This window comes from Cyprinodon tularosa, unplaced genomic scaffold, assembly GCF_016077235.1.
Source record: "Cyprinodon tularosa strain WSP-4 unplaced genomic scaffold, ASM1607723v1 ctg7, whole genome shotgun sequence".
NCBI classification, from domain to species: Eukaryota; Metazoa; Chordata; class Actinopteri; order Cyprinodontiformes; family Cyprinodontidae; genus Cyprinodon; species Cyprinodon tularosa.
In genome coordinates this window covers 1184203-1256291 of record NW_024039451.1, presented here as the reverse complement: position 1 = coordinate 1256291, position 72089 = coordinate 1184203, and the positions used below count along the sequence as shown (strand labels likewise).

Genomic DNA, 72089 nt, shown 5'->3' with positions numbered 1-72089 from the left:
TTTATCTTGTTAATGACTCACCTTAAGTCAAATTAAGAGAGTAAACTACATTTTATTGTTTTTCTTCTTTTGAGACCTTTACTCACATGTCAGATGGTAGACTGGCTTTAGGAAAGGCATATCTGTGTTAAAGAAGGCATTATCCTCATCTTTCCACCACCATGTTAAACATTTGGTTTGGGATGTCTGTGTTGTATTACAGTTGTTTTCTCCAGTTAAAAAGCAGGGATTTATAGTTATGCATCTTTTTTGGTATTTTATTTCAAAGAATATAGTTCTAAAAAATATTTTGTTTCCTTTAGATGCAAATCATGCTGCAATAGTATTTCCATAGAGAACACTATATACAGTATATTTTTTCCTTTCAACCCAAATCTTTTGCGTTTTTTTAAAGGGCATCCCTGCTAATGATTGTTTTCATTTATTCTATTTAATAAATGACACCATTAAAATATGAGATGATTGTGTGTATTTCTTTTCAGCCATTGCATGGCCGAATATTTCATTGAATTTGAGTAAACCAACACTCATATTAAATATAGCAACTATCATAATTTTCCCATTCGTATATTAAAAAATCTCTTTCCTCTCTGCAAATCATCCATTCATCTTCTGTATCATTTGCTCATCAGGGTGGCAGGGGGGGTTGATGCCCATCTCCAGCAGTCAATGGACAAAAGAGCACACCTTGGACAGGTCACCATTTCATTGCAGGAAAACACATAGACTCGGTAACATGCACCAACACACGCTTAAGAGCATTCATAGTTTTGAACAGTGGAAGGAAGTAAGACCACCTGGAGAAAACCCAAACGCCAGAAAGAAAGATCGTTGCCGGTCTCAAGCCCAAGAATTTCCTGCTGCAGCAAACTCTACAAAACAATGAACTTTAAATGATCAGCAGGCAGCAACAATTCCTTCTTTAGGGTCATTAAGAATGTATTTCCATCTTGGCGTCTGCTCTTAAGCGGGAAACTGTTAGAAACTGAAACACGACCCTGCTGTCTAATTATTTGCAGTGACGTGCGGTCAGGGGAGGCAGGTGAGGCAGTGCCTCACCAGCCATCATGGAAAGAAAGAAAATATATAATCATAAAGTAATTTAAATTGTTATATTCATCCGGTGGTTTGTACTAAAAAATATTCATTTTTCATGTAGCTTCACCAATTTCGATTTTTATTTGTTCAAAATCGCTGAATTTTCTTATTTTCCCATTCAAATGCTTGGAAGCGATGCCGGTGAGGCAGCAGCGAGCTCTGCCTCACCTTGGATTGCGCAACCCCTGGCTCTGCGCTGGCTGCAAAGCGGAGAGAGCATGTTGCTGTACGGCGTCAATAAAATGGTTTAAACAAATGTAATATGTGAACTTATTTCTAATAATTTGGCTTATGTATATAATGTACAGAGCTTTTTGTCACCAACTGTGTTTGTGTAACGTGTTTCGTGTAATGAGCGATTATAAACGGCAGAGAACAAGTTCGAGGTGAGGCAGGCAGTTCTCTTGCCTCATGGCAGGGGGTGCTCAAGAGACTGAAAACATAAGGCAGGAACAGGACGGATCAAGGAAGGCTTTCTTCCCTGGCAGTGATCTCCATTGAGACAGAGAGACTTTTAAAACTGAAGGAAGATAAGGAGGACTTCTATTCATTTATAAGTAAAGGTAAGACAGTAATAACATTTATTTTGTTTTGTTTTTTAAGGAAATGTGTGTTTTGTGAGCTACAGTTTGTATGTGTAAGGATGCAGAAGTGAAACATAACATGTAAACTGCTGTCAATCTATGCATCTATTTGCAAATCTGATTCTGATGACGTCAGTGCCTCACCAGCTATGAACCTCACCGCACGTCACTGATTATTTGTTTATCAATGCATTTGATTTCCCTCTCTAGCTGTCTGGAAGCAGGAGTGACGTACTGGTGTTTTACCAACAATCATGTCTGTTTCAAGAGGCAAAGGTAGCCTTAACCTCTGCTTGAGCTTCCTGCATTCCTGTACACAACTCGGCTGTAAACACATTCTAAATGGGTCTAAAAGCGCTCTTGTTTTCCAGACATCCCTCCACGCACTCAGCAAACTCCAGCCTCCTTTGACCTTCACACCAAGCCGTGGCCTGAAACCTCAGCTATTGATTTTTCTAACTATCTGTTTACTCCTCGTCTGCACACTTTCCCAGCTGCTTGGAGAGCATCGCTTGCCCCGAGGCGATCAGCAGGGCTCAGCTTGTTCCAGTCTTTGATCATCGTTCAGCCAGCGGATTAACATATGCACACTCTCTTCCTCCCTTTGTCGCTGGGCTTGATAATAAATCTACAACCCTGCCTCCATCACTCCCTCTCTCGCTCTGCCTTGCTCCAATAAGGGACGAGCCATGAATCAATCACCCCGCTTTACGCCTCTTGTCCGACATGGATGCAAATCACAGAAGGATCTGTGGCTAAAGCTCTGCTTATTAAAACCCGATGCCGTACTCATTACGAGGCCGCCTCATGCACATGCATGTCGCCAAGGCGAACAGCAGGTAACACTCGTGAAAAACAGCAACACTGGTGGAGATAAAACACAGACAGACAAGATTAGCCGATTTCTAAGACTATTATCTCAACAGAGGTCAAAACTAAGCCTCATCCGCTCTGCCAAACCTAAAGGAGAATTGAAAGCTGATGAAGTTAATTACCGAGACATTGTGGGAGGTTAAAGCGTTGTCTAAAAGAAGCTTAATCGGAGGGGGAAACTCCAGGGCAGGGGTTTGGGTTCATAGCTGCCCTCGCTGTGTTGTAAGTGTCCTAATTAGGGTTAGTTTGAGCCTACAAACTATCCCAGTTAGCTTTCTTAAAGGGCCAGGGCTTCTGGGGTTTGAGGCAACAATCAGGACTCTGCAAGTGGGACAGTGGATAAATGTATGAGAAGCAGGATGCAGATTTCCAGGGAAGGTGCGTGGCCATTTTTTTTTCTCAGAAACAAACCTATGGGCTTTCTTTAAGCCCAACGCTGAAACGCTCCCTCACTCTGTGTTGCCTTCCTTATTTATTACGACCTAATTATATCAGCGTAGCAGCAAGCCGTGCCTTGCCCTGAATGCTGCAATGCTCCTGTGGCTGAGCTCGTACTCGCAGACCTTATGTTTAGGAGCCGTGTAGCATTTAACCACGGCTCTCTCCAAGCCACACGGGGTTGTTCAGCTTGAACCTTTTTTTTTTCTTCTGTTGCAGCTCATCAACGATGCATCGGACCAAGCGGAGGGAGTACACGCAGTGAATAGAGATACAGACACAACATGAGCTTAGGACTAATAGGATGAGGCGATGGCATGATGTGGTTTACTCCACCTCAACATCAGAATCATCATCCTATTGTTTTGGTGTTGGACTGAGTAGGAATTCAACATATCAAAACAATGGAATAAGCCATTTTAACAGCTTTGATAGAAAAAAAAACATTAAGTTAGGTCAAATTTATGAGGTATTACCTAAAGATTGTTAATTAAGAGAAAGTATCACATAATTATAAACAGCTCACTTTACTATACTATCTTTCAAGATTACTACATCATTATGATCATGTTTTGAATATCTAAGCATAGATAGTTAATGTAAAGATATAAGGCATATGCATATTGTATACTTTTATACAGTAACTCGTTATTATAAATTAACTACTAACAGAGAGATAATGCATCATTTTTATTAATTAGATAAGTCATTGCTTCAAATTGCTGTCATGAAGCTGACATTTCAATAATCTGAAGAGTGCTTCCTCACAATCTTGAGATGACAGGATCCTTTGACTTATTATGATATAATTTCATGACTACAGCAGAGTATGTTATTATCATGGTACGCCTTCTAACCTACATAGTTTAATTTTTTCATCATAGAGATTGAAGTAGATACATGACATGGTCTCTTATGCTTATAACGTGCTTTTTTATAACTAGTATTCACTATTGTCCTATAAATATATGACAGATATGTCAATAAAATGGGATATTATTACTTATTCTCGGTAAATTAAGTCAAGAAAGTATTTCATAATTGAGAATATAAAAAAGTAGTTTGAATTATTGCGTTAGATATCACAATTATGAGATAATATCATATAATTGAAGTGCAAATGATTGATAAATGATTAAATTGCTCATTATTTTATATATTCTTTTAACCCTGTAATGCCAAATGTATCGTATTTGATACATACAGTTTCTGAAATGTTTTGCGTCTGACACCTTTTGCATATTTTAATGGTAAAAACTTTGCTCAAAATCCTATTGTACACATTCAGATATATCTGATAACAGAGGGCAGAAGACTACACAAAAAATTATTTTGACTTATCGCATAGTAATAAATTATTCATATCAAAAAATAAATTTTTGTTTTTTCTTTTTACATATATTGTTAAAGGGCCAAATAAGGACTTCAAACCAAAAAAAAAGTGTTTTTCTGTTTTGTTTTATTCTTGAATCGAGCTATAAAGGGTTGATTTTAAAAGTGCAAAAAAAGGAAATACGTCATGTTTACAAGACTTGATCTTTCATAATTGGGATATTAACTCATACTTCAAGACAGCAAAGTCGTTATTATAAAATAATGTTAGGACGCAGTTATAGGACTGATCTATAGCCATTCATAGTTTAGAATTGGGCCAGACAGATTTGATAACTGTTTCACTACAAGAAATCTAATTATTTGGGTATTTTATTCATCACAGTAGCAGTTATTGGATTCCATCAGGACAGGGGTCCCATTAGAAAAAAATATCTGAAGGCAAGCTTGCTTGAACAGATCCGTGCTCCCAACTTAGAAAAAGAAAACAAGAAGCCCACTCGGCCTGACAGCGAGACAATCAGCCGTGCGCTGCTCAGGTTGGGAGTGGGGGTGAGGCGGAGGTGACCTGGCATGCCGAGATGAGGCCTGCTCTCCACACTGATGAGCACTTTCACAGACATCAAACGGGGAAGCGCCCCAGACCTCCCCACGACCCGCCTGTGCTGCCTTGTCTCCTGCTCTCTGCTTTTATTTGAGCCTGATGCAGGCAGACACATCGGCAAATATCGATCACGGCGAGCTCGGTAAATTTCTCCCTGCAGGTTTTTGACAGGTGATTACAGAGGCTGGGAATGTGTGTGCACATTTAGGTTCTTTCCTAACCCTCCAACCTCTGAGACAGGTGGAGCAGTGCAAGCTGAATTTCTTTGGTTTGTCTCAAATCATCCACAGAAAGGAGACATGTTTAAAAAAACACATCCAGACAAGGAGGCACACAGTACAACCCAGAAATGAGGGTTAGAAACTCAGACTTTAGAAAAGGGTATTAGGGCTTCCAACATATCTTTTTACTTCTATGTTCAAATATTATTATTATATTTTTGGTATAAATAATAAGGTAAAACTGGTAGTCTGATGTTAGGAAATATGGTTATGAGACAGGAATCTTTGCTATTTAAAAGAAGTAGGTCTCTCAAATACTTCAGGTTAACCAGGAAATCCAACTTTCCTTCTATTCACATGAGTAACTTGGCCCAAAAAAGGATTAGAATCAACTTAAACAGAAAATAATATAAATAGTACAACTAAACTTATGAGTTTTGATTAGATTACCATCATGATACCCATGAAGGCAACACATCTTCAGTTTTAAAATACTATATTTTATGTGGTAATTATTTTATGAGATATTAATCTTTGATATTGTGTGTGGAGCAACAGAAATACAAATTTACGGATAATAACTTAATAATTAAAGAAGTTTCGATTTACGCTGTAGGGACCTAAACAGGCCCCAGGGGCCCGAAGCTGCCTTAATACATGGAGAATGACGGGTAGGATTTCAGTTAATGCAAGGAAAAATGGTAGGGGTTTGGTGTGTTTTCTAACTGTAAACCCGAAGAAAAATAAAACTTTTTCTCCAGCAGGGACTGTAAACCTTGTCAGAGTTGTAATTCCCAGCAGAACAAAGAGCTTGATCATGAGGTTTAGAAAGACAAATTGGACCATCAGAATGGTCTAGTCAAAGCCCAATCCCTAATCTGACTAAGATTATGCTGCAAGCAGTGAGAATAGATGCAATCAGATTCTCACCATCTAATCTGACTGAACATGAGGTCATGTTCCATATAGAAAATGCTAAATTTACAGTCCCTAATGTGCAAAGATGGTAGAGACTTTTAGCTGAACTTTTAGAAAAGTATGGTTGAATAAAGAGATGCTGTGTTTATAAATGACTTTTTGAAAAATACCAAGCATTATTTGAGAAACACTCTACTTTCATGTAAACAACAGTGGTGTCAAAAGTACACACATTTGTTACTTAAGTAGAAGTATAGATACTGCAGTTTACTCACTCTGGTAAAAGTTGAAGTATCAACTTGACCTCTTTATGCAAGTAAAACTGAAGAAGTTGAGCTCCAAACACTACTTAAAGTATAAAAGTATAAAGTAACCTTAAAGAAGAAAAACAGCCAGATGCCACTATATGAATTAAAAGCTCAATTTTTTGACTATTTCAAATAATTCTTTGAGATAGGGCCAAGGATGAAGGAGGTCTTGTTGGTCTCAGTCTCCATCTCCCGATACTCTCTCTCCTGTGTCCGACCTGTCAGACATTTCAACATCTTTTTCTGAATTCAACGGCATAGACAATTCACGTTTGCAGTTTGAAGCTAAGCTTTAGCTAACCAATGAGTGTTTGCGTTATATATGACTCATCCAATTACACTAGTTTTCACTAGATGTGGATGGCGCCAGTGATCTGCACTGGATGGCCCACATGACATGAAATAAATATTTATAAATATTAAACTGAAGCCAAGAGTAACGAGTAACATTTGTTTTAAAAATGTAAGGGATAGAAATTACAGATACTTGTGTGAAAATGTAGAAGTCAGAATTAGGAAGAAATTTTAGTAATGGAGTAAAGTATAGATACCTAAAAAGTGTACTTAAGTACAGTAACAAAGTATTTATACTTTGTTACTTGACACCTCTGGTAAACAAGGCTTTTAAACCCTGAAGTTGTGAATATTATCAGAGCCCTACTCTAGCAGATAGGCCCACATCCACCTATAGCTGACTCGTAATATTACTAATAGCAGGTGGATTGCATTTATCAAAAATAAATGATGCAAAAAAAGTAATTCTAGCACCGCATATCAACCTTATAAGATCATGGTGTTGCTTTTCTTCAGCAGGGTCAGTGATGTTGTTCAATGGTACCGGAATATTGAATGATATTAAAGAAACCTATTCAAAAGAAAAAATATGTTAAAGAACACTCTAGACTAGAGTGAAGGTTCAACTAAAGGAATGACAATCCTAAACAATGAAAAATGGCCAAAAATCGCACTTTGACCCAAAATGGCCGACTTCCTGTGGGTTTTAGGGCATACCTCCAAGAGACTTTTTTTTTCATGATTTGAGGAGATCTACCTGTGTGCCAAAGTTCAAATCTCTCTGACTTACTGTTTCCCCCAACTTACGTTAGGGGGGGCTGTGGCGTAATTTGGGGGCGGCCATTTTGGATTCCATTATAGACTGGCTATTTCACGCGGGGGACAATTTACTGCCACGTTTTCCTGAGTATTTGAATATGCGAAGTCCTCGTAAAATGCGTTCGAAATGCCAAAAGAACCGTAATAATAATAAGAAGAAGAAACTTTCAAAAAATTAGAGCTATGATCTAAATGTTAAAGTATATTTATGTCTTAGAATGCCAAAGTCTAGATTTAAATCCAGTTGATAATCTGATGCAAACTTTAAAAGTTTACAGATGGTCTTCGTCCAAATGAAAAGGTGAGCCATTTTCTGAGATAATAGTTCATAAGTTTCTTTTTTAAATAGATAAAAACAATATTTACCAACATTGAATTACAGCACAACGTAAAAATTAACAATTTCAATCCAAAAACATGATGACAAGATGAAGTATTAATTACTTAATTATCAAACTATTTCGACATGAATGTTTAAAATCAACTTGTGCTAAACAGGGCCCCAAAACTTGCTCTTGCCAAGGGGCCCCGATTCTATCAAGTCCGGCCCTGAACTCGAAGAATAATGCATGTAGCTTCCAATCATCGGAATTCAAATGACTTGGATGCATCCCCAGCCTTCTGTCGAGGCCTCGGTGCTCACCAATAGGATGCGAGAAAAACAGGCTGCAGATTCAGGAGGTTTGCATTAGGAATGGCCCGTTATTAATTAAGCTGGTGGAGAAGAGTCTCCTTTTTTTCATGACAGGGGCTCCCGAGGCGGCGAGCAGTGTGGATCTTGGCGCTGACCTGGCCCAGCAGGGGGGAAGGAGTTGAGTCTTTGAGGTAGTGTTGGGGTAGCAGAGCTAGAATGGGTGGTGTGTGGGAGAAGAAAAAAAAAGGAGGAGGAAAAGGGGGGAGGTTTGGTGGTGGGAGGCTGGCTTCATGCCGACAGCCAGACCTGCCACGTCTGCGTGCCCGCTTTGAAGTGTCACCTTGAGGGAAGAGCCGATGGCCGGGAAGCCGGGAGGGCGGGTGCGGCGGAGAGGAGTGGCACTGTTGGCATCGCCAGACATGCCGCTTTAATATTGCATGGGCTCCCGTTCATCTCTGTACACACTCAGGACATTCCTTCTGCTTGATTTAGTTTGAAAGAAGATCTTTGTTGGAGTTTTTTTCTTTTTTTTTTCTACCATGCTGCGGCTCAACACCTGTGCTGGTTTTGGTGTTCGCTCCAGCCCGAACAAATGTCAAGCCTTGCAGTCAGAAGAACTTTCAAACAACTCGCTGCATTATGGACGCTGGCATGAGGACGAGTTGCGCCTGCAGAGTCCGGGGTGGTAAATAATCTGAAAGAGGTTGAACAGCAGCACATCTACTAAGTTTTTAAAGAGTTGATTAGATTTGGGGGGCCACCAAAAGGCCAAGAAGATTAGGTACAGTAACTTACTAAATATGTACTCCTTCCACCTTTTTCACTTTGTCATGTTAAAAGCCCAAATTCCGTTTTACTTTTCGTGGAGGTTGTGGTAGAAAAATTTAAAATTCTTCAAACAGTTTTTTGTTTGTTTGTCTTTAACCCCCTTTACTTTGATACCCCTAAATGAAAGAACTCATGGTCATAACAATACTGAAGACTGAAACCTATGTGTAGAAAATGGAAAATGAGCACAGCCCATTCCCAGCTGTAAACAAGGTGGAAGCACCATCATGCTATGGGGATTAGCTTTGGTGATGGTGGATCTTTTTTTCAGAGTTGGCTGATTGAAGAATAATAACAATTGCTGTTCTTGTAAAGAAAAACAACCAAATTTGCTCATATTGGTGTTATCTTTAAGCAAGCATTCACTGTTAAAATAACAAAAAAGCATGTATATTTTATATTACGTGCTTTAAATGCAAGCATTTTCTTTTATTGCCAGCAGTTTTTATTCATAATATATTATTTTAAAGTCTAACTCAGTAAGATTCATTACTACAGAAGCTGGCTTTTCGTATCGTATGTTTTTTGAAAGGACACAGCGTGGTTAAAAGTGGTGCAAAAGCAACAGGAATAACTGCAAGCATCAGAGGATTGTGAAGTAAAGGCAAAAGTGGGTAAAATTCATATGAATCAGAGCTACCTCATGCAGACTTACCCAGGGTCAAGACTCTTTTTCACATGATAATAAATTTAGCATCACATAAGGCTTCAGAATCTGAAGGAAGATTGGAGAAGCCAAGAATGTCAAATGTGAAGCTTCCAGTCATTGATGATTTAGTGTCATACACTATGTTTACTGCAGTTTGCAGTCAATTAGCGATCTGTCATTAAAATATATATATATTTTTAAACATGTTTCAATATTGGTTTTAGAATAAAATCTCCCCCAAATTCTTAAATTGCTTCACAGTCCTCTCAAGATTGTTTCCTCCTGATGGTTTTTTACCTTCTTCTAGAACCACACTTTTTCCTTCCACTCAACCTTCCATGCTATGTTAGGATACAGTGCTCTGCAACAGCCAGCTATTCTAACTTGGACCTTTTTGTGACTGTCTGCAGGATAGATGTCTATCTAGCTTTCTCCCCCATGACTGTGAAGGCCATAAGAGAATATTTCCTATCTAAAATAACATTTTTCTTGGTCTGCTGTAATGTTCTGAATTTGTGAGAAAATAAATGTAGCGTTTTTATTTACCGTAAGCCATTACAACCTTAGCTTATACATAAGAGTTTCTGGTTTTGAAATAAACAAGTGAAATAAATAGAATTTCTAAAGATAATTCATAGAGATGCACCTGCATGTGCAGAAAGACCCCCAGCCCCCCTAACTTGTCCAAATTGTTTAAAATCTTTCTCAAGAACTAAATAAGACTTTAATTGGTAAAACTTTTTGCCGAAGCTCTTTTGGTGTCAGGATTAAAAAGAAAGCGTCGCAGACAGATATCGGCGCCCCTCCTCGGCTGACTTTTCCGCTCTGGCTTTTGCTAATTGCTAACACCGCCGTCTTTCATGAGGAAGAAACCGAGCCGCCGGGGACGGAAACTTAAACTTTCGTTTCTTCTCTTACTTCCTCTTTAGCAGCTAGTGTTTCTTGACCTGCAATGGCGGCGCGGTTTGAGGAGGGATGAACGCAGCTGAGTTTACCAACAGCGTCTGTCCGTGGGAAGGAGATGATTTGAAGCAGGAAAAAAAAAAAAGGCGCGCTTCAACTTTCCAACCGCTTTAACAACCGTCCCAGTTCACAAATAGCAGTTTTAACTCCCCTGATTAACACTGACATCTGCAGCCTTTCATCTCTTCCTCCATCTTGTTTTTTTAATCAGATTAACCCAAACGGGCATCCTTTAATGGCCTCTTTTTTAGAAAAGCTGAAAGAAGGGAGATAATTAAAATAATTAAACCGCTGGGACCGGTCCGTGCGCGCTCATCTCCGACTCTTTTCTTCTCTTCTTGCCTTTAAGTTTTTATTCCGCCTTGCTTACGGATTCAAGCAGCACACACCGAGAGAGAAAGGACTCATCATCCTCGCTTTAATTGCATTAAGTCGACTCTCGGAGGTCCAATTTTTTTCCCTCCAAAACTGACAGCCGGCATCGGATCGGATCTGATCTTTAGGTGCACATCAGCCATCTAAATCCGGAGGCAGAGGGAGGGGGTGGATGCCTTTCTAAACAGCCTTTATGGAGCATATTTATTTAGTCAGTGAGTTTATTTGCATAAGGCCTTAAGATTAAAAAAAAGAGGGAAAAGTATCCTTTTTAAGGATTATTTATTCATGAACTTTTAAGCTTTTAATGAGGACAAATTAAGCCGTTTTCCACAGTGTCAGTATGGAGTATGCTTACCAAAAATGTTCTTGTTTAGCATCTTTCTTTTTGCATGCTGAGGAATCCGTAAGGAATAAACACTTATATTTAATAAGCGGAGCTTAGAGTTGGGAGCTGGACTTTCAGGGCAATCAGTTTATTTTGATCTTCCATAAATTTTGATCAGACTCCGATGAGGATGGTTATAATTTATTTACTCCAAGCTGAATTGTTAAAATGAACATTGATCAACAGGAAAATCGGGGATTCACTAAAAGTTGTCAAAGTTGTTCCAAACTGAAACAACTTTTTAATTTTTAGAACGTATTCCCATTTGTCTCATATGGCAATGCAGCGCTGGGAACTATGATGTTTTGACAGATTTATATAATCTGCTGACCAGTGTACCATTTTTGCAAGAAAATAACAATGTGTCATATATTCAAATTTTGCTAGAAGCCATGTAAGGTGCAAAACAAAAATATAAACATGGTGGTGGCAGCGTCATGCTGCTAGGATCCTGCTCAGCATTGATAGGAAGATGGATGAGGATAAGTAATCCAGAATGAGAATCCGTTGCACAGCAAAATACAAAAAGGGGGCAGATGGTGACCTTCAACACATGCATGATGCTGCCCCTACCATGCATGTTAGTGGCAGCATCATGACAGCATCTTCAACCATGACAGGTAAGCCGTTCAGAATTGATGGAATCATTTAGAAGTTAATCTTTCAAATGACACCAAACGTTGGCAAACATATTTTTGTGTATACTGAGCTGTGAAAAAGTATTTAATCCCTTACAGATTTTTTTTATTGCTGTTGTTTTTTAGACTTAAATGTTTCAGAAAATCAAATACATTTTAATATCAGAGTATCGTTTTCAGGTGGCATTTTTATCAATTGGTGAAAATAATCCACATGAAAAGTATTTGCATCCCTCTTTGGCAGAGAGAAATTGTCGTCAAGCATTTCCAATAACTGTCAATGCATGTTTAACAGTCTTTTATTTTACCTTTATCTGCACGAATACTTGAACTCAAACAAAATGGAGAGTTTCAAACATTGATCAACCATTTTATACCATATAAAACAGACTTTGACCAGACTGTTGGAAACCTTCTGACCATCTGCATGACCTCAGACAGCTTGATTTAAAAGGCTTTAACTGGTAGCTGTAAAGAGCAGAACTAATGGTACCATCAATTCGAGCAATTAGTCTACACTTTTCTTCTTATTGTTGATTAATTAACTCTGACCTTAAATGAGACGATTGAACCCTGAAGATTTGTTGCTTTCAGTTCTTTATGGCCTCTTGGATGAGTTGCTTATGCGCTGTCAGGGTAAGTTTGTTTTGCTCATCACTCCCTGCAAGGTTCTCCTTGGAAATAACTTTGTAACATTTTACAGACTATAGAGAATGTCAGTAACATTTTCCATCATCTGTTTTAGATTTCCTGTCGCTGTTTCAGCTGTTTTAGTCTACTTCGTGTTGTCAGACAGGTCCTATTAAAGGAATATTCTTATTCTTAATCCTACACTGCAAAAACCTTCTAGAAATAAGTAGAAATTTCTTAAATTGGGTGTATTTAGTCTTAATTTGAGCAGGTAAATTAGATGATCTGCCAATGGAATGAGGTTTTTTCCTGATAAAATAATACAAATAGATAATATGTACTTTAAATAAGACAATGCATTTGCTTTTTCTTATTTTAAATGTAAATCGTCTTGTTCCGTTGGCAAAGTGACCCACTTACCTCCTCAATTCAAGAAAAAATTCACTTATTTGACTTATTGAGATTTCAATTTTTTGCAGTGTAAAGGTCCTGGAGCAATGTGGTTATTTTGATCTCAGCTTTGGTTAAGCATATTTACTTTATCATCTACATAGGTGAACGATACATGCTGTACATCAAGACTGGTTTGATTGAAAAGATTATTCACTAATAAATTAAATCATTTAGAAATATATATTTTTATTAGCTCAGATTATATTTATCTGAAAAAAAATTTATTTCATGATCTAAACATTTATTGGAAAAAAAATTTATAAAATAAATTATTTGGGAGGACAAATTCCCTCTGACTCTAAAATGATAAAAATTCACAAAAAATATATCAAATGTATGAAGTTGACCTTTATCCCCCCTGTGACCTTTAGCTACACAGTGATACTGTAAAAAAAGGTACATTGAAAATAATAGATCAGCTAAAAGTTTTCAACTTTAACACAAACTGAAACAACTTTTAACTCCGTAACCTCGAATTCAAGCTACTTTCCTTCTATTTCTAATTTATTCTCACCCGTCTCCCGCACTGATAAAAGAGGCGAACGCTGCAACAGCCGTGTTATGATTTACATTATAGGTACGTTGAATATTATAATCACTCGTCTTTAGATAGATTCAAGCTGTACTTCCTGTCAGAAGGAGTGTTATAAATTCTTGCATGAGGATTTTACTGAGAGCAACAGCTTCGAACTTTTACACGAGCCCCGATGTCTTTTTCCTCCCCTTCTCGCACACTTTTCGTTTCATTCGGATCCTTTTCATGAACAGGACTTTATTTCAAGTCAGGATAAGAAAAAAAAAAAGTGAAAGAATCCCTTTGGCTGGAAATACTTAAGATTTATATTTAAATTTTCATGGAATCTTTGAGAACATTGAGGAGCAATTTCACATTTGCACTGACATCTAATTTCTCAAGTAGAGTCTGAAAGCACAAATTGCCAAGGATTCCCTATGTGCCCAATTATCCGGCATCAATTTCCTTGACCCTGTGGATTGCTGGTAAATTAATCATATTACTTTTTTTTTTTGGCCTCTCTCTTTCTCATGCAGTACATATGCACCCATTTGATAAACTAATAATATTCAGTCAGTTTTACTAAAAAAATATAAAAAGAATCAATGGGTGTTTGGAAGCAAAACCTTAAAGCAAAAACAGCACAGTAACATTTGTCCATACAAAACAAATCCACACACAGGCAACATAGAAAGAGGTTTTGTTATGCAGCCAAAAAACATCTGTTTTTTTTTTTTTTATACCTGATTAAATATTTAAATTCATAGTTATTTGCCATACTCCAATATTTTTAAACTCCCACCATCAACCAACTGATGTATAGCTGAAAAATAAAGATTAGAAGAATAGACATTTTGGCCGCAAATCACAAAGAAATGGGTAAGAATAATTTTCCTGCTGTGAGACAGTCCTTTTTAATTTAGCAGATAAAATGTTTTTAAAATTGGATAAAACTTTTACTTTTATTTCAAATGTGAACAACAGCCCATACATCGATTGTGAAATCAGAACAAGTTTATACAAGAAAAGAAAACCTCATCCCAAACATCGAATTACATAAAAAAAATATCCCGATTTAACATATTTTCAAAACCCAAAGTTTTTAACAAAATCACAGAACATTAGAAAATACATTTAATTCTCATAAATACCTCTGAATTGAAAAAAATAATAATGTATTTTCCTAAGTTGATGCCTTTGATAGTTTTCCCTTACTTAAGTCTGAACGCCCATTGGTCTACATGTTAAATGCTTTGGCATAAATTAATAAGTACCAGATAAAAAGGGAAAAATGTATCTTGGAAAATATAATCAAACTTCAAACCACACGGACCCAAATAAATAAAATTAAAAACATTTAACATTGGGTTAAATTAACATTATATACATATGATATGTATATAATATGATGACAGACTGGCTCTCTGTCTGCTGGGCAGCTGGACCTGTTGATCCCTACATGGATGCAGAAATGATCAGGGGATGGTTTCTAGAGCAACAGTGTCCTCTGGTGGATTAAAGACAATATTTAGGAGGGAAACATCCAGGATGATGAAGGGCTGAAACAAATCATCAGTCAAATTCTTTTAGTGACACTAACCTGTGTATATTAGCAGGGGGGATTTACCATTAGGCAATACTAGGCAGTTGCCTAGGGCCCCAAGTTCCTGGGGGCCCCATAAAACTCTGTTAACATGTATGGTTAACACACCTATTCCTTACTTGTGCACATTAATTATGTTTTCGATAAAAATCCTTTCGCTAGAAGGACAGCAGCAAACCATTTGAAAAAAATGATGCAAAAAGCAGTGTCGTACTTTAGCGACTTTTCAGGCTCCTCTAGCACCTCTATTTCAAAAAAGGGCCTTGCGCCAAATCTAGCGACTTTTTTTTGCTACTGGAGACTTTGGGGACTACATTCATAGGGCCCCCTGCCTGCCTTTGCCTAGGGCCCCAAATTTCCTAAATCCGCCCCTGTATATTAGGCAGTAATCCAGTCAGTATTCTGCTGGATTACTGCAGCTGTGTTTAGAATTAAGCCTCCACATGTTTCGAACATTTAGAGGCAGGTTTCCTTTAAGAAAAATAGCCCAATCCCCCACAAATTTAATGGAACATTTAAATCTTGTGACTATTGTTTTGCAGAATTTACGTCTGGACTTTGACTAGACCAGAGGTCTGGAACCTGTTCAACCCAAAGAGCCGTTCTGCCCTCAGTCACCAACCTTTTTACAGTTGAGGGCTAATTCAGGGGTACTGGGCTACCAATACTGACCTATGAATTACAAGGGTCAACGTTCACCTAAACTTCATACATTATAAACATATCTTTATCGTTTCTTTAAATTTCTAATTTTCTTTTAGACAATTTCATTTTGAAATCTATATAAATGCTTAAATGCCATATATGATTCAATGTTCCATAACCCAATTAAAAAAAGAAGAGCAACAGAATACAGTGAAATTTCAAACATAGCTCACTTGAGTTCTATTTTTAGAAGACTCCAAGGACACCCCTTGTGGTCCTTGAGGGCCCCTTGGTGCCCGCGGGCACAATGTTGGTGACCCCTGGTTTAGAGCCACACAGCTAACATGCCTTTTAAAAACACACAACTTAAAAGTTCTGAATAATACCTGCTTTAGGGAGTTCACCATTCTTAAAGGCCACGTGATTTATGTCTATTTTAGAATTATGTGAAGTTTTTTTTGTAAATTTAGAAAAAATATTTGTACTTAGTTTCATTTTATTTATTGCAATTATTCCTGATGAAATAAAAACTAGGAAAAAATCTCAATTTCTTCTCAGTTCCCTTTAAAAGAAAAAAAAAAACAAAAAAAAAACAGTTTTATCCTTATTACTTGTAAAATCCCAGCTGTTGCTCAAGTCCAGAGGTGAAACCCAATAATTTCATCCCACGTACCTCAAAGGTCTCAGGTTGAGACTAACAGATCCTACACCATGTCCACTCCCTGAAGCATTAATGACGTAATAAATTTAAGCGTTTTATGTAGTAAAGTTAAACTTAAATTATGTAATTTGGTAACCTGGTGCAGCCAGAACAGTCTGGAGTACAACACTAGGAAAATTTAAAGACGCCCGTGGTTTTTAGAAATAAAAGCACTGCCCACCCTTCTCCATCCCCCTGATTGACTCTACATCCCCACTGTGGATGCCATTTACTTCCTGGACACCGCCATCGCCTCCCTCAGCAGAGGATACGATTCCTGCTGCAGCTGGAGGAGTTCAGCCTGCAGGAGACGATGATGGTGCTCTTCTCCTCCACCATGGATTGAACCCATCCTCTTCTCCATCACCACCCAGTACACTGCTGCCTCCACCATGGACAAGGGCAACCCAGGGCTGAGCAGGAGAGGTTGCAGCGGACTCCTCCCACCCTGGAAACTAGCTGTTCCAGAATCGCCGCTTAGACACTGGGCTGCAGCCTTTCAGGACTGAAACTTTCCACCAGAAAAATAGCTTCTTCCCATCTGCTGCTATCCTCATCAGCAAGACCCAGGACCCCTACTGACACTTTACCTTTGCAAAAAAAAGAAAACAAATATATAATATGAACTTTCTGCACATGTGGAAGTTCTTTTTTGGTGTATATTTTAATTGCACTAATTGTCTCTACTCTGATATAATTCCTGTACAAGTTGATTTTGTTTATGCCAAATGTATTTGCATCAGCTGTATGTTTGCTTTCTGTGGGCTGCACCTTCTCCTAGAAGCATTTTCCTCCTTCTTGTAAAACAATCTGGCAAGAACGTTTGTCCTGAATTTTGATCACCGTTGGTAAAAAAAAAAATTATTTGCTTTTCTAAATCAGTGTATCAAACCATGACTTTAAAACGCAGAGAAGAATTAAATCTTGATTTTAGTGCATCTTTACATCTTTGATGAGATGCTTGCAAAGGGGGAACCAGATGACAAAAGAGAAACAAATTGTAGTGCAAAACATTGAAGACGATCTTTATTGTTCACAGTTAAACACAAGCCACTGCTTTATGAACCTCCTCCTTTTTGTCGCAGTTTTGTCCCAGATTTCTCCAGCTCTGCTCAGAGTCCTGGATGCTGTATGTTTGTGCTGATTGTACCTTCTGTTTGTGGTTTCCTGCAGATACTACGGTTGGCATTTAAAGAGGATTGTTGAACATGCTTCAGAAAGCGAGGCAGAAGGAAATGACAGCAGGAGTTCCCAGTGGACAACAGGCTTTATGCAACTTTCAGGATCAGCTGCAGAGAATTGGATAAAAACTAAACTAAATGCAGGAAACCTGTTATACCAGATGTTTATGGAAATGGCATTATTTACCTGGAAAAATATAGAAATCTTTTGTACCAGGGAGCACAATGTATATCAAAACAAAACAACAGAATCCAGGAAAAGTGGGACGTGAGTTTTTACATTCAGTCTGCTTTCTTCAGGATATTTTGGCAACCTTTTCTTCCCGACAGTTAAAGCTAGCATAGAAATGTTTCAGATTAGCTCATTAATACTCCTACGTCTTCAGAGTGTGTCTGACAGAGCCAGAAGACTCAAACTTGGGAAAACCTGCTCAGTTAGCGACTTGGAGATAACCAGGTTTCTTGAAATAAGAAACCAGCCGGAGACTCGGATTAGAAAATTAGATTTTAAAACATTTCAAAAATCATTTTTAGATTCTTTAGTTTAATTTCATAATCCAAATTCAAAAACATCTTGAAGGTATGATAAATCCAACCTGAGTTTTCAAGGAGGAAATAATAGATTTGATTTCGTTTTACCAGTAACTTGTCTTTTCCAGCTAATATTTTAAAAGTCAAATGTTCTGCACGTTTCAGTGATTTTGTATTTTTAATAGGAATGATTTTTGTTTCTTAAAAAGAAAAAAAAGGAAGGAGGGAAATCCTGCTGTTCACTCAGAGGACAAATAACACTGAATGCCAAAAAGTTATGGACGTCTGACTCTTCTGCTGATTTGTAGCTTTTCTCCGTGGTTCAGTTTTAGTCTCTTTCAGTCCTGCCCTTCGTCCAGCCCAAATTTTTTTTAACTGTGCTCGTTATGCGTTTCATTGTAGTCCATGATCTTTAGCTGCTGTTGCCGGGGGCGAACCGACCCTCCCGGGCCCCTGCCGCCGCCCGGTCCGGGCCCAGCCTTCTTGCGGGGGCTACCCTGGCCGGGAGGTCGCAGTCTGGGCTCAGATGTGGGCACCTTGGCGTGCACAGTGACGGGAGCGGCAGGGGTTGAGCCCGGCTCCATACACAGCTCAGTTTTCAGACCGTGGGCGAGGCCGGCGAGGGGTGGCAGCGGCTGTTCGTCGTCACACTGGCTCTCGCTCTTGTTGCGGAACAGCTCGCGCGTCTTCATGCCCAGGAAGGTCTTGGCGCTGGGGTATGAGCCCACGGTGAGCGGCGTGTCTGATGCCGGCAGGGAGGCCAGCGGCTTTGGGTGGCGGCAGGATGGGGACGGCTCCATCAGCAGGGGAGGGGTCAGGTCCTGACCTCCGTTTATGGAATTGGCTGTGGGCTTGGAAGAGCTGCAGGCCTTTGGTTGCCCTGGTGATAAAGTGCTGCCATTGGTCCCCCGAGGGGAATCATGGGGTGATCTACTCTCCGGTTCCTCATTGGCAAGATGTCCGCCTGCATCAGGGACGCTGCAGCACAAAGACAACAACAGATCTATTAGTTTAACAAGCACACAAAAACTTCAAAAATTGTCCTTGTATCTAAAACCATAAAATATGTTCTGTATGATTTTCTTTAGATGAAATAAAGATCCAATCCACTTTATTCATATAGCACATTTAACTACAGAAAATGTTTCCAATGTCCTGCACATAAAAAAATTAATAAAAACAAACACAGAAAAGCAGTAAGATTTTAAAATCAAATAAATAAAAAGGACACAAAGGACCCCACACTTATGCAGTGTTAAAAGCCAATTAGTAAAAGTGGGTCTAAAGACAGAATAAAGAATCTGCTTTAATTTGCTGATTGTATTGTTCACTTTCAGTTAAACATTTCTGTTAACAAAAAAGGAAGAAATCTGTTTCATGAATTTTAATGTTTTCAAACATAGGGTTTCATAAACAGAGAGGAAAGCTTGAAAAATGTAGTTTTTTGAGTGAAAAGCAGGATTAACACCAATCTGACCTGGAGTCTGCGTGAATATGTGAGTCAGCTCTGCCCTCTGGTGGTGAACTGCTGCTGGTGGCGCCGGAGGGGCCGGCTGGAGCCTCCATCTCCACTCGGCTGTAGAGCTGCAGGAGCTCGGTCTGCAGCAGCTGAGTGATTCTCCTCTGAGCCTGATACCTGCTGTCTGAAGCCTGCAGTTCCGCCCTGCACAGAAGAAGAAATAAGTCAGGAAGTTAGAAAGAGAGCTGACAGTCGAGATGCTCAGGAGAATCATGCAACTGGCGTGCATCATGTTCCTTCGATTTATCACTAGGATCATACGATATGTATGTATGCGTTGCCACACATAAATAAAACTGAATTGAACTGTCTTTGCATCATGTATGACAAAGTCTTGAAGAAGGAACCAAGCAGACGGACACTCACTTTGCTTGGCATTTTACATCTTCCAGGAACTTCTTCTGCTCTGCGATGAGGTGCTCCTTCTTGGAGAGATGGGTCTCCAGCTCGGCCACTCGCTGCTGTGCCGCCTCCAGTTTCTGTCCCTGAGCCAGCAGACTCTGCCTCAGTGTGTCCACTTCCTTCACATGGGACATCTGCAGCATCTGGGTCTCCTAGGAGAGCAAGCATGATGCAGCAAAACACAAGTTATGATCAACTGCTTGTAGGAGAGCTTTGAATATTAGGTCTGGGTAATAAAGAGATTTTACACCTTAAAATGCTGCTGATGCTTCATATTATAAAGAAAAAAGCTTTTTTAAAGCTGAACCAGCTGGAGTAGGTGTGGGTCATTACTTGCCAAGTCAAAAGTAGGTCTCAAGTCTTCAGAGTCAAGTCAAAACATTTAATCTCAAGTCTACTTACAAATCAAAACTCCAAAGTCCTATAGTTTATATCTTAAGTAGTTAACAATTCATTATAAGAGGAAATTAAATGGTACGGATAAATATTTTATTTTTTGCACGGCTCCGACGGCCAAATAAAATTTTAAGGCAGGATCATAATCTCAAAGAACTTACTGCACAGACGATGTTTGTAGGTAGACTTTCTACCAATAAAAACATATCAAAACTACCGTATACCAGCTTATCACAGCAAATATAGCAAAGCTGCTTTCAGATGCTTAAGAATCATCAGACGCATCTGGACACACTTTACTGGACACGCCTCGGGAGCATCAAAGATGCTCTTGAGGTGCATTTGAACTTCTTTTGTACAAACATCAAAAATGAAGCAGCAGGCACCTTTTTGGTGCTGAAAGCGCGTTAGGTGTGAACGTAGCATTACACTTTCTGACTGTTCGAATTAACCTATGAAATATAATACTGTACCTAAAAATGATCTCATGTCTTCCTTATGAAATTTACACCTCTAGTCCAGCACACATACTTCCTATAATCAGGACAAATGTTATGTTGTAACAGCAGCATTCCACCTCAAAATGAAGGAAGTAGCATTTCAGAGAGTCTAAATTTCAACATTTTCCAGGGGGAGATACTCCCAGAACCCCATATGCTGCACAAAGCCTAAAACTGATACATCAAGGTGTGCACCCTATGAAATATTCCTAACTAAAAGCCTGAGTAAATGTGTTTAAAAACATGTTTCCACAGCCGTTACACTCATTAAAAGTCTCTGCATTAATCTACTTTTAGAGTGATTTAGATAACTCTTAGCACAACCAGTGTTTGTGCTTAGAAACTCCAGGGGGAGGGAGCATCGACGTCCGTCAAATGGCCAATATGCTGATAAAAATAATTCACGCAGCAGCCGGAATTTCAGCGCTGCTGAGAGCACAATGGTGAGAAACCTGTCTCACTTTGATTCCTTGGTTTTTATACAGATGTGGCAAAAAAGGATTGATTCAAGGATTTAATGAATTTATAATATGCCAACAAAGAACAGCTCTAGGGAAAATCTGTATTTAGCATAAATTCTAACTAATTTGAGGAACAAATTTAACTTTGAGGTTAAAAACATTCTGTGGAGTTGGATTTTTGATAACTTTTTATTTAACAAAATGAGTTCTTTAGATAAAAAAACCCCCCAAAACATAAGTTAGAAATGTTGCACTTTGATTGGATATACACCACATAAAGTAAAATTATTTCATTTCCTGCCCAAATTCTCTGCATCTGTCACACGAACATTTCTTTCCAACAAACCTTTGTGTTACTCCTCCCTGCATGCTGGGATTCCTGCATGGACAGCTTATGTGCCTCCCCCAGGAGCAGCAGCTGCTTGTTCAGGAAGCTCATCTGCTGCTGGGTGCTCTCGCTGTTGCGCAGCTGAAGGACGAAGGAGACAAAACCACAACATGGAAGGACAAACAAGCAATTAGCCAAAAAATAACAGAAGTCTGTTATTTGGTTTGTTCTTTAAGTCAACCTAACTTAACCTCCACATTACCTATAAAACAGTATTTATCATGAACACTGAACAAATGGAGAAAGATTTATTACCATACGTTGTAATCAGAGCTATATCAGTCTTTTAATGTCATTCTTTACCCTTTCCTTAAATTCAAAGAGCCGTATTAAGTGTATTAATAAACTAATGGAAGGAGTAAATAATTTATCATTTAGAGTCTTATGAGAACCGATGTTTACATCCAGTCAACTGAACTTATTTCAAACCATTTTCAGTCTTTCACATTAAACTATTAGGTGTTTCTTTATAGATAATGCTAAAGAAATGAGCGCAGACAGTGTCTCTGCATCTTTACCTTGACAGTCATCTGGTTTAGAAGGTGTCCTGTGTGGCAGACTTTGTTGTTGGCCCTCTGAAGCTCCGCCTCCAGGTCATCCATCCTCTTCTGACACTCCTGTAACTTGCTCTGTAAAAAACCATCCCGATTAATAATGAGCGGTGTTGCAGTTTATGCTGGATTCTCCCAGCACTAAAATACTCCTGCCGTTTAGCGCGTCTGCACCTGAAGCTCCTGGTTCTTGGTGTAGTAATCGTCCCGGCTCTGCTGCAGCTGTCGGATCTGACTGTGCAGCCTGGTCACCACCGTCTCCCGGTCCTCCCACAGCTGCCGGTATCGCTGCTGCTCCACCTGCAGGCTGTCCCTCAGAGACGTGATGTCAACGCTCTGCAGGTTCATCTGGTCCTTCTGCACAGGTGCACCCAGAAAGCACACACAGGTGTCCAATTAGAAAACAAATGCAGCGGTTAAAAGAGCTGAATTAACAGCGCACCACAAGTTCTATAAGTATATCTTTATAAATTTGAATATTTTCAGAAGTTAACCAATTAGCTTAAGCGCTACAGCAGGGGTCGGCAACCCAAACTGCTCAAAGAGCCATTTTGGACCAAAAAAAAACAAAAAATAAGAATGTACGCCTCTTAAGGCAACACGTTCATGATTAAATGTTTATCCTGGAGCAAATGTCACATAAAGGAATCTTTCTATGGTGGATGTGTTTTGTTGGAAGGAGTTGATTGAGTCGTGAGGAACCAAGCAGGAACTGACATCCATTAAAGCAGAGCTCTAACCCTGAAATCCCACATCCTACGTCACCATCGTTCCTTGATTTATATTTTTTAAGATTTGGGAAAAAATGGAAGAAAGTTCCCACACCTGCATCAGAGCTCTACCTGTTCCATCTGTGAGCGGTTTTCCATCCTTGCAACAAAACTAGCAGCAGCAGTGGAGTTTGGAGATGCAATCAACTTCTTAAATCTATCTTTGCACTCCTCTCTAGTATACTAGTCTCTCTAGTATACTAGTCTCTCTAGTATACTAGTCTCTCTAGTACGGTATACTAGTCTTTTGCAGACTTATTACAATGAACCTAAATGTCAAACTGGTTTATGGGTAGAATAAACTAAATGAAATAAGCCCTTTTTCCAATAATTCACACAGCTTCACCTGTAAATACACTGGAGTTAAAAAATGTTGGCTCTCTTTTGGGATTAATATTTAAAGCTCATTAAATTTAAAGTCGTAAGGAAACGGCTATTCTAATCTATGCATTTCCGAATTCTCCCAGGTGGTGCCCAACTTTACACGAGTGAATAAAGTCAATGTGATTGGTCGTTTATTAGGGAGGCTGGATTGTTGTGGTGGAAGTTTCGCAAGCAGTTTGGTTGTGGCCGGTTTGTCGGAAGCATCTTGCTAACCAGTTAGCAACTTAGTGCTAGCACTAAATTGGTGACTTAGAAACGACACTGTCAAGAATCGCTATGGACAGCAGAAACATGCAAGAGGAGCAGAGTTTTGTGCCAGAGGTCGTGGATTACTCTCCTCTGACATCCATTTTTTATTTAGAGGAATAAAGTGGGGACGAAGACGTAGTGAAAGAGGATGCCAGGGCGGCAGAAGCTTGGTTTGGTGTAGAAGCCGTACATGTTTGAGCCCTTGCCTCGCAACGCTGCCAGTTCTGTTAGCTCTATGCCTGCCAAGACACAGATGTCCATCCCTGTGAACACTGGGATGCAACTCAATTGAAAAGGAAATGATTCTTATTTCTTATTTAAACGGTTGTGTAAATTAGTTGCGACATATGTATCAAGATGCTATGACTGAAACAATTTGATTGACAGATGACCATTAATATAAGATTGGTCAAATTTAGGTGTACAAGCTGACATATAACTAACTGGCCTGCATAAAATAAAATAACCCACAGATTTTAAGACAGGATATAGAAATTTTCTACATTTTGGGACAATATGGTCTGATAAAGAGTACATTTACATACATGTTTAAGCCAGAATGATTTGACATTTAAATATTATTTCCCTACGACTTTAATTCTATCCTGATGTTAATCCTGTTTAGGTGAGAAAGAAGTATTGCATGTTAGCTTCAACCACTGTGAAACTTGCCATTGCATTGTTCTGCTCCTCCAGCGCAGTGGCATTGATGATCCGTCGGAGGAGCCGTCGGTTGCGGACGGCGTGCTGCTCCCTCTTGTAGCGCTCGTACAGCAGCTGGTTGTGCAGCAGGAGCAGCTGGCTGCGCAGCGTGTGGAGCTCGTCCAGAGGAGCCGAGCCTGAGAAAAAAAAGGAAGCATTTCCATTGTTAAGAAGGAGAGAACAAGAGACTTAAGAGAAGAAAATGGAGGCAGAAGGCATTTAGGTGGAAGATCAGAAATCTGGATTGCTTATTTTTAGAGACTGTTGAATGTTCTTCAGATGTAGAAGCGATCCTTCTTCAGATGAACTGCATTATCATGACTACAGTAACCTTCAAAGAGGACGTCCATTTTTGGCGTTTCTAAAATAACAAGTCCTGTTTTATCTTGCCTTTGTTAGAGGTCACACATGACATCAGTTGGTGGGTTGTCCGCCCTTCCATCGCTCCGCCTTACAATTTCAAAGAACTAAAGCAAATCTACCAAAACATGGCCTTCCACCTAAACAGAAAGGACATGAGAGGAGAGCATCAAGGAGAGCCGCAGAGATCCAACACTCTGGGAATATCTGTCCTGCTGACTACCATCTATATAACTATGTGCACAAGACAAATCTGCTTGTGGTCACGAAGGGGCCAGAGAAAAAATTCAATTTCTTGTCAGATCAACATATAGAAAAGATTTTGTTTGTCGTTTGCTAAAATTCAAATAGGACACAGAAAATATTTTGAGGAAAGTGTGCTGGCTAAAACAGCCTAAATGTAAAAAAAAAACAAAAAACAAAAAACTTACACTGTTCTTTAGGTCACTGACATACACTGTGCAATATTTTCAATCAGCTACAGCTCAAACTGTGCGACAAAACCACAGAGTTTAAAAGTTCACAGCTCATGATGCATGTTCTCACAATGTGACACCTGACGCTCTGATGCGACATTACGACAGCCGACTGAATTTCAAACATGTTTGATTTTTTACCGACCCTATGATTCCTAAACAGGAGGGGGGGGGGGGGGGGGGGGGGGGGGGTCGTGAGAGGCTGATCAACTGTTGTTACCTCCTGTCCACTACACGACACAAGATCAGGCTGATAGACGACTTGATCGAAAAAGTCTTGCATGACTGGAAAATCGGCAAGAAAGTGGTAAAGAAAAAAAATCGTACAGTGTATGCCCGGCTTAACACCGTTATCATTTCTAAAAACACAACGCTTATAGGGTAGACGGTGGTGCCACTGTCATACTGTGGGGACGGTTAATGGAAAATGGATAAGGCAAACTTGGAAACATTTCAAGGTTCATATTTCATAGGGATGGAACAGTTTATGAAAACCGTCCGAACCGTTCGCTTGGACTGTCTCGGTTCGGTTCGCGTGTGTTGCGTTCGGTTCAGGCGCTGCTCCTTTTTCTCATAGGCGAAGCGTTTACACTCCAGAGCAGAAGGTGGCAGTACTGCGACCAAAGCCAACCACCAGTAGTAAACAAGAAGAAGAAGCGAAGCAGCGTAGCCGGGTGTAGCAGAAAAAAATCAGTTGTTATAGAGAATTGTGTGGGTATGGCGAGTGGGAAAGAACAGGAGTTGGAAGACGCGCCAGCAGCACTTTATAGGTCTGCTGTATGGGACCGCTTTGCATTTAGAGTGACCTACGATGACAGCGGAAAGAAAGTTGTTGATAAAAGTGAAACAGTGTGCAAGCATTGTGCAACACGTTTTATTTATTCTAACAGTAACACGACCAACATGTCAGGCTAACAATCGACATTTACCGAATCGAACCGAAAACCGTGACCACGAAATCGTGAACCGAACCGAACCAGGGATTTTGTGAACCGTTCCACCCCTAATATTTCAGCAGGATAACAACCCTAAACATACAGCCAGAGCAGCGATAGAATGGCTTAAGTCAAAGGATATTCATGTCTTGGAGGGCCTAGTCAAAGTCCAGATTTAAAATAGTTAGATAATCTGTAGGACTTTAATAGTCCAGAATAATCTTCATCCAGCTGATGAAGCCTGATTTCTGTTGGAAATAAGAGTAGAAAAACAATTCTACCATCTAGCTCTACACATAAAAGACACACAGTGAAAAACCGGCAGATGAAATCGACAAGAAATACATTTAAGTGGAAAAAGAAAAACTTCAGTGGGTGGAGAAACTTTTGCATAGCTTAGGCAGTCCTGAAACAGCTTCTCCCCTTCAGCAGACTTGTTTAGGTTCAATAGAAATGACATGACTTCTATCAGGAGAAGCAGGAAGGATTATTAAATAATGACACACTGGCGTGCAGAGTCGTAGCCCCCTTTTTCTTATTTTGCTGGGGTCTGCAGCTGGAGAAAATGAGATTCTTGTGGCCTGGCATCCAAACAAAAGAAGCAAATCTCTAAATGGAAGGAATTCATCTGAACTGTGGGAATTTTGTTTTGATAAACCTCAGCTGAAACTTGGTAACACTTTAACATACCGATCATGTCTCAGAGCATGTGACAAATCACTGGTCCTCCTCTGATGATTCCCTGACTGCACAGCTTAGAAAACATGTAAGCTCTGCACTAAGAGGCAAAGTTAGTCTAATCAACTGAGAGCCGACGGTTAAACTCTTTAAAACAACAAAATACATTTTGTTTTGATCAGAAACGGTAACTCACATCCATGCATCGTTGAAGCTACTTATAAAGTCTCCATCTTCTTTTTTAGGTTTTTCTTTCTTAGAATTCAAATTAATTTTCAACATTCACTTCTGTCTGTGGTTTCATGGAAAAATATCCAATAAGAATTACTGGATATTTCTGGATAAAAAATAATTTAGCTCTGACTAAACGGATGTTAAACAATATACTGCATTTTCTGGACTACAGAGCGGACCTCACTATAAGCTGTGCCCACTAATTTATTTGGAAACACAGAAACGTACATATATAAGCCACACCAGGCTCCAAGTCGCTGAAATCTACTGAACCATCTCCCACCAAACCTGTAGGGCGAGCTCTACATATAGGCCCTGGAGTAGGGACGAAGAAGAATGCTAGCTCCTGTTAGCTTGTTGGAGCTTAGAGCTTCTACTGAAAGATGGGGCTTGGTCAAATCTTTATTTCAGCTCTGCAGGAGTTCAGCCCAGTCTCTTCATTAGTTCCACAGCTTTAATGCGGCATCTAGATGCCAAAATGTGTCAATTCGGTACATTTGTTTTCCATCAGGCCTGCTGCTAGCATGTTTTGTGCTAAATGAAAATTAGCCCCTTTTTCTTTCATTACAAACTTTGACCTGCCCCGCTGGTAAAGAGGAAAAACCCACAGAAAAGCCGCAACTTATTATAAGCTGCATGGTTCAAAGCATAGGAAAAATTTGCGTCTTATAGTACGGAAAATACGGTAAATTAATTAACATTAAGAAGTTATGTTCCCTCCCCCAGAGAGTGGTAACAGTTTCTGGAGCAGTTTTCTACTTGCAGAATTAAAACCATCTCATGCATCCCTTTATGTACAAGTGCTTAGATTGCCACAATAGTAATTCTGTATTTGATTGACTAGTAAACAGGGGTGACCTGAAATCCCCCCCAAAAACAAGCTGGGGGCTGATGTGCCAGAATCAATCAATGTTGAAAACATCTGAGGAAAAACGCTGATGAGAATAATTGTTCAAATTTGTGTCAAGTTTATGTGAAATAGCATATCTTAGGGGAGGGTGATATGTGTCTCTTATACATCCAACATTAATAGAGGCCTAGGACAGATGACCCTAAACCAGCAAAGCTCCATTCCAGCCTCCTTATACGTCCTAGGGAGCTCTAGTTCAGGCAAGAAGCAGAATGCTAAACTGTTTAAATTATCCCGTTTATATTTGTCATTACATGATCATTTACCAACTATGTTTTATTGAAGATCAAAAAAGAAATGCTCTTATTTTGCCGTGCCTTACCTCCAAAGTGTGTCCAGTCAGCTGACTTACTTGGCAAAGGTAATCTGGAAAAAAAAGAGAATAAACATCAAAAAGGTTTAGAATATGGTTACATCCTTTTTTTATATTCGCTGCAGCTAAAAAAGAAACACAAACAGCAGTTATTGATGTTAAGGCAGCACTGGTTGTAACTCGTTACTGTGCTGCTCCGCCTTGCTGGGTGAACTGTGTGTTTTGTTTCGTTTTGGGTTTTTTTATTAGATGCAGGGATGATCAGACTGTGGGATAAAGCGACTGTGGTGAAGCGACTTGCAGGGACTTTTAACGCTGAGAGGACCTTCTCTTGTCGGGACAGTCGCTGTGTGGGGGATTTGTTCAGCCATGTTCTCCCGACAGGTCAGGGATGTTTGGTGGGGTGATTTTCTTGTGACTGCAGCCTTTGACCAGTGCCTCCTAAGGGTGTCAGCCTCAGACTATGTCATGTCCTCATGCAGCCAGATGAGTTAGCTGTTATAGAAACAACATTGCACCAAAAACTAACATCTTTTCCACCTGTTATGGAGCAAATCTGTTGTGGATTTGGCTGATGGGGACCAACTATGGCTGAGTTGTGTCCAGCCTGTGGACCATGCTGTGTCTTTGGTCCACATCCACCTCCCATAGCAGCTGTTTTGGTTCCTGTTACCGAAGGAACTCTAGAGGCCATGTTGTTCAACAGGATAAAGATCTTCTTTTCTAATATTTGTGAATTGAATCTGCTGTGGGATCCTTGGGGGGGCCTGGTCTGTGTCTGACTTACAGTGCAGCCATTTTTGTCTAAAAGTCATCCTTCCTGGGTTGGTGGCAATTGTGTTGCAGGAGAAACATCAAATTTTCACTTTTTTGAAGCAAATCTTGTCATTCACACCTCAAGCTCACAAACAGTGTCTCTAATCTCCCAGAACTGGACACTTGGATGTCATTATTATTATTATCGATTAATGAGTGAATCTAAAGTTGGTAAGATGGTTGATATTTGTATCAATAGGGTTTTTCAATAACGTAACTTTTTCTACCATGCTTATTGGTATCATGTCTTTTTTCATCATGTCAGAAACGCTTTACACTCTTCTGTACTTACCTTTACCACTTTTCTGCACTTATCTTATCCAAGTAGGCAATAACTTAAGGAGCATGTCGAAATTTATTTTAAAAATCGAAAAACCTGAATAAATAAATGCTCATATTGCATCCTTGCGGTCATGAAACAGTGTAAAGTAGTCCTGCACACACCAATTGGACTACTTTGTGTCTCCTTATTTTTCTTGCAACTATTATACTCTGGCTCAACCTGAGGTTGAAATGCGGCGCCCTCTTCTGTACGTCGCCATATTACACTGAAATAGGGTTTGTGTAAGAAGACGTTATTAACAATCACATTGGAAGAAAAGTGTATCTGAAAAACTGTTACTCTAAAAATTAGGCATCAATGAGTAACTTTTGACCAAAGTATAAGCTTCATTTGATATATATTAAATGACTTTTTTGTACAATGTAAAAAATTGGGCGAGTGTCATTGCTCCCCATGGGTCGCTCTTCTCAAGAACTCGCCTATGTAACATGAGAGGGTGAAATCCGTCGCTAAATGAGTCATGTGACCTAAAGAACTGCTTTACTCTGCGCTCACCTTGAGAATTAATGCTAACCAAGCTAAACCTTGTAAAGCAACAAAACAAATCTGACATATTTTTGGTTCAGTGAAGTACGATTTATTCTAGTGGGGTGAATGTGTACCCTCGTGAGACCATCCTGATCTCGCGAGCTTTCAAGATTTCACTCTCTAATCAGTCTGGAGACTCTCCGTTGAAAAAAATTTGGAGCCGTTCACCAAACGAACGTCCAATCAGCGTTGGCTTTGAGGCGGGTTGAGGTGTGAAGCAACGAGAAGCGCGACAGTTCAGTCTAAAGAACATGGCGGCTTCAGCCGATGAAACTAGCATTAGCGTGGCTATCGAGCAAGTTTTATCGGAATTACAGAGTATTTCTTCACTGATAGAAGAGCAAAAAACTGCTCTGGAGGCTTTTCTCAGAGGAAAAGATGTTTTTGCAATACTCCCGACTGGTTTCGGCAAGAGTTTGATCTATCAATTGGCTCTTCGTCATCTCTCTGTTAGTACGTCATATGCTTTGTTGATCTGATTGGTTTATTTGGCCCGTCTATCACCAACATCGGCCAATCAGCAGACCAGTATTTTCGCCCCTTCACAAAATTACTTCTGCGGAAGGTTTCCAGATGGACATGCGGAGCAAATCCATCTGGCGGAGTCAGGTTAGTGAATGTTGCCTTGAATTTAAAAGAAACTCCTGAAATGAATCTGAAATGCTGGTCCAAGGTGTCATAGTTCTGGAAGTCATAATTAAAGCGCCCCCTGGTGGCTAAATGTTACATAGTGTTACTTTAAATGCAAATCAATTACTTGATTTCCAATCCCAACAGACAGAAAAAAGCACAAAGAATGGAAATCCAGAAAATAAAAAAAATTCTGAGTTAGTTTGTGGTAACAGGTTATAAAATGTCAATTAACTCCTTTAAATCTGAGAGTAGAATCCTGTAAAAGCCTAAAAGGTTAGTCTTCTACAGCTTTAAAAACACAAAAAAATGTTAATTTAACGATTCACTATGAAGCATGAAAGGACAGCTGAGTCAAAGCAGAATCTCTCACCTCTTGAGAACTTTATCATGGGCGTCACTCCCCTGCTGAACAAGGCGATCCAGCACCTCCAGTGGTGAAGCAGACACCACCCCTTCCTCCTCCCCATCCTCCAGACCCTCTTCCTGCTGCAGCAGCCTCTCCATCGCCACCTTGTGGACCGCCTCCGACGTTTTCTGGCCCACAAACAGCGAGGCGGCCCTCGGCAGGGCCAAGGCGAACAAGGACTCGTAGGGCAACGGCGCCGGCGTCTTGCTGCATGGGCTCGGTGAGAACATCTCCAACTTGCCCACTTCACCGTCGGGGCCTGAGGGGCTCCTGTGCAGGTGGTGATCGATGGGGGTAAAACCGGACTGAAAGGACCAGGCCTGCTCGATGGCGGAGCTCCGGCTTTCACCGCCTGCTGCTGCTACTCTTTCGCTACCGACGGCAGTGCTGCTGCTTGCGGCGTTCTCGGCTCTGTCTGGTGTCGATGCAGCGTAACGGGCCTCTCTGACTGCTCCTAATGGGTGGGCATTGGTGGAGGGCGTCTGGTTTTGCGTTTGGCGGCCTGTGAGGGTCTCAGTGGTATGAAAGAAAGGGGAGTCATAGCCCCTCAGCCCTGAGAGCTCCTGCTTATCTTCAGTGAGTTTCATCAGCTCCTCTGTGATGGCAGCTGAAGCAGAGACACATGAAGATGGTTATTATGCATAACTGGACTCATGAGAGCCATACTGGTCATAGAGATAAAAGGAACATTTCTGTCCATTTATAATAGCGACTTTCACAGATACATACCAGAAACCACACAGAGATGAAAAATGGAGCCTGACACTAATGCCATGTCCACACCTAATGCTATTTTAGCAGCAAAAAAAGCTTCTGCTTCCTTAATGAGTGATGCTTTTACACATTAAGGTCATACAAGCATCAAGAGCATCTTTGTCGCAGAGAGTGACTTTGCTATATTTGCTGTGATAAGCTGGTAAAATGTAGTTTTAATTTGTTTTTAAGTGAGAAAGTTCACCTTAAAACATCGTCTGTGCAGCAGTGTTAATTTCGTCAACCAGGACGATGATGAAAATATTTCATTAACGCCCCTTTTTCCCGTGACGATGACGAGACGATGACGCACAAAAATTGTTTCCAGAAAATAAAAATATGACGAGAATAAAAAAGGAAAAGACCAGACGAAATTTACAAGCCATGGACGAATGGACATTCAAAAATTTTATTGTTTATAACTAATTTGTAATTGTTAATATACCGTATTTTCACGACCATAAGGCGCACCGTACTAAAAGGCGCAGTCTCAGTTATGTGTCCCATTTCTGTATTTAACACACACATAAGGCGCACCGGACTATAGGGCGCATTTTTTATATACAGGTGCTGGTCATAAAATTAGAATATCATGAAAAAGTAGATTGATTTCAGTAATTCCATTTAAAAAGTGAAACTTGTATATTATATTCATACATTACATACAAACTCATATATTTCAGATGTTTATTTTGTTTAATTTTGATGATTACAAATGACAACAAATGAAAATCTCAAATTCATCATATCAGAAAATTAGAATATTGTGAAAAGGTTCAAAATTGATGGCCCCTGGTGCCACACTCTAATCAGCTAATTAACTCAAACCACCTGCAAAAGCCTTTAAATGGTCTTTCAGTCTAGTTCTATAGGCTACACAATCATGGGGAAGACTGCTGACTTGACAGTTGTCCAAAAGACGACCATCGACACCTTGCACAAGGAGGGCAAGACACAAAAGGTCATCGCTAAAGAGGCTGGCTGTTCACAGAGCTCAGTGTCCAAGCACATTAATAGAGAGGCGAAGGGAAGGAAAAGATGTGGTCGAAAAAAGTGTACAAGCAAGAGAGATAACCGCACCCTGGAGAGGATTGTGAAACAAAACCCCTTCAAAAATGTGGGGGAGATTCACAAAGAGTGGACTGCAGCTGGAGTGAGTGCTTCAAGAACCACCACACACAGACGTTATGAAAGACATGGGTTTCTGCTGTCGCATTCCTTGTGTCAAGCCACTCTTGAACCACAGACAGCGTCAGAAGCGTCTTGCCTGGGCTAAAGAGAAACAGGACTGGACTGCTGGTGAGTGGTCCAAAGTCATGTTCTCTGATGAAAGTAAATTTTGCATTTCCTTTGGAAATCAAGGTCCCAGAGTCTGGAGGAAAAGAAGAGAGGCACTTCATCCACGTTGCTTGAAGTCCAGTGTAAAGTTTCCACAGTCAGTGATGGTTTGGGGTGCCATGTCATCTGCTGGTGTTGGTCCATTGTGTTTTCTGAGGTCCAGGGTCAACGCAGCCACATACCAGGAAGTTTTAGAGCACTTCATGCTTCCTGCAGCTGACCAACTTTTTGGAGATGCAGATTTCATTTTCCAACAGGACTTGGCACCTGCACACAGTGCCAAAGCTACCAGTACCTGGTTGAAGGACCATGGTATCCCTGTTCTTAATTGGCCAGCAAACTCTCCTGACCTTAACCCCATAGAAAATCTATGGGGTATTGTGAAGAAGAAGATGCAATACACCAGACCCAACAATTCAGAAGAGCTAAAAGCCACTATTAGAGCAACCTGGGCTATCATAACACCTGAGCAGTGCCACAGACTGATCGACTCCATGCCACGCCGCATTGCTGCAGTAATACAGGCCAAAGGAGGCCCAACTAAATACTGAGTGCTGTACATGCTCATACTTTTCATGTTCATACTTTTCAGTTGGCCAACATTTCTATAAATCCTTTGTTTTTATTGGTCTTCAGTAATATTCTAATTTTCTGATATGATGAATTTGAGATTTTCATTTGTTGTCATTTGTAATCATCAAAATTAAACAAAATAAACATCTGAAATATATGAGTTTGTATGTAATGTATGAATATAATATACAAGTTTCACTTTTTAAATGGAATTACTGAAATCAATCTACTTTTTCATGATATTCTAATTTTATGACCAGCACCTGTACAGGTGCATGTCCTCTACTACCTTTAAATAGCTCTACTGCGTATTTAAAAAATACAGCGGGCCCAAAACTGAGTATGGCTGTGCTTTATTCATGTATTTATTACAAAGTATTAATCAAACCTGCGAGCTGGCCATGAGACAGACACATCGCAGATGACACAGCGCTGTGATTACTCCTAAATTAACTTAAAATCCTGAAACCTGCCGACGGAATATGTTCGCTTTTATTGCCGGTATCCTGGTGCCTGCACTGTAAATTATTTAGATGAAAAACACCTGCCAGCCGCCGCGGTGAGGCTGCTGTTGAAGGGATTTCTGCTGTCGGTGCACCGCTGGTATGTGGGGGTCTGAGCGCCTCCGACAGAAATAGATAATCTGGATGAACTGACTGCAATTAAGTTTTCAGGTGGCCTTTCTCACTTAAAAACATATTAAAACTACTTTATTCCCCTGATCACAGCAAATATAGCTGCAAGATTTAGATTATTTAGATGAAAAAACACCTGCCAGCCGCCGCGGTGAAGAGGAGGAGACCCGGCCAGAGGCTGCTGTTGAATTAAGTTTTCAGGTAGAAAAATAGAGCGGGAGCAAAACTGAGTATGTTTGTGCTTTATTCATGTATTTATTACAAAGTATTAATCAAACCCATCAAAGTCATCATCCTGTTTCTGAATTAAACAGCTGCGCTAAATCAGACATGCCAGTTTCCCCTTCTTCGCTGTCAGAGTCACTTTCCGTGCAGCGCGGCTCCTCAGAAATGATGCCGGCTTTTGCGAAAGCTTGAACAATAGAGCCAGCAGACACTTTAGTCCAAGCATCTGCAATCCATCCGCAAACGGTGGCGTAACTTGCCCGGCGCTGCCTTCCATTTATCCTGAAACTGTGGTCTCCGTCTGTCATCCATCGCTCCCACGCCGCTCGCAGCCTTACTTTGAACGGCCGCTTCACACCGATGTCGAGCGGTTGAAGTTCCTTTGTCAGACCCCCGGAATAACGGCGAGCACAGCGTTCATTTGATTCACCTTTTTTTAACATCGGCTGTGAAATGGGCACGCAGCGATGGTGATGCGTGGAAAAAAGCACCTGGTCTCCTCACATACACCTGCCTTTCATCATCTCCTCATCCATCCAGCCTTTTTCATTTGCGTTAATATCATATGTCATCAGAGCGCTGTGTCTGTCTCGCTGTCAGCTCCCAGATCAGCTTCTCTGATTGGTTGATGCGGCGCGTCCAGCAGCAAAACTTCAATTTTTCCATCTCGAGCAGCAGCAGCGCGTTGGCGGTGCGTCAGATGCTTAAACGCTCCTGCAGCTCAAAACGCGCTGCGGGACCTTTTGCTGCGCCTATACGCGCGTCAACCATTGACTTTGCATGTAAACTCGCTGCTTCTGCTGCACCTGCTGGGTCCGGTTCACACCGATGTGGAGCGGTTGAACAGGGAGCACAGTGTTAATTTGTTTCCCCATGTTTTTCACATCAGCTGTGAGATGGGCACGCATGGAGTTACATATTAACAGCGATGGTGATGAGTGGAAAAAAAACACCTGGTCTCCTTACATTCAGCCACTCTTTCATCATCTCCTCAATGAGGTGGTCTCAAAAGTCGCAGTTACAACACACATAGGGCGCACCGCACATTTTAAGGGAAAAAAAAGACGTTTAAGTGCGCCTTATAGTCGTGAAAATACGGTAAGTGTTTCTTTAACTTCATAGAAGACTATGCGTTGTTGCCCTGTTTGTCCCTACATGGCGCCTGTTCCACAGTGCCTCGCACCGCTCAGTCAGTAGTAGCAGAGGGCTTATACTGGTCACAGCTAACCATGGCTAGCTCAACTTCGCAGTCATGGCGTCGGGCTCGGATACCGGTGCACGATTTGTTAGAGGAGCACGGGCGGAAACAACGCCTGGATGTATGGAGCCATTTCGTTTAAAACACAAAGGACAACAAAACCTGCATGATAATGACTGACACCACAGCCAAATCAGACATTGGGGAAGGAAGGGAAGTCTGTTGCAGAGATGTTGGGAGCACTCCCACTGTACAAACCTGGCGCCAAAGAGCAGAAAGCCCCAGAAAACTCAATGGCAAATTGGATTGGTCGTTCTGGCCTGCCTGCAAGGACCATTGAGGATGAAGACTTTGTGGATATGATGAAACAAGCCGACAAAAGGTTCAATGTGTGCAGTATGATATATGTTAAAAAGAGAACCAGTGTGTGTGTATGAAGAAGTTCTATTCTGCACAGTGTTATACAAATAAAATAGAGAAAATGTGTGGAGAGGTTTTATTTTGTATAGTGTGATATGTTAAAAAGAGAAGTTGTGTGTGGAGAAGTACTATTATTTACAGTGTTGACTTAAACTGTGTTTTTCAACCCATGTCCTCAAGGCACACTGCCCTGCATGTTTTAGATGTTTCCCAGCTTCCACACACCTGTTATCAATTGATAGCAAATTATCAGGCTTTGCTGAACTGCAATCATCTGAATCAGGTGTGCTGAAGCTCAGAAACATCCAAAACATGCTGAGCAGTGAGCCTAGAGAACCAGGGTTGAAAAACACTGGACTAAAATTACTAAAATTTGACAAAGATTAAAATTGATTTTCGTCATTTAGACTAAGACTAAATTGGGAAGGCAATGACCAAATATGACTAAGAATAAAATTGATTTTCGTCATTGTGACTAAGACTAAATCAGAAAAGGCTGACGAAATCAACACTGCTGTGCAGTCAGTTCATCAAGATTACAATCCTGCCTTAGAGTATAATTTTGCTGTCAGACCCCCACATACCGGCAGTGCACTGTCACTGGGAATCCCAAGTAGCAGCTGCCTTAGTCCCAGTCGCCTCTTGGGAGTTTTTTTTCCCCCACTACTGTTCGTGGCGGCTGGAAATAAATTTTTTCTACTTCCACCTAGTAGTAGCTTTTTTTCAGATGTATGGTGAAAAGTACAGGCACCAGAACAACAAAAGCGAACATAATTTGCGGCAGGTTTCGACATTTTAATCTAATTAAGGCATTAATAAACAGTTTCAGTGCAGTGATCATATTGATCTGCATCAGCAGCACTGTCTTTCACCTTGCCAGGTTTCAGATCAGCTGCACTGATTGGTTGATGTTGCACGTCGAGCAGCAAGAGTTAACTTATTCCAAGTCAGGCACCTGCTGCTTGTGAAGCCCGCCCTGCGCTTCAGTCGCTCTTAAGCTCATGATGCGCTGCTCCTGCTTCTCGAGACGCGATGCAGGGCCTTTTGATGCGCCTTGATGTGCGTCAACCATTGACTTTGCATGTACTTCTGCTGCTCCAAAATCGCTTAATGTGAACATAGCATTAATCTTATTCTATTCAATTTTTAAAATCGATGCAGTTTGTTGTTCTTCCGATTCTTTCAATGAATTACTTATTGTAATCACATTGACTGAGTCAAAAACTGCCCATTTCCATAATTGTTGGCGGCTGAAAACTCACCTTCTTCTCTTTCCTTCTCCGTTCTCAGTTGAAGGTCAAGCTCCTGCCTCTTTAGGAAAACTGACAGCTCTGTCAGCGTCATAGAGACATTCGCTGCACTTCCTGCGTCTGATGAAAAGCAAACAGATGATTAAAGATGGAATCAGGTTCATCCAAGTAGGATAGATGAGATCTAAAATAAAAACTATTATCTGCAGATCTTTGGCCAAACAGCAGTGCGGGAATCTTATGGGTCTTTAAATGTTTTAATTCTTTCTTGTTTCCTGACCAGATTCGTTAGCCTGCTGTTATATCTTTTTCTTTTGAACAGGGGATCTAATCCAGCTGTGACGTGTCTAACCTCTGGCTGGAGCTGCCTCTCCACTCTTCTCCGTCTCTCTGACTTGTTCCTGTCTCACCAGCCCAGGCTTGTTGCTCTCTCCTTGTCGACGATCCTGAAAAACATTCAATTATGACTTCATTTTTGTACAAAAATATGTTTACCTGCTTTGATCCTTAAACCAGAGTTTACAAATAGTAACGACAATCGTGGTCACCAAGATAGCTTTTAGCTCAGGTGTTGGAAAAGTATTTTTTCTAAAAGAAAGCCATGTTGTCTTAAAAGTGCATTGAAGCAGAATATAAATACACAGAAATGGCCACAAAAACATAAGAATCACTTTAAGGGTGTCCAGCCGTGACGCCATTTCTCTTAATAATAATAGCAATAATAAAACAGCAGTTACTGCAGTTATCGTACCTTTCTAGGAGGACTGGATTGGACTGTGCTGGTTGGTAAGGAGATTACTGGGAAGTCATCTGACAGAGTAGGAGGAGGAGATGAGGTGGCTGGAGTGCTGGATGCAGGCGTTCCTTTTCCTCCTGCTCAGAGCAAAAACATGGACAGAAAATGAAGTGAATTGAGGATTTTAGCAGCTTGATCAGAATTACTGAGGGGGTAGGATGGTTTCTGTATATTCGGTCGGTACCTGATGTGCAGTGGAAGCGGCTGGGAAGGTGTGAGGCACTGTGGGAGAGCTCCAGGTTGGGCGACATGCCTCGTGAGGAAGGGGGCGTGGCCATACCGCACAGCGAGGAGGGGCTCCACAGAGGGTCTTTCCCCCCACAGGATGAATTCAGTTCACTGTTTGAGTTCTGCACAAACAGAGACGGGTCAAATTCATTCAGCAGGACATTAGGAAAACAATCAACCAAATGGCTGCTAAGACTTCAACAATATCTGGGTTTTATGCTTTTAAGGCCAACATTTTCACTTGTTTTCCAGTTCAGCTCCAAAAATGATATGGAATCTACTTTAATAAGATCATTAGCTTATATCCATTCTTTAAGTTTTATAGTTCCGCACGGTGTATCAAGAATACTGTACAGCAGGGGTCGGTCGATCATTGCCTCAGGTACACTACAGAAAAGTTGATGAAGTCAATAAATCCCGTTACCTTAAAGGAATAGTACACCCAAAACATGATTAGCCTTCGTTTTCTACTCACCCCCATGCTGAACAACACTCTGGAGTACTTTTTTGATATCTCAAATGCATCTGGAGATCTGGGAGGCTTCTTGCTGTCTGCTGACATTCAAATAATGGAGGTCCATAGCGCCCGAGGCAGAAAGGTCCATAAAAGTCCACAAAAAACTTGTCAATATTCCTCCATACTGCTCGTCCAATGTATTCCAAGTGTCCTGAGTGGGTAGCGTCCATAATTTACTCGAAACGAAGTCATTTAGAATGTTTTTAGAGCATAAACAGTAGTGTATAGGATTTCCTAAAAGCACGCGCCTGCGAGTTCACGAGTCTACGGAAACCGCGGCAGACCAAACCAGATGAAAGTGCGCATTCAGCGTCTGCTCTGCCGATAATGCAAGCGTAGAAGAAGAAATGTGCTGTTTACCTGTGCAAAGAAAGAAACAACGAAAGAAAAATGTCTGAGGACTTCAGTGTTGAGGAAGAGCAGGAGTTCTTTGCCGAGCTGAATGCGCTGGTTTGGTCTGCCGGCTTCCGTAGCGTCGTGAGCGCGCATGTGCGCGCTTTCAGGAAATACTATACACTACTGTTTATGCTCTAAAAACATTCTTAATGACTTCGTTTCGAGTAAATTCTGGATGCTATCCACTCAGGACACTTGGAATACATTGGACGAGCAGTATGGAGGAATATTGACACGTTTTTTGTGGACTTTTATGGACCTTTCTGTCTCGGTCACCATAGACCTCCATTATTTGAATGTCAGCAGACAGCAAGAAGCCTCCCAGATCTCCAGATGCATTTGAGATATCAAAAAAGTACTCCAGGGTGTTGTTCAGCATGGGGGTGAGTAGAAAATGAAGGCTAATCATGTTTGGGGTGTACTATTCCTTTAACGTCTCCAACTTGATTGCAGGTTTAAGATCCCGGCTTTACCAGTAGCACCATCCGGCGCTATGTTTATAAGCGGGTCATACTAACTCACTGCGTCAACCTCTGAGTTGGGTAGCAGCCGAAAGGATACAAACATTTGAATTTTTATAATAATAAACAGAATAATTAGCAGATATCTTATTGTTAAACAACATCTGTAAGCTTTTTTTTTTTTTTTTTTTTTATAAAAGTCAAACCTAATCCCATTTTTATCACTGATTTGGCTTCATTAGGAAGCCTGGAAACCGGTACTATGAATCATCTAGTTTACAGAAGTTAACTAAACTACTATCCAGAAGCTGTGAATCCTATATTAACATTTCTGATTCAACAAATAGGTCTAATAGACCTGAGTGAAGTTGACCCCTCCACCTTTTTTAAATCAGACAAAATTAGTGTCAAACATTTGTTCTACGTTTGTACAAAAAAAATTTTCGTTAGTGCCGCTATCGTTTTAAAGCTATAAAGAAATATTTCTAGAGGTCATCAAAGGTCAACCAGCCCCCCCACCTATTTCAAATCAGGCGAAATGGGTGTCAATTAACTCAGCTCCGTTTGTGCAGCAAAAATTTCGTTTGTGCTGCTTTGGCTTTGAAGATATTAATAAAAATGTAAAGGTCAAAAGGTCAACCAGCCCCCCCACCTTTTTCAAATTAGACACAATTGGTGTCAAATGTTTGTGCTACATTTGTGGAGCAAAAATTTTCGTTTGTGCCGCTTTCATTTTAAAGATATAAAGAGATGTTTCTAGAGGTCATCAAAGGTCAACCAGGTGTCTAATAGGGATGTGAACTATACCTGTTATCTATGAAATAAACAAGACTCGTTTTAAGTTTCATAGTTTATAAACTATTTCCTAAATTAAAATGTAATCCTCTTTCTCCTTATTAGTTCAAATGCATTACCAGACTTACTTTTGCAAGAACACACTGAAGAGTGAGACGCCTATTTAATTGTATTTGTATGTAATACTTATTAGTCCTATCATGTTTATATTCTTATTTTAGGTCCATTAGTGATGCAGAATTGATTTTCTATTTTGAAGGGTCACTTTAAAAGTTCATCATGTTCCCAGTTTATATTTCTAGTTGATGACTTTTAGCAATAGGTACTTAATTTAGAAAAAAAATTATTATTTTTTTTTTTGGTTTTCTTTTTGTGAATCAGATCAGCAGCCCAGTGACATTCAGTCCTGACATTCTGCACCTTTTAGATATGCCTCTGTTTTAACACACATGAGTGATATTCTAAGGACTCTGGAGACCTAAGCCCTTTAATTCAGGAGTGTTGGACCAGGAGCAGATCTCAAAGCTGCAGGATATTGGCCCTCACAGATTTAAGGGCCAATATTCCTTCCGTAAGGGATGCTCTTACCTGCCGCCTGGAGGCCTGCGGGCTGCGACAGGGCTGTGTCCCTGAGAGGGGAGGCAAGGACAGGGGCGTGGGGAGCGGCTGCCGTGGAGTCGAGAATGGGGTCGAAGAAGAGCTTCCTATTAAGGAGGAACAGTCAACACAAGTTTACATATAAAATCTGCTAATGCAGTGAAGTCAATCATAGCAGCTAATTTGTTTCTTAAAAGATTTTCCTATAAACTGCTTTTAACCAGTTAAAAAAAGGAAAAATATCCAGTTTTTGTGCCTTTATGTTGAATGCACACCTCAATGTTGCTGCCATTTGTCACGACTACAGATGTGTTCATTAAAGGCACACTATGCAACATTTTTCAGTGAATTAATGTGTTCCATAACGTTATGGATGACTAAATGAGTCATTTCAGGTTGAACAAAGGTATTCTCGGCCGCCCTGGTGGTCTGTGGGGGAAATACTGCACTTGCAACTGCAGGAGCACCGACCCGCACCCACAGGCTCAGAAGTCTCGTGAGAGTCAGTCTTGCTTTACGGCGAGAACTGCTACACCCCCCAGTTAAAAGCATTCTCGTTGCTAGCACAGTGGCAATCTTTGTGCAGTTATGCTAAGTTCACGCAGCAAAAGCAGCAAAATCGCGTCTGCTGCTTCATTTTTGCTGCTTGTACCAGTTAGTTCTGACGCGCGGCTGAAGCAGCTTTGCTGCTCTGCCTGCGCAGTGCAAAAGTGTGTCTGAGGCGCATTGGGCGGAGCTTCACTATCCTTTCTCTGCCTTGCAGCTATATTTGCTGTGATCAGTGGGAATAAAGTAGTTTTAATATGTGTTTAAGCGAGAAAATACACCTGAAAACGTAATCAGTGCAGTCAGTTCATTCAGATTATTATCCTGCCTTCAATATTTTTTCTGTCGGAGCCGCTCAGACCCCCACATACCAGGGATGCGCCGACAGTATGGATCCCTTCATCAGCAGCGGTTCACCGCGGCAGCTGGTAGGTGTTTTTCATCTAAATAATCCAAACTGCATATTCTGCCGGCAGATTTCTGCATTTTAAGTTAATTTAGGCGTCAATAAACTGTTTAGGAGGAGTGATCATCAGCGCTGTGTCTCTCTCCCTGCGCACCCGACGCGCTGCTTCAGCTGCTCAGACGTGCTGCGCCTGGTGCTCAAAACGAGCCGCGGGACCTTGTAGAAGAGCTGCATATTCATGTTCTGCAGTAAATCTGACCTGCTGGTCGGCTCCCTCTAGTGGTTTGCTTCTTTTCCATGTTGTGGGTCACGTTTGCAGCTTTTTCATATATTGCATCTATTTTCTGTGATTAATAAATGTTTCTTGGTGTGCCCTTCTTTTGGATTTGATATTAGTGGTGCGTTGAGGCTCGTGTTGCAGTTTCCTGTGTTTTCTCACCGTAGCTGCTGTGGAGGTCTGTGTATGGGCTGGAAGTGGAGTCTTGGGCGCGCAGGTGGGTTTGGGGGTAGAAGTTCTCAGGCATGGTGGCGTAGCCCTCCTCACAGGAAGCCTCCTTTGGGTCTAGGGACACTTTGGCACATTCAATGACGATATCATGGATTTCATACTTTTTCCACCTGGTGTAAAACCAGAGAACCATCAGAAAGAAAACAAAAAAGTGATTCCTAGGAGAAAGATTAGAGGATTATGTTTGTTTAGGTATAAGAGGGTGGGTTTACCTGGTTGGGTCGAGCTCATGGTCCTTGGTTCCCGTCACCAGCTCAGGATGTATGCGAACATGTTCAAGCATTGGCTGAAGGGGTTTAAACAAAACTATTAAAAACTTTTCCCCAGTTTAGCAGCAGCAGATTCATCAGTCATGCCTCACCTTCACCACCTCCTCAAAGGTTTCCATGTTCTCCTTCATGCTGTAATGGGAGCGAAGGTAAGACACGAAGTTACACGGATACATCCCATAGAGTCTGTGGAAGAGGGAGTAGACGCTGGCATGCAGGTGGATCAGGTAAACCTCAGATACGTGGCCTGGAAGGAAGGGAAATATTCAGGAATGTTAGCCTGATGCTGCCAACCCACAGCCAAGGAGGCTGCAGCGGTATTCTGACCTACCCGGATTCTTGAGGTTCCAAGATGCCAAGCGGCCGAAGATATCAAAGTACTCCCACAGGTGTTGCTTCCCAGCTTGAGGGATCATGGGCAACAGGGTGATGAGAACCAGCACCCCGGTTATGAGTACGACTACATCTGTATCTGTCTGCAAGAGAAACAGTTTTTGATTTTATGTTGAGGACAAAAAAAAAAAAGAAAGAAAAACACACAGATTACAGAGCATAAAAATACTAAGAGAAGCCTCCATTTTCATTTTTTTAAACATGGGGGACAATTAATCAGTTTGTTGTATGGTTTAATAAAAAGATAAAACGAGGAGCGGTAACTTCCATCGAGGGATGGGCCAGTGTTAAACTGACAGTCTGATGATTTCAACCCTTTAAAAGGTCAAGTTACCATTTTGGGTCAAATGAAGCCCTCCCTTCATCCTTCAGTCAGGTCTAGAAGCACATAATTTCTTTCCAACCATTCAGCAAAGATACTAGGTGGTACTAGTACACATCATTTCAGTACAGGACCAGTTAGATGAGACCTTGGATGATATTGTACTGACTTACCCATTATTTGTAACTCAAGTAAAAAAAAAAGTAAGGTGGAAAAAAGTGTCATATAAAGTAAAAAAGTAAGAAATGTAAGTTCATCTATCAACATTAATGCTCTAAGATTATGTTTTAATAAAATATTTGCATATTTTACTCTGTGTTTTTAAGGAATACCTTATTGAAGCACGTTTGTTATCTTTTTTAACATATGAGGTCAAGTGACATTATTTCACTGAGTCCCTTATGAAGGGTAAAGGTACGGAAGAGGATTAGGGCCACTAAAAAAAAAAAGTTAACTGATTTTTAAATTTTATTTCAGTGTAACATGGGAAAAAAGTCAGAATTCTGACTTTTTTCTCAGAATTCTGAGATTAAAGTCAGAATTCTGACTTTTTTCTCAGAATTCTGAGATTACAGTCAGAATTCTGAGAAAAAAGTCAGAATTCTGAGAATAAAGTCAGAATTCTGAGAAAAAAGTCAGAATTCTGAGAATAAAGTCAGAATTCTGAGAAAAAAGTCAGAATTCTGAGAATAAAGTCAGAATTCTGAGAATAAAGTCAGAATTCTGAGATTAAAGTCAGAATTCTGAGAAAAAAGTCAGAATTCTGAGAATAAAGTCAGAATTCTGAGAAAAAAGTCAGAATTCTGAGAATAAAGTCAGAATTCTGAGAAAAAAGTCAGAATTCTGAGAATAAAGTCAGAATTCTGAGAATAAAGTCAGAATTCTGAGATTAAAGTCAGAATTCTGAAATTAAAGTCAGAATTCTGAGATTACAGTCAGAATTCTGAGAAAAAAGTCAGAATTCTGAGATTAAAGTCAGAATTCTGAGAATAAAGTCAGAATTCTGAGATTAAAGTCAGAATTCTGACTTTTTTCCCATAGTAAACTGAAATAAAATTTAAAAATCAGTTAACTTTTTTTTTCTTTTTGAGTGGCCTTACTCTTCTTCCGTATAAAGGCCAGAGCACAACGGCTGCGTACGACTTTTTAATCCCCGATCCGACTTTTTCCATGTTACACCGATTGCGTATAGAGAGGCTCCGACTAGGCAGGGTGAGCAGATCTGCGCAGATTGTCTTTCACTTATGTCTTTGTGCTATACACAAATTAAAACAATTTACCAGATTTGCCTTTGACAGATTATTAAGTTATTAAAACAAAAATAAAATTAAAATAAAAAAATACCACCGCAGCTATAAAGCAAAGCCCCACTTGACGACTCTATGCAGTATCTCAAACCAGAACAGATAGAGAATTTTCACATATTAATAATGTAATGAGATCTACCTCTAAAGAAAAGGAAAACATAGCATTAAATGCCGTGGGACGGTTTATATGCTGAATGAGGCCATAAGAGCTGATTGTCAGACAGAGATCTGGGAAGTCTTTTTTTTCATAAAGATTTGAAAGAGATGCGCTTTGCTTACCTGCTCAATCTGCCCCTCGTTATTTTGTTTTTGTGAGGCATAAAGAAGATCAATAATACAGACGCAATGATTTTTTTTTTTTGAGAGTGATAAACTGCTCTTTCTGTCCCTCATCGTTTTTGTGAAGCTTAAAGAGTATCACTACTTTATCGCTTTTCTGTCCTCCTGAACTCCCATCATGGGTAAAATATTATTTTTTTAATCATTCTTCATCGTTTTTGCATGAGTCTGTCCAGCTTACTAGAAAACGCAATGTGTAACTCTTTGACTGAATGTTTCCCCGAGTAATTAAAAGACTTTATTTTGTATTTTTCCCTCAAAGCGAATGTGTTTTACCTTGTATCCATACCTCTCTTCCTGTTAGACCCACGAAATTGCCGCTAAATTGCTGCGTAGACCGACAACCTCAGAGCTACCGAAGCCCCCTTGCGTAAAATCATGTCAGGTGTGATCAACCCCATTGACTCTCAATTAGCGCCAAACGCCACAACCACCACGATTTTCTGTCAGATCAGAAGCAAAATCGGATTTGGTGTGTCCTGGCCTTTGAGCTAAAATATAACGGCATCATGACTACAGCTCTATTTCCAAAATGTCTGAATAAAAAAATAAAAAAATTCGGCATTTCAGCATCATCTCTTCAGCCATAGTTAACTTTAATTGCTGTTGGATGCTGGTTTTAGATCAGAGGTGTCGTGCTGAAATTTCTCTCCCTTGCAGGCTCACTCTGTCCTTTAAGTGGGAATTAACAGCTATGATTTTTGGCACCTATATGAATATTTAAATTCACAAAGAAGTAGGAACGAGTGTTCAGAAGGTGGGCGGCTACAGAGGGAATTGGTGCTTTCACCTTTCAATTTAAACTAATCAAATGCACATGTGCAGGGGGAGAAGATGTGAGCAGCACAATCACCAAGGTGTCTACCTCAGTAACTGCATGACTTTTAATTCACTACGTGACTGATGCTAAATTTAGCTTGTTCATTTCAGGACAAACTTTACCCTGAATCTTGTAAATAGTGCTGGGTGATGAACTGCTTCCTCTGGCTGCACTGTCCGGACGCACAAAGGGCAAACTTCCCGTTCCAATTCATTGTCATTCACAGAAATTTTGCCTCGCTCCATTCCCGCGTAAACCACACCCAGTTACAGTTTACTTTGCACCAGTGGCCTAATTCTCACCATTGAATCCCTGTCCACCCCTACTTTTGATTGTTAGTTTCAAAGGACTTCCAGAAAATCTATATCTACTATATTCCTACTTTGTGTGAAAAAGGGATGGATACCTTCAGGCATTTCAGCAGAGAGAGCAGGAGCGGGTAACGGGCGATCTTGTGGATCCAAGATGGCTGCTTGCGGACCACGTGGCCGAGCAGCATGAGGGTGGGCAGCCGGCAAGCTGGTTTGGCCATACAGTCGTTCATCTTGTCTAGAAGGTGCTGCAGGAGATGGACAACTTACTCAGATGTGAATGCAAGAAAACACTGTATGATAAAATTATTATAATTTTTTTTTTTGCTTAAAAAAGGGAAAGTTGATTAAGTGGTTTTCAGGGTTCCTACAGTATAAGTCAAGTTAAATTCAAGACTTTTTAAGACTTTTTAATGCCACTTGAAATAAAAATTTAAGACCAAATTCACAAGAAACACAAGAAAAATCCGCTTGTGACAACTTAACCCAAAGGTTTATTTTAACATAAACCACTTCACCAATGTTTAAAATTTTGAAAAGCTTCCCATACAGGAAGAAAGCTAAAAACACACAAATGACAGATATATTTTAATAATTATTTAACTGAATTCACAAACTTTGTTTTAGCAGGGAACAAAACAAATCAGTTTTAAAGCCACAACATAACCAGTGCTAAGTCTTTTTGGCAGCCATTTTCCTTTGTAACGTTTTCTTAGTATGTTTGATTTGGTGATAAGTGGAGGCGTTGCAGAGACAAGGGTGGAACAAAACTGAGAAATACCGGCTGTTTCTCGGTAACTCGATTTGGACGATTTGTGTTTCGCGCTTCGCATGTGACTCCACTGCCTTAATTCCCATCGTTCCGAGCTTGAATGACTTCTTGCACAAAATCCACTGAGCCTCATGTATGTTCCCTGGTTTTAGCCATGGAGAAAACTCTTGGCTGGAGCCAATTTTTGTTACATTTACACTTGCTCATATTTTCCAGACAAAAAGTTGATGGTGCATCTCCCAAATGTCCCGGCCGCAACAACGCTTGTATTGGTTCCGCTATCGGGACGGAACCAATAATGGCAAGCCGTTATTTTTTTTAAATAAAAAAAAAAATGTCAATTTTAATGTTTTATTTAGATTACAAAAATTACTTATGATGTTTTAAAAATAAAGACTTACGAAAGACTGATTTAAGACATTTAATACCAATTAAGGCCTTAGTTTTATTTTGAAGAATTCAATGCCTTTTAAGACTTTTTAAGGACCCGTGGGAACCCTGGTTTTAATACAAAAATAAAACATTAAAAAAATAAGTAAAAGCACAACAGATTGAGAATTAGCATCGTTCATTTGATGTCATCAATAATATTTCTTCTATGCTTACAGCTTTACTTTAAGAAAGTTTCTAAATTTCTTTGGGATGGTTCTCACCTTATCATGTGGCTCTCTGACTGAGGAAAGGATATGCAAGGCCTGGGTGGAGTTGGTTTCCAAAAAGTAATCCACCAAGCTGTTCAAGAGCATGGAGCCTCGCTCTGAAAGGAAAGCAACAAGGACATTTTTAACTAGTTTCTAAGCAAAATGTTATTTGACTTTTCTTTAAAGCATCTAGTTTGATGCTGTGCCAAAATGGCCCAACCGGTGCTGAGCTGCTCGTTGATAAGGCTTCGGATCTCTTCGAGCTCTTGGAGGTCAGAGGTCTCCAAGAGCGGGAGGAGATCCCCGACGTTGGGTTGCTCCCTAGCCATGGTGGGGGTGGCAGTGTTTGAGGTGGAGGCCGCTTCTCTCTCACAGTGTCAGTCCCGGCTTGCCTGGAGGACTCCTGGGGCCCGCCCACCAATACAGTCTCCAGGCACCTCTGCCAATTCAGAATAAATATCCAGAAAGATTTAATTAATAGATTTAACACTTATCCTTCTGTCCTCCAATTTTTTCATCTCTAAAAGTACAAATACAAACAATATTATATAAAAGGCTGGACAGAAAATAGCGAACTAGCCTTTAAAAAGCTCTAAACAAGAACAAAACGCTTCTGTTTTTACAAAGTAATCAAATTAAAATTGTCTTTTCCTAACATTTCAAATCTAGAGTACAACAGTTTCTAGTCTCATTTCCGCACACAGTCAGCTAGTTGTCTTTTTCTCAAAAATTAAATCATCATTAATTTGGTATTTTCACTAATTGTGCACCGAGGTGGCTTTAAGTAGAGGTTGGAGGGTGAAACAGACCTGTTATGATGGTTCTGTTTGTATTTTTACTCATCTGTAGAAATAAAACAAAGCTCTAACTTTAATATTTAAAACCTAATGTTTTCATTTGACCAAACAATCAAGTAGGCATAAGCATCATAAATTAGCTTAGGCTACAATTTAGTTGTATATATAAATAGTTGTTCCAGACCTTTCACCTCATCTAAAAATCCTTTTTTTTATCTTAAATGCAAAAATGTTTCCATGTATTTTTACAATAAGGTATAATTATAGTTCTAATATGGTTTGTCTTTCAGGTAAAGGCACGTTTTACCGTCTCTATACTCTAGGTAAGGATTAATCGATTGCTTAATTAGTTTAATTATTACAATAATCAATCATGATCATTTCAGCTCTATGACAAATTGTTAATTATTCTGTTATTTAATTAACAGACACTTTCTTCCACTGTGGGACCCAACCTGTGACACTTTGCATTGTTCTAATTAAGGGTGAGTATCCACATGGGTGTTGCGATGCGATATGTATCGCGATACTTGGATCACAATATGATATTATCAGCATATTGCAATGTTTTTTCTGCTATCAAAATGAAATGTAGAGATAAAAAAGCAAGTGTTCATGATGTTCATCAGAAGATATTGATCATTTAGTTATTTCGGTATCCATGTTGTTTGGGGTCTCAGTCAGACTACGTCTTCCACTGTGACTGCCTCGACTACAGATACGGCGCCGCACAGCAAAACGACTCCACAGCGCCACCTGCCAGAGTGGCGGTGCAGAGGTAGCCCTTTTTCCCTTATAGTTTTAGGTAAAAATGTGCTTTAAAAAAAAAAAAAAAACAATACTAGGAACTGAAAGATCAATATTATATCGGGCAGCCAAAAATCGAGATATATCACCAAAACTATTTCTTCCCACAACCCTAGTTCTAATAATCCAGAAGCAGACAAGGAAAGGAATTCCAAATTTTTCCAGCCAACTGTCTTCTTGCCTTTGCTGCCATTAGAAAAACTGGTTTTATTTTTTATTCTGTTGTTCTTTATGGAGTCTGCATCTTCCCAGGTCATGTTCTCTGGCTTCCTTCTACAGCCCAACTACCGGACCCTGTAAATGTCCCCTAGGTATGAGAGTGTGCATGGTTGCTTGTCCTGTTTTTCCTCTGTGTCGTCCTGTGATGAACTGGCCACCGCCTTTTGCTCAGTGACTGCTGGATATAGTATGAATGATGGATGAACTTTATAATCTTATCCTAGAAGAGGAAAGGAAAGGACATCCATACCATCGGAGGTTGGACTACTGGGAACATCCAACAGATTTAGAGTGTAATCGCACAGCAAATGTAAAAGTCTTTGAAAAATCAAACCTTATTTAGAGCTCAGGTGGAAACTTGAGGGAAACTGAAACTGTAGATCTTGATAAACAACTCGGATCTTTTCTAACATCACCCAAGATTAGATATGATTGTCATTTAAAGCAAAGGAGGGATGCAAATCTCCATCTGCAGCACATTTCTAGTCTAATCCTGATGGGCAGGTCATTAATGCCGGGGCGTCTGAAGCCGGCAGCTTATTCACCAGCCTGGAACAATGAATCAGCACAAAGAGCTTTCATCAGCTCCTCAGATCTCCCTTCAAAAGTCTAACAGCAGCAAAAAAAAAAAAGAAACTTTGGTGAATCTGGAATCTAAGCAGAAATAGCTGCTTTAGGCTCAAACACAAACAGTGCAAACAAAAACACGTCTTAATCTGGTGCAAAAAAAAGTATTCATGTGATGCAAAATCCGTTTATAATGACAAGAACCACACAGCTGTTTTTGTCCAATTACAAATAAACCCAATATTGCTTCAGTTTGTTTTTAAGCCCGTGGACTACCCACAGCTCAGCTGTCCTTCTGTTATCAATCAGCTGCTGACTCATGTGGTTGGATGTGCGGGTGCAGAGAGGAGACAGCAGCGTCTTGGATACAAACATGGGGAACATTCAATGTGATCTCTAGTAGGAATGTTTAAAATCGAACAAAGGAGCTTTATGCAGCCAGTGTGCTTCCATGAAGGGACTTGAATTTATCAGTCAGCGAGAGGTTATCGGTTCCAGTCCGCTCTGCTCCTCTGGATATTCAAAACAGGGGCATCATAAAAAAGATAAATACACTCCTTTGGGAATTTGAATAAATGAATTCTGTGTAACTGCCCGACTGTTTGAAGCCTTCCTGATCACTGCAAGAACTCTTGGTGCCGTTTTTTAATGACTATAATTAAGCTAAAAGAAAATGAATTCTGCTAAGCAGAATCCTCACTGGAAATCATGTGGCAAAGTATGAAAGGTTGTATCTTTTGAATATCCGAAATTTCATGATTACGGAGACTGACTGTAAGGAGAAGGGGTGGAACGGTTCACAAAATCGGTTCGGTTCGCGGTTTCGTGGTCACGGTTTTCGGTTCGGTATATGTTGATTGTTAGCCTGACATGTTGGTTGTGTTGCTGTTAGCATAAACAAAACGTGTTGCACAATGCTTGCACACTGTAGCAATTTAATCCACAACTTTCTTTCCGCCGTCATCGTAGGTCACTTTAAATGCAAAGTGGTCCCATACTAACCTGACTCCGCCAGATGGATTTGCTCCGCATATCCATCTGGAAGCCTTCCGTAGAAGTAATTTTGGGAAGTGGCGAAAATACTGGTTAGCTGATTGGCCTATGTTGGTGATAGAAGGGCCAAATAAACCAATCAGATCAACGAAGCATATGACGTAACAGAGCGACGACGAAAACACAACCACAAGCCAGGCTACTCTTGCCGAAACCAGTCGGGAGAAGAGCATAAACATCTTTTCCTCTGAGAAAAGCCTCCAGAGCAGTGTTTTGCTCTTCTTTCAGTGAAGAAATACTCTGTAATTCCGATAAAACTTGCTCGATAGCCACGCTAACGCTAGTTTCATCGGCTGAAGCCGCCATGTTCTTTAGACTGAACTGTCGCGCTTCTCGTTGCATCACACCTCAACCCGCCTCAAAGCCAACGCTGATTGGACGTTCGTTTGGTGAACGGCTCCAAATTTTCTTCAAAGGAGAGTCTCCAGACTGATTAGCGAGAGAAATCTTGAAAGCTCGCGAAATCAGGATGGTCTCACGAGGCTAGTCCCATACAGCAGACCTATAAAGTGCTGCTGGCGCGTCTTCCAACTCCTGTTCTTTCCCACTCGCCATACCCACACAATTCTGGTTCGCTTTGGTCGCAGTACCGCCACCTTCTGCTCTGGAGTGTAAACGCTTCGCCAATGAGAAAAAGGAGCAGCACATAAACCGAATGCAACACCATGAATCGAACTGAGACAGTCGAAGCGAACGGTTCGGACGGTTTGCATAAACCGTTCCATCCTTAGTAAGGAGATGGCACGGTCTGCTCATTCGCTCTTTGTTATCTGAGAACTGAACCGCACCGAGCCCTACTGATGAACTAGTACCAGTTTAGAACGGGTCGGTTATGTCTAGCTCAGTCCCATTCAGTTGTGGGGTTACCGCGCTCGGTCTGATCTTGGCACCGTTTCAACAGGGTAGTGTAAATGGGGCTATAATCTCTTCGTTTTTCAAAAAAGGCTTGGAAACCCTGTGCTGACCAATGAGAAAGAAAAAAAAAACATTTCCACTTAACAGGCCGCAGTTTAGACCAGGAGCATTTGACTCTTCAGATCTACTCTCCTGCCACATTTCGATGCATCCCTGAACCGAATGGCTGAATTATCTCCTCTGCTTGTCATCATTTTCTGCATTGGCCTGCTAACAAATGACTTATTCGCTGTGATGGAGCAGAGATTGAACTAAACCCTTTGAGGATGGAGTCCCCCGCTAAGCTGATGTTTGATATACTCTGTCGTGTGTATTAGCGTTTTTGTAGAAGACCCCATCAATATTACTTTGTCTGATGTTAAAAACATAAGTGTGATGATAGCGTTAAGGCTAATTTATGCTTTACGCATAGCCTCTGCAACCGTCAAATCTGTCTGTGCGCGACCACGCCCCCCGCGCGCAGAGGTTCTGCAACCGTCGTCACGCAACTCAGAAAAAATCCTGACTATGTGTCGGACGGTCGCAAACCTGCGCAGACCTCAAGCGGAACTGTGCAGACAAAAAGCAGCTGCGATTGGTCCTTGGTATGCCGTTCCGGCTGTCTGTGTGGTCGACCTTCTGGATTCGGTGCCAGGGCACACCATTTTTAAAAACCGAGGAACAACTACAACGGACAACTAAGACAAAAGGTTAATCGAGGAGGTTCGGAAGTACAATCGGTCGAAGTTCTTTGGCGGAACACTGCTGTGTGTCCCTAGAAATTCCAGACCGACAGTGCAGAAGCATACTGGCAAAACTGGATAGCGACCAGACCGAAGCGACATTTGATGTGTGTGGTTGAAGAAGTCTAATCTGCCCTTTAATCTCCAATCTCCCACACTGTTTACATTTGATCACTGCTGCACTTTATGTTCATTTACTGTCTTAAAAGCTGTACTAAACGAAATTTTGTTTTGTATACACAAAATACCAAAAAATACCCAAAAAATTTGTCTATTCTAAACAAATCTGCTGATTTAGAGAATGCATTTAATTCAAAGAAACGGGTGAAACTTTGAGTTGTTCACATGAACATGTCAGTTGTTTTTGTTGTATGCATTAAAGAAATAATAAAGAATTTATGTAAAACAAAAAAAAAACAGCTGTTCTTACCTCGCTTCTGATAAAAAATATATCTGTTTGACTTAATGGCTTAACTGAAATCTTAATCTTTTGACGTCTGTTTTTTTTGTTGTCACTTTTTTCACCCAACTTCCTTTGAAAACAGGAAGCATGTTATAAATAGCAGCCCTAAAGATGTACAACCCTCAGCAAAAAAGAAAATACTCAAATCTTTTGAAAAATGTTGTTGGCTGTTCCAATACACAAACCCACCAAGAAACAGGGTAAAACAAAATACATACACACAAACAAGGTTTGACAAACTACCAAAAATCCTCAAAATATATATTGCCAATGCTAGTCATTTTCAGCATCTCTACAAACACATCTTTATCAATATAAATACAAATCCAACATTAAGTTTATAAAATGTCTAACTCTCTGCTCCCCCCCTTCCGTCTGCTTTGGTCTCTTCCGGAACCTTTAAAAGGTACTCAGGCCCCCGGGGAATCTTTTAGCCTGAACACCCTGCAGAGGAAGAGAGAGGTAAGCCACACCCATACAAGCCTTCAAACATTTTAAACAATCAATACTTATATCATCCCTTTGTTGTATTTTAACAGGACATAATCAGTTCCAGCTGAGATGCCACCGAAACCACCATTAATAAACCATTTCAATCAGTTTGTATCCGGTTCATTTCCTTCATCATGCATTTCTTTTATCATTTAACACATTTTAAGTGTTGTACCATCAAGTAATGAAGACCTTCATTGAGTCTATTCTTTTCATTTGTGAATTAGATAGCCAGATGTAATGCAAACACCCCCCCCCCCCGACAAAAATAAATAAATATTATCGTTTCTATTTATTAAAACATCTTTTATAGACAAAAATGTTATTTGGCTTTAATAGACTATGAAAAAGATAAGATTGTAATTCACACAGTGAGTGGCTGAAGATGTTGGTTGTTCCCACTGAGAAGTCCAGATAAAATGGGGAGGTTGTTAAAGGAAACACGCAGGCAGACAGAAGGACAGACATTAATATCACAGCCTCATTGAACTTTGAGCTTTTTTATTATAGAATGAGAATTCTCAGCTATTAAATAATTTGTTTCAATCAATTAAAAAGAACTACCTGAGAATCTATCAAGGTCATGAATTCAAGCATTTTCTACCAGGGATTTCATTTATTTCCCAGACGCACACTGACAGAGATCAGCTCCTTTTAAAAAGCCTTTACATTTGGGTTATTGTGCTTCTTCATGACTGGAGGTGAACTCCCATTCCTCTCGTTGATGGAGCCTACAGCTGTTTGGACGCGAGGTTTTAAACAGCAAGAACACAGAGACCCGTCTGAGCGTTTCCCCGACCTCCCAGTGTGGGATTATCCACCGAGTTCAAGTTCCCAGACTGTTCTCAGACTGTAGTTATTACCAGGTCACTGACTGTAATCGCCACTGGAAATTGTTAACTGGTACTGTAGATGTTTTTTGTAATTCCAGAACACAGGCAGAACTAATATTAGTGCGGCAGTTCAAGTTCACACTGGGAAAAAGCAAAATCTAAATAAGTCATTTTTTCTTAAAATAAGTACATTTGTTCTTGGATTAAGGAGCTAAAAGAGACATTTTGCCAATGGAACAGGACAATTAACACTTAAAATAAGAAAACACAACTGCATTTTCTAATTTCAAGTGCATATCCTCTAATTATCTTATTTTAAGACTAAAAATACTATTTTCATTGGCAAAATATCTCATTTACCTACTCAAATTAAGAGTAAATACACTTAATTTAAGACATTTTTATTCATTTCTAGATCATTTTTCCTGTGCAATATTTAACACCAGGGTAACCAGTAAGAAAAAAGCATATAAGGATGAAAAATCATGCAATATCTGGGGTATTAAGAAAATATGTCCTTGAAAGTAACTTTTTATTAAAGCATCTTTTGATCCAATTTCCACGGTCATTCTCACGTTTACATCTGCAATAATTAGACTGGTTCTGATGGGGAGGTATAAAGTTCAGCTGACCTGAAAGGATTATGGTCAGATTTACATCTTTTAGCTAAATCCGAGGTTTAAAAAGGGACGTAAATCTCAGTTTTTAAATATATCTGTCAGAATAATGACTCAAACAATGGCAGCAGAGAAAAGAAGAGATGGAAATAGTTTGGACATGTTGGGCATGGGCAGCTTTGATTAGAGGGGCAGCAGAGAGGGCCACAGTTACTTTGCAGAGATGCACAGGTGGGAAAATCTACCAAGAGGGCAGCTGACAAATCTGTTTTGTTGAAAAGTGAAAAGACGAAAAACCATTAGAACAAAACCCATATCTAGACCCAAAACATGAAGAAGAAGAAGAAGGCGTTCTGGTAAAATAACACCAAAAAATATAGCTCCAACAAATAAACCATTGTAACCCTATATAGTTGATGCTGGGTGCGGTGGCCTGGTGATGAGAAGCATAGCGTTTTGTCTTGGAGATGTCACAATGTCGTCGGTTTAAACCTCAGGCAGTCACTCTGGCTTCTTGAGTAAGGCATTTAACCCCACAATGGTCCTAATTGGCTAGCCTCGTGAGACCATCCTGATCTCGCGAGCTTTCAAGGTTTCACTCACAGATCAGTCTGGAGACTCTCCGTTAAAGGTATACTATGCAACCGGGGTTGATTTTCCAGCGAGGCTCAAGTTTGTTAGATCAAATCCACAAATGAGCTAATTTTGTTATTCTGCAAAAAGAATATCAAACACCAGAAAGAAAAAAAGGCTATATGCAAAAATGTTAATGAATGTTATAATGATCATATGACCTTTGTGTAACCAAATGCTTAACTACACAGAGATAATGTTGTTCTGCATTGTTTACTTAAAAAAAATAAAAATAATTTTCTATTCGGAAACTGGGAAGAAAATAGATAAAACATGAAAAAAAATAAATAAATGAATGAATCTTGCATGTCTCTAATGCATTCTTTTTACAAGTTTACCATAGAGTATAAACAAATTAGGGAAATACATTGCAAGAATTCACTATAGTGTGCATTTACTGCAGTATATGTTTAACTAATATTTGCTGCATTGATTCAACTCTTTGCCAGGATTCCAATTAAGAGTTCCAATTTTAGCAAAAAACTAGGGCAAAACATATATATGCTGGTTCTGGGTGAGGATCCTTTTTCAAATAGCTGGTTTGAACAAAACATGCTAATGTGTTGGTACGTCTTAGTCAAAGTAAAAACTATTATTGCATTGACACTAGGGGTGTAAATAATAACCATTTAGTATCAATGCATTGATTCAACGGCTGACAATACGATGCATCGACACGTCCGCAAGAGTATCGATTCATGTTTTGTTTTGTTTCCCTCCGGTCTATTTTAATCCATTTGCTCCTGGATGTAATTCTGACTCCCGTGCTGTGGTGGCGCTAAACCCATTTTGCCCTCCTACCTCACTTCTTTTAGCCACTACTAAACACAGATTTAGTAGTGGCTAAATTTATTTATTATACAAATGTAAACATTTGTATAATAAATAAATTTAAACAATAATTTGCATCATAGCCATAGAGATCAGTGGTCATAACTTGCAAACAGCGTGGCGCGGTGCCAGGCGAACAAAGCTGCAGGTGTGACTCAGACCATGGATCCCAAGGGGAAAAAACTAAGATAGCTGCTGAGAAAAGAGGATTCAAAGAATGGACTGAATCATTTGCTTTCATTATCAGTGCGGAAGGATTGCCTGCATTTATGCTTTGTAATGAGAGGTTGTCAAAAAATAAAAATACAAATTTGGAAAGGCATTTCCAGGGAAAGCTAAATATGCAGCCGACCACCAAGAAGGAGGGAGAGAAAAAGTGCGATTGCAGAACTGGATAAATTAGAGGAGAGCAAAGTGGATTGCATCTCCAAACTCCACTACTGCTGCTAGTTTTGTTGCAAGGATGGAAAACCGCTCACAGATATAACAGGCAGCGCTCTGATGCAGGTATGGGAACTTTCTTCCATTTTTTCCCCAAATCCTAAAAATCTAAATCACACCAAGGAACAATGGTGACGAAGGATGCAGAATTTCAGGGTTAGAGACCTCTGCTCTGATGGATGTCAGTTCCTGCTTGGTTCCTCATGACTCAATCGACTCCTCCCAACAGAAACACGTCCACCATAGAAAGATTCCTTTATTGTGTTTCTATAATTTCATCAATGCAACAAAACCTAAACCGCACGTTGAAGGGACACACGATGGGAGCGTTCACTGCTCGTCCATCACCTCTTGCTACTATGTGACATTTGCTCCCGGATAAACATTTAATGATGAATGCTTATTATATATTTAAGGCCACAGTCCTCTTTTTTATAGTGGGATAATACATAATATACATAAGACTTACATTTTTGCAGCTCCAGACAGATTTATTTTTTGTTTTTTTTGGTTCAATATGGCTCTTTGAGCAGTTTGGGTTGCCGACCCCTGACCCTAGGTGGAGTACAACTTCGCCTCTTCTGTTATTTGCTGTTTTTTCTCAAATAAAACGCACAACAATATTCCAGCTTTCATTGATTAATTTCAAATTTGAAACATTGTCTAGCCTGTAAGGGGAAAAAAAATAAAAATAATTACCAATGAATCGAATCGTGGTGTATTCTTGAGTATCAAAAATAATCTAATCGTTTGGTCCGGAAATTGATATTGAATGGAATCACCATAATCGGTCTGATTTACACCCCTAATTGACACATAGAAATGTTTAATTTCACATAGTTCTACATCCAATCAGAGGCCCTGGAGTCACCATTCAAAGAACAGAGGTAAACATGTTTGTCTCTAAATAAGCAAAGGAGCTAGAGACACACCCCGAATCACTTACATGTGTGATTTCCCTTCCACTTCACTATTAAACCCTATTGTGTCGATCTATCATTTAGGATCCAAACTCAAAAAATGAATCTTGAGCTTGCACCCTGAATGCTTCTGCAGTCATCACAACACTGTTGTCTGCATGTAGAAGTCTAGCAAAACATCTCCTCAGAAATGATGGATTTAGCATGCTGATTATTAGCTGAAGGCTTGTTTAAGATGAATCTATGCGTTAAGATCCATTAACTGAAAAAACGGTTCAGCCATTAGAGGAGCAGCGGCTGCTTGCAGACTGACCACTGGCTGCTGCTGTTTGTCGTAAACAACTCGCAGAGAACAATGGGGAGGAATGGCTTCACTTTACCCGCTTCTAAAAGCCTAAACACTTCTTTTCTGTGGCACACCGATCAGCGGGTTGACGCAATAATCATAAAAACGGCCTAAAAATATGATGCAATCTATGAAACATCAACTCTCCCCATCATCGGGTCTGTCCAGTAGGGGAAGAAAAAAAACACAAGTCAACCCCATCGCCGACAGCTAACGTTAGCTGGGAGCAGCGACCCACACTCAGAGGAACATTTATTCTTCATGTCAGTCCGGTTCGGTCCGGGTTAGAACTGGCAGGTCAGCTCAAGTTTAACACAAAATATCATCTGAGCACGAATTCGCTTAAATTAAAGAGGATTATTAACAAATAAGTGGAGCTGTTTACCTGTTAGAGTAGATTGACTCCACAGGGCGCCGCCATCTTGAACAGCTCACAGCCCATCCCACCGCAGTCCGCCTCCGCTGTCAGGCTGCGAGAAAACTAATCCCGCAACTTGGAGCGTCTCACTGACTCCACTTTTTCACCAGCCCCTCTGAAAGACAGCTCCTAAATGGCATCTTAATCGACACTCAGCTTCTATTTCCACGATTATAACTGACAGATTCTTATCTCTAGCGGTTAGCTAAAGTTTGTTTTCCCATCGCTGCTGGTGGAGGGCTGAACTGTGTGTAATGCGGTTTCGCGTGACCCACATGTAAAGAGCGCACGCGCAATTTAGCTCTTCTTTCTTTTAACCCAATTGAATTTGATTCGACAGAAATGTTTCTTACTGAAGAGGATTAGGGCCACTGAAAAAAATAAATAAAAAAAATAACTGAATTTTAAATTGCATTTCAGTTTAATATGGAAAAAAGTAAGAATTCCGAGATTAAAGTAAGAATTCTAAGAGAAAAAAATGTCAGAATTCTGAGGGAAAAAAAGTCAGCATCCTGAGATTAAAGGCAGCATTCTGAGAAATTAGTCAGAATTCTGAGATAAAAGTCAGAGTTCTGAGAAAAAATGTCAGAATTCTGAGAAAAAAGTCAGAATTCTGCGATTAATTCTGAAATTAAAGGCAGAATTATGAGAAAAAAGTCAGAATTCTGACATTTTTCCCATATTAAACTGAAATAAAATTTTGAAAAAAATTTGAAAATCAGTTAAATAATATATATTTTTCAGTGGCCATAATCCTCTTCTGTATTCTCAGGAATGGAAACTGTGTTGACGTAAATAATGTATGATAGGGGATAATTTGAGTTATAACTTATAACTTATTCTAAAATAAAACTGAATCCAAAATTATGTCAATTTCCACTAACAAATAAAACAAATAATTAGATTCTGCCACATTGGCAGATTGGGGGGAAATTATTAATCCGTTATTAATTTGACTAGAAAATTATGAGACAGATTGACACAGATTCCTGTATTTGTGTAAATTGCTGTAAAATGTGTTGTTGGGATTTATATACAGACACACTGAATAGATACTAAGGATTTAAACCAATATAAAAAACTTGGGCCAATGTCGATGCCAAATGGAAACCCCCTTTTCTTCTCCTACTGAATCACACAAATGGCAACACGTTGGAAATATACATAGGTTAACATTATCAACCCAGTTTTACATACTGGACTGATACTGACGGGTTAAAATTTGGCTAGGATTAACCTATGAGTACTAACTTCAGTTATGGTTGCAGTTGCCAGTATCTTTTTACAGGGTGTCTCTATCACCTTTTAAAAACCAAGGTACTGAAGATCTCATCCATTCCTCTTTGCAAAATTGCTCAGTTTAAGTAAAATGTGACTTATCATGTGAGAATTTATCTGTAAAAGTTTCCTTTAGACACCTGACTAGGCCTTTCTTACACAAAAATATCAGTTGATCTGAAGTATTGATGGGTTTATTTCATTATTTTCTTTCTACCCATTTCTTTTTTAATTTGAACAAGAAAATCAACACCACAGTATGATACTGCCACCAGTATGTTTCGTTATGTGTGGGACAAAGCATTAACTTCTAGCACAAATTTTGTTTTCATCATTAATATACCTCTACATGTCTTTTGTGGGATTGCACTGAATCTTGTCCTGTAAGCTGATGCTCATGTACAGTTAAGGTGAGTAGCTATACTGTCAATGTCAAGATTCAAGAATCACTCAAAAGAAATGGGGAGGGCTTTAATCTGGCTAATGTCAAAGATTGAGAGATAACTGCAGTAAATACTTAAATATAGCTATTTTAGCCAAAAAAAAGGAAACAGGCAGTCTTTAAAGAAGAGAGTTAGACACTTAAATGAGTATGGGGTAATGCAGTGTAACAAAAGAAGCCTAACTACCCCCATTTCAAATGGACCCCTTCACCTGTTCCAATTTGCATGTTTTCAAAACAGAACAAGGCATTGTTGGGCTAGTGTATAAAACCTTGAACTCAATGCTATTCCTCACATTTTGAATTGAAAAAGCTTCCTGAATGGGAAGCGAAACATCTTCAAACTTGGAAACCAAGTCCAGTGGACTGTTTTTAATTTTAAAATTTTTTTTGGAAAAAAATGTCCTAATATTGACCTCTAGAATCCACATATACATAATTTCCACTCAGGTACTTAAAGGACATATTAGGCCCACATAGCACAAACTATATCTTTTTTCAATTTTTTTAAAGAATATTTCTAAAATAAAATGACAAAAAAAAAAAAAAAAAAAGTCGAAGTAACGAAGCCTATGCTGCAAGATCTCCACCAGATGGCGCACTTGCATTCCAACTTAATTTTCTAGCATTCCAGCTTAATTTTTCTTTCAATTAAACTCTTTCTTTAATATGATGATGATGATGATGATGATGATGATGATGATGATGATGATGAAAATCAACTTCTCTTGACATTAAATAACCTGTCTTTGTGTAACCACAGCACCTGTGCAGTCACTCAGGTGTGTGCTTAGACAGCAGAGGGCCACTGAGGTCTCGTTAATCTCCCGGACTGGTTTCTGTGTGTATATATCTTTGGAGGTGCTTAAGCCACGTATATGTGGAGTCTTTAGACTCTTAAATCTTACACACAACTTTACTTTGTTAAATCCTGTAAACCAAACAAAGAGAGTTAAGGTTTCTTTTAATTAAATTCATTTTGCTGGGGTTTTTTTTTTCTGCATTTAAAAAAGTTAAAATGTATTAGCATTGTTTAAATTAGCATTTTTAAAACCAAATTTGAACGTTTTGTAACATTTTTTTTTTTTCAGGATGCATTTCCTCAGATCTTCTCCCCCCCTTCAGCTGTTTTGTATAACTGTTCCGAAGGCCGCTGTTTTTCTAAGCAAATTTCCAACTGCAGCTTGGCCTTTTCATTGGCTGAAACCACAGTCAGATTCCCCTGCGAAGTTATCTGATTGAAAATCAGGGAGGAGAGAAAAAGAGCGAACGGTGAGTCCGATGATGCTTCTTACTCTGCTTTACTTCTCCAACTTTTAAGGAACGGATTTCTTTCTCCTTATTTCCCTGCATCGCGTTTTGGATCTGACTGAATCAACAGGGAATAAAGTTCTTATTTTCATTTATTTAGGAGAGGACATTGCTCAGCTAACGGTGAGTTGATGCCACCTGTAACACTTTTCTTTTAAACTATGGATCAATTTAACAGAAAGCATCACAGAATAGATCTAACAATAAAATAACTTGTAAAATGCTTAAACCGTAGTTAAATTTTCAAGAATATTTAATTTAATATGCTTAGCTATTTATTCATACTAAATTCGAAGATAATCTATTACATCCTTTAACTTAAAACAGATGTAATATATTATTAATGTTTTTCCGTCGCAGAATCAACATGCCGCGGTCATTTCTGGTGAAAAACAAAAGGTGCGCCTCATATAACATTCATCGCACCTATGTAGAAGATCCTACCACCTCAGAAGATGCTGGTAAGACTTTATCTGAATACCTGAAAGAATTAATAATAGCTCAATAATCAAAAATAAAAGCAGATATTTTGCTCATTTAATTTGATAGGCTTTAATTAAACTGTTAAATAATAATTTAAAGAAAATGAGCTGCAATTGTTTTTATTGTTTTTATTTTATTTAAGAGAAAAATTTTTTAGTTTGCATGAATCCGAATTTTATTTCTTGTGTTTGTATCAGAGGTCCCATCCAAGGTTCAGAGCCCACAATCATTAGAGGGGCCCCTTTCTGAGGGGAGGCACCCCTCTGCAGACCATTGCTCTCCTCAGCAGGAGGATTCAGAGCCTCAGTGTCCCTTACCTGGTCATCCAGAGCCAACCAGCCCAGCAGTGCCCCCCTCACAGCCCTACTACCTTACAGGTTAGTATTAAAGCAGACAAGGTGTACATTAGACTTCAAAGCAGAGCATTAAGCATGTTCTCTCTTTTTTTAGAGCCTCACATGGCTGAGTTTCCACCTTACTACAAGCCTTCTTATGCCTGGGAGCCAGTGTCCTCCTCCTATGAGCTCCGGCAGCTGAGTTTCAGCCCCACGGTCCTGCAGCATGCCAGCAGCCTGTACGGCGGCCACATAAGCCGCAGTCCACCCCCACAGCAGCCCCTGGACTGCAGCAGGCACTACTCCCCCACCTCCAGCACCTACCACTGCATCACCTGTGATAAAGTAGGCAACAAGACAGCTTTTCTAAAAAATGCAGCGTGCATCTTTAGGTTAAAATACATCCTTTTTAAATCAAATCAAATACAGTCATGTGGAACAGTGTTGACCTGCTTAATTTTGTAGGAGTTTTTTTAAATAAAATAAAGATCACAATATTAAAATCAGAGTTTAAATTACAATTTCATCTGATTTAGAAAATAATAAATTCAAACCAATGTCATCATTTATGAAAAGTAAATCTAACCAGTTTTTTTTTTTTTTGCCAATCTTCCTACACAGTAAAATTTGAAGTATTACACTTTAAGAGTGCATTTGGTCCTACTTGGAATTAGTGTTAAATTAGAACTCTACTCCAGTCGCTGTTGTAATAACTCTAACAGAGTCCATGTAATTTTACACTGCATATTTAACACTGTGGAATTTACTGTGTAATAACTGACATCAAACATTTGGTTTAGAGGTACAGATGGTTTCACATCAACGTGGAGGACTTACAGTCGTTTCTGCTTTGCAGAATTGACCTGATTCCTGGACTTTTTGTTCAGTCTATGTAACATCATCCCAAGTGAAATTGATTCTAGACTTTGACTAGGAAAAAATAAAGCAGAATAATAATTTAAAAAAAGTAGGTTATCCAATTGAAATGATCTAAACAAGGTTTCAGTGGATTTTCCCACTATAAAGAAAATTAATATTTGAAAACCGCCTTTTTGTTGTTTTAAGGCTTTTTTTTAAAGTAAACTAAGTCACACTCCTTCTTGTTCAGGTGTTCTCGACACCTCATGGACTGGAGGTTCATGTCAGGAGGTCGCACAGTGGAATGCGGCCCTTCGGCTGCAGCATCTGCAGGAAAACCTTTGGCCACGCTGTCAGTCTGGAGCAGCACATGAACGTTCACTCTCAGGTAAACAAAAGCCCAATCTGATTCTTCTTATGACCAATGAGACATGTTGATGCCTGTTATTGCTCATTTAGTGCTCATATTTCATTCTGACTTTTATTCATACTTTTTTTTTTTTTGTCCCAGATCAGAAAAAAACTCTACTGAAACATTGAATATAAAACAGATCAATCAAATTTATGGGTATCTCCTTAAGTAAGGGGCCAACAGGCATACATCTGTTAGGAAACTGTTTATTTGTTGTTTAAACGCATTAGCCTATAATGCAAAGACCTACAGGAACCCTCAGTCATTTTAAAGAGCTTTAATGTATATTTTAACACAATATTATAGTTGTAAATTGATATTGTGTCTAAAATGGACAAAATCCAAATTTAATTGTGATCAGGAAACGTTAAAATTTCCATTAGGCAGCTCATTGAGTTCCTGAGAGGAGGCATGTTTAGACATCAATGTACTAAACCAATGAGTTTCACCAGATTAGTGTTAGCCCCGCCCACTGCATTTAGATAGATGGATTTTATTCCAGAAACCGTTGTCTATAATATAAAAAGGAACACAGCTATACAAAAGTACAATAATAATATATAATAATGTAATGAAAAAAAATATGAAAAACACAAAAGAGGATAAATTAAATAAATGAATATGGAAAGAAATAATTGTATGTATTTTCAAATGAATTTGTTTAAAAAAAATACATTTAATTCCTCATCTAATCGTTTAAATTCTACATCTAACTGTTTATGCTATATTTTATTATTTAATGATTTATTAAGTAAATGTATGGTACATTCCAATATATATTTAATTTAGTCCTTTTTGGCCCTCCGTACTGAAACACAGGGCACAGCAAGGGCAATATCTCATGTGACTGTTTATAGTTGCAATGGGAGAAAAATCTAGACCGATATTTGGTTTAGTTTGTTGTTCTTTTTAACTGTTTAGTTGAATTGGTCGGGTTAATTAAGTTGCTGTAACATTTTTCTGATTTCCAATCAAAGAGGTAAAGTTTCTTCAGCAGTGAGTCATATGCTGACAGGATTTTTAGGATGTAGAACGTAATTATTTTAGGCAAACAGAGTTAAAGACATTTAAAAAAAGACATATTCGGATTTTATTTGTAGATTATTTATATAAAACCTGCCTTATGTTGTTTCCAGATGTTCCATTATGATCAAGAAACATTTAAAGACTTAATTAACAATCTATATTGAATTTTAACATATTTTCAATTTAATAAAAAGAGCACACTTTTGCTTAGATTTTTTATTTTTTCTGATTGCTGACCTTTAACCTTTCTTTTCTAGGAAAAAAGTTTTGAGTGCAAGATGTGCGGCAAATCCTTCAAACGCTCCTCCACTCTGTCAACGCACCTGCTCATCCACTCAGACACCAGACCCTATCCCTGCCAGTACTGCGGGAAAAGGTTCCACCAGAAGTCAGACATGAAGAAGCACACGTACATCCACACAGGTATTTATCAGGATAATGGAGATCTTTCAAACTTTCAACAACCTCCATACATCGCTTTAGACTCAACCTGCTTCTAAACCCTTTGTGCCACGTCAGCCAGTTACATATCAGCTCTTTACAGACATTAAGGTGTTCATATCACATATTATCATATCATATTATTTTGAAATATTAACATTTTCTAAATACTGTTTTCCTATAGCAATAAATAGGGAAAGTTGTTAGATCATTTACAGTGCTGGGGTTCTTTGAAGGTTACCTACTTCCACTCATATTCATACCAGGATTGTTGATGAATGCTTCATCTTTTAAAATTATTTTAAATTTTAATTGTTCTACATAACATAGAAATTTAAGGTTCATAAAGTTTTGCAAAATTTATTTTCCTTCCCAACTGCAGCTAATTAACTGAGCTCCAACGGTGGAACTGTTTGCTCACTGAGAGATTTCTGCTGTTTTAATGTTTTTTTGTCAAACTTAAGCTTTTTAGATCAAACAAATCTTAAGAAAAGCAGCATAAACACAAGAATCAATCCCCAAATATGGAGTTATTTTGGTCAAGCAGGCAAAAATGAATCCAAACTAACAAGTTCTTGCATTGATTTGAGTTTGTGAGTTGACATCAGAAACAAAACAATAAACCTTTATGTTAAAATGCTAAAAGATAAAAGAAGCATAACTTACAAAGGCACAAAACCGACTTCTTTTGCTGTCGATTTTGTTTGAAATATTATTACTTCCGTGGTTTGTGGAAATGTTTATACAGTATAATCAACCAACAGTTTAGGGCATGTTTGGCTTCATGTTTGGCTTCATATTTCCTGGTTAAGAAGCAGATCATTCCAAAGTCTTTCCATTTTCTTCGCCATACAAAATTCCCTTGCTGGTTTTGTTTGGTTTGGATTATCATCCTGCTGCTTAACCCAGGCAATGGCCAGACATTCTCATTCAGGAGTCTCTAATAAAAGCAGAGGTTAAATTATGGTTACAGTAATGTATATATTCACATCATATATATATTTCATATATACACTATATTGCCAAAAGTATTTGCTCACCTGCCTTGACTCACATATGAGCTTAAGTGACATCCCGTTCCTAATCCATAGGGTTCAATATGACGTCGGTCCACCCTTTGCAGCTAGAACAGCTTCAACTCTTCTGGGAAGGCTGTCCACAAGGTTTAGGAGTGTGTTTATGGGAATTTTTGACCATTCTTCCAGAAGCGCATTTGTGAGGTCGCACACTGATGTTGGACGAGAAGGCCTGGCTCTCAGTCTCCGCTCTAATTCATCCCAAAGGTGTTCTATCGGGTTGAGGTCAGGACTCTGTGCAGGCCAGTCAAGTTCATCCACACCAGACTCTGTCATCCATGTCTTTATGGACCTTGCTTTGTGCACTGGTGCACAGTCATGTTGGAAGAGGAAGGGGCCAGCTCCAAACTGTTCCCACAAAGTTGGGAGCATGGAATTGTCCAAAATGTCTTGGTATGCTGAAGCATTCAGAGTTCCTTTCACTGGAACTAAGGGGCCAAGCCCAGCTCCTGAAAAACAACCCCACACCATAATCCCCCCTCCACCAAACTTTACACTTGGCACAATGCAGTCAGACAAGTACCGTTCTCCTGGCAACCGCCAAACCCAGACCCGTCCATCAGATTGCCAGATGGAGAAGCGCGATTCGTCACTCCAGAGAACGCGTCTCCACTGCTCTAGAGTCCAGTGGCGGCGTGCTTTACACCACCGCATCCGACGCTTTGCATTGCACTTGGTGATGTATGGCTTGGATGCAGCTGCTCGCCCATGGAAACCCATTCCATGAAGCTCTCTGCGCACTGTTCTTGAGCTACATGAAGTTTGGAGGTCTGTAGTGATTGACTCTGCAGAAAGTTGGCGACCTCTTCGCACTATGCGCGTCAGCATCCGCTGACCCCGCTCCGTCAGTTTACGTGGCCTACCACTTCGTGGCTGAGTTGCTGTCGTTCCCAAACACTTCCATTTTCTTATAATACAGCTGACAGTTGACTGTGGAATATTTAGGAGCGAGGAAATTTCACGACTGGATTTGTTGCACAGGTGGCATCCTATCACAGTTCCACGCTGGAATTCACTGAGCTCCTGAGAGCGACCCATTCTTTCACAAATGTTTGTAAAAACAGTCTGCATGCCTAGGTGCTTGAATTTATACACCTGTGGCCATGGAAGTGATTGGAACACCTGATTCCAATAATTTGGATGGGTGAGCAAATACTTTTGGCAATATAGTGTATATATATATATATTTACATCAATGTTTATCTTTAATATATGTTTTAGGCTTTTTCCTGGTTTAGTTATGTCTAATATCTTGCAATAATTTTTGGTAGGTCAGTCACTCCTTGAAACGTTGACAACTCCTCCATGTTTTCTCCTTTTTCTGAATAAGTTTTGCTCCCTTAATGAGGCTCGTTTAGCTCCTGCAAGCTTGAAAGGCCTTTTAAATTCTTTCCAGGCCACAGAAATCAAATTATCTAACCGTCAAATCTATGTGTTGCTTTTGAGATCAATTCTGTTTCAGTTATTTTAGAGGAGGGGCCAGAGCCTAGCTCTTGCTTGTGAAATTGAACTTCAACATTATATTTAATCACATTAAAATCTCCAGGTAAATAAGTGCATTAATCATTATGAAACTCCTTTGTTATTTAATTGTAATAATCTTATATGATGTCACAATTTATTCTAAAATGAATAAGAATGACAAAACATGAAAACAAAAGAAACTAGAATTTCTAGAACAATTTTCATTTGATTTACAGTTTGAGGCTTATCCAAAAACTCCCCCATCAGCCACTTTCCAGGTGCAGCATGGAGGAATTGTTTCTAGGGGTAATATCACTACTGATAAATCAGAAAATGAAGCTTAAGCAAATATCCAGTCAATTTGCTTGCCTGGTTTTCCTGCTTCGCACTGAGTTCTACAAAAGAAAGCCTGTTTAGCCGGCATTTATTGACAGCATGGGTTTGACAAATCTGAACAACGGCACGACTCTTTAGGATTGGTTACTAATAGGAACTTGAGGTAAAAACATGTGAAGTTGATTTTATCGATGGCAACTCTGATTTAGCTGCCAGTTGTAAAAATCATACAATTAGCTCTGTAATTTAATTTTCTCTTTTAATTCCACAGGTGAAAAGCCTCACAAGTGCCAAGTTTGCGGCAAGGCGTTCAGTCAGAGCTCCAACCTGATTACCCACAGCAGGAAGCACACAGGATTCAAACCATTTGGGTGCGATATTTGCTCAAAGGGCTTCCAGAGAAAGGTGGATCTGCGCAGGCACCATGAGAGTCAGCATGGCATGAAGTGAAGGCGAGCTAGAATGTTTGTACATATTAGATTTCTATAAAAACAAAAAGCTGTCTCTAAGTATCTTGCATGGTGGAAGTCTTGAAGACAAACTGAAATGTAATATATAAGAATACATCTTTAAACAGGTCAGTGTACATAGGGAAAAATGGGAAAAACTCAGGTTACATTTCTGTGATAATATTCCATTGGAATGACTCAGGTTGTCGGGAATAATAAACGATCTGAAAAAAAAAATGGTGCTGTGTCGGAAAATCTTTTCTTTTCTTTTTGAAACTGTATGCAAAGTAATCACACTTTCACAACCACACATGTCCAACTTGTTTGTTTTGTTTTTTTGTTTTTTTCGCGCCACTTTTTCATCCCAAAACAGGATGAGGAGTTATTACAGGAGTGTTAAGTCAGGTGAAAATCTGTTGCGTGACCAGAGTTATCCTGCAGTCAAATAACACACCTGGAACGCCATGCAAATCCAGGCACAGGGCCTGATGGTGGACTAGAAAGCAGCAGGAAAGGAAAGTTAGAAAAGCTCTCAGCAATCAGCACAGGGATTGCTAACTCCAGAAAAACAAAAATAAAACTTTGATTTTACCTGTGGATTGGGTTTTATTGGGATACAGGGATTAATTAGTGTGTGTGTGTGTTGGCTGGTGTGTATGTGTGGGAAAAGGGATTGATTACTTTAGTTAACTGCCACCCCACCCTTGCAGTCTGTTGGATTTACTTACTACAAACAAACGGCAACAACACCGCCTTCCTCAAACACCAAACCTGCTGGTACATTAAGCTGCTGCAAGCAAATCAGATCATCACGTATGCCTTTTAAATCTGACAACAACCGAGGCCAGCATGTCTCTAAAGCCAAGAGCAGAAATGAGTTTTGTGCGTCAACAATTTGGCTTCAGCAGGAGTAACAAAGCAAAATGATTATCAGGGTGCCACTCATAGGGCCTAAGGAGCCATATACAGCTGTTTAGAAAAACCTGAGAAGAAGTAAAAGTGTGCCTTCTGGTTGTATGATATGTTTAATTTAATTTACTGTAAGTTACTCTGAGCAGAGCCTGTTATTCTACGTGTTTGTCGCCTCCGTCTTAACCTCCTGCAAACAGGACTTCTTTTGGTTTTCTTCAATGCTCTCCTGGTCAGTTTAGGTGGACATTCATCTCTTAGTAGGTTTCCATTGTTGCTATATTTTTCCAGTTTTCCCAGATGACGACTTGGATAGTTCAATTTAACCCAGTTTATTTATACAGCACCAATTTGCAACACATGTCATCTCGAGACACTTTACGACACAGGTGTCAAAGTCGTTCCAGAAAGGGCCGTGTGGCTGCTGGTTTTCTTTCCACCCAAGCAGTACTGTAGCTCACCAGACTCCATTCATCTCATCAAGGTGAGTCTACTCTGGGATGAATGGAGTCTGGTGTACTACTGCTTGGGTGGAAAGAAAACCAGCAGCCACACGGCCCTTTCTGGAACGACTTTGACATCCCTGCTTTACGGAGACAATGCAACCAGATCATACAGTCAGACTGGTTCAAATTTTCTCTCAAGGAAAACTATTTTATTGCATCGAGCCATTGACCTGCAAGACATGCTCCTCCTGGATGACCTTGCAGAGATGATTTTTTACTTGCATTTTGCTGTTGACTCTTCAGCAATCCCTCACATCGAGCATGCATGCAGCAACAGTGGAGAAGAAAGAAATCACTTTTAACAGGGAGAAATCTCCAGCAGAACCAGACTCAGTGTTAGCGGGCATCTGCTGAGGGTTGCCTGTCTGGGTTTTGAGGAGACAGAAGCAGACATACAGGAAGAAGCAGAGATACAAAAGGTAACTGTCAATCAGCTCTACAGCCGACCCCATCCGGGAAAGACACAGTTAAGCAGATGAGCTCCGAGTCAGCTCCTCTGTCAGAGGATGAAAAAGAGCTTATATAGTTAGTCACAGTCAGAGAAACAGGAATTTTGATACCGGTCGCACCACTGATATTTAAGTCCAAGTCAATCAAATGTCACAGCTGAACAGCAACAGATGAGATGAAGCTAAAATGACTGGAAAAAGCAGAGAGAACTTAACAAATACTGCTGAATGAGAGAGTAGAGATAAAATGAAGCAGAATGATGAAAAGTGGTCTCTATGTCATCCAGCAGCCTTAATATGTAGCAGCATAAATATTTACAATAGCTCAGGTCCGGATTACTGAGAATCTTAGATGAGGAATGAGAAAGGTAGAGCCCCAGTAAGGCAAGATAGTTTCCTTTATAATTGTAAAAGCTTGGATTATGAGTTTAAACTAGGGATGCACGATATTTTGGCCGATATTTTAAAACTCATGTAGCCGATGACAGATATTGATACAGATGTTAAAGCTGGACAAAAATAAGTAGTCATTGAATATAGCAGATTCGTTATTCATTTCTGGATACTCAAATATATTTTCATATGCTGATATCAAATTAATTTTAAAAAATGCGGTATCGATCTATTTTAATTTTCAAAATCTTGTGAAATTTCATCGTTCTGTTACAAACTCTCGTGATATTTTGCAAATTTTTGTGAGATTTTGTTAGTAAAATAGATCGATACTGCTTCAATATATCAACATATAAAAATATGGCAAAATTTCGTGAATTTTCGGGGGATTTCGTAGCATAACGATGACATATAGCAATATTTCATTAGTAAAAGAGATTGATATGGTGTTTTTAAATGGCAATGTATCAGCATAGGAACATATTGTGATATTTTAATGTATCAATATTTTTTCCCTCGTCTTTAGAAGTTTTTAAGTCTGTAAAAAAGAAGTTTTTGAGGAAGAAGAATAAGTAGTATTTAATTTATTTTTTTAGACTTTAGAAACTCAGAAGCTGATCAAATATCAGGTTAAATATCGGTGGGGTGGCCGATGTCCGATACTCAGTTTTAAGGCCGATACAGGCCGATACCGATAGGGGGCTGATTATATCGTGCATCCCTAGTTTAAACATAACTTTATCTCTGACTTGTCTGCAGTCTTTCTTGTCTTTAAAGAGGCTGTTTGTTTTCTAATGTTCTCGGATCAAAACCTCTGAGACCCTACAAGAATTACTTTAAATGTTACACACAGTAT

General features: G+C 39.7%; 2 protein-coding genes and 1 long non-coding RNA gene across 3 annotated transcripts; 2 read left to right on the top strand and 1 right to left on the bottom strand.

The window, feature by feature from the left end:
• Positions 1-17507: 17507 nt before the first annotated feature.
• Positions 17508-59346, bottom strand: tsc1b (TSC complex subunit 1b). Its single transcript, XM_038268273.1, has 22 exons — positions 59033-59346; positions 48212-48430; positions 48004-48107; positions 46674-46826; positions 43418-43562; positions 43179-43333; positions 43030-43103; positions 42749-42927; positions 41349-41464; positions 38548-38713; positions 38319-38440; positions 37920-38013; positions 37580-37687; positions 31140-31782; positions 28459-28502; positions 24514-24680; positions 22613-22795; positions 22406-22516; positions 21846-21968; positions 20107-20294; positions 19699-19884; positions 17508-19199 (listed from the first exon to the last, which is right to left on the bottom strand). Exons 2-22 carry the CDS (start codon positions 48318-48320, stop codon positions 18593-18595), a joined length of 3777 nt encoding a protein of 1258 aa, XP_038124201.1. The 5' UTR covers positions 48321-48430; positions 59033-59346; the 3' UTR covers positions 17508-18592.
• On the top strand, positions 53708-54133 carry LOC119772026. The gene is made up of 2 exons (XR_005279212.1): positions 53708-53996; positions 54074-54133. It is a non-coding gene; the product is annotated as an uncharacterized LOC119772026 (long non-coding RNA).
• Positions 59347-62047: 2701 nt separating the features above from the next.
• On the top strand, positions 62048-69213 carry gfi1b (growth factor independent 1B transcription repressor). Its single transcript, XM_038268274.1, has 7 exons — positions 62048-62219; positions 62457-62557; positions 62777-62956; positions 63030-63259; positions 64023-64160; positions 65468-65633; positions 68799-69213. Exons 2-7 carry the CDS (start codon positions 62464-62466, stop codon positions 68975-68977), a joined length of 987 nt encoding a protein of 328 aa, XP_038124202.1. The 5' UTR covers positions 62048-62219; positions 62457-62463; the 3' UTR covers positions 68978-69213.
• The last annotated feature ends 2876 nt before the right edge of the window (positions 69214-72089 follow it).

Excerpts from the sequence above, each read along its gene's own strand:
- tsc1b (XM_038268273.1), bottom strand. The coding sequence starts at position 48,320 with ATGGCTAGGGAGCAACCCAACGTCGGGGATCTCCTCCCGCTCTTGGAG. Across the intron at positions 43,104-43,178 it reads CCTTTGAGGAGGTGGTGAAG|CCAATGCTTGAACATGTTCG; the intron begins GTGAGGCATGAC and ends AAACCCCTTCAG. Across the intron at positions 22,796-24,513 it reads AGGAGCAGAACAATGCAATG|AAGGACCAGATGAACCTGCA; the intron begins GCAAGTTTCACA and ends GCACCTGTGCAG.
- gfi1b (XM_038268274.1), top strand. The coding sequence starts at position 62,464 with ATGCCGCGGTCATTTCTGGTGAAAAACAAAAGGTGCGCCTCATATAAC. Across the intron at positions 63,260-64,022 it reads ACTGCATCACCTGTGATAAA|GTGTTCTCGACACCTCATGG; the intron begins GTAGGCAACAAG and ends CTTCTTGTTCAG. Across the intron at positions 65,634-68,798 it reads GCACACGTACATCCACACAG|GTGAAAAGCCTCACAAGTGC; the intron begins GTATTTATCAGG and ends TTAATTCCACAG.